This window comes from Vicia villosa, unplaced genomic scaffold (genome assembly GCF_029867415.1).
Source record: "Vicia villosa cultivar HV-30 ecotype Madison, WI unplaced genomic scaffold, Vvil1.0 ctg.000004F_1_1_1, whole genome shotgun sequence".
Classification (NCBI taxonomy): Eukaryota; Viridiplantae; Streptophyta; class Magnoliopsida; order Fabales; family Fabaceae; genus Vicia; species Vicia villosa.
This window is the reverse complement of record NW_026704934.1, coordinates 644890-716978: the sequence shown is the minus strand read 5'-3', so window position 1 is coordinate 716978 and position 72089 is coordinate 644890. Positions and strand designations below refer to the sequence as shown.

Sequence of the window (72089 nt, the reverse complement as noted above, 5' to 3'; positions counted from 1 at the left end):
ACTAATCCTTGCTCGCCGATAACCTTTGTCGTCTTTACAATCCTATTTTGAAAAGGTATGAACACGTGGTTGGCATGGTGAAAGACATCACCCCTTTTTTTTTAGCCAGACCAAGATTATTCTCGATAGTTTATCCTCCTTTCTCCATAGGTGATGATCCTCTTTTTTTTTTTGGAGTTTCGGGAAACCGGCTAGCATGGTAAGTATGGATGCGGGCGAAGATAGAAATGTAAATGTATGAATGCATGAAAATGCGAATGCACGCGTATGCGAAGGACTCCTTTATTTTTTGTATATTATGACTCCTTGTATGTAATGCAATGCGGACGTGCGATGGATATAATCCTAAGGATAGCCTTAGAGGCGACATTAGACCCTATTGAAATCCTTGCAAGATAGATGTTATGACACGCCAATGGGAATCCCTTAGACTAGGGAGTTCGCGGACAGTAGTAGCTGATGATCGTTCAGGACAGTCACCAAGTCTCATGACCTTCGAGAGGTCGTTCGACGTGTACTTACGAAGTTGTCCCTCGTGGGGAGGTTCTCTATGCGGAACACAACCTATCTAAGGACGATATAAGACGAAGTGAAATCCCTACAGGCTAGGGATTGAGGACGCATAAATGGAAATCTGAACCCTACAAGTTAGAGGGTGCGCGGGAATAAACACGGGTTGACCGTTCTAGACAGTTACCAGCTCTCATGGCCATCGTGAAGCCAATCGACGTGCGTTAATGAGGATGTCCTTCAGGAGAAGGACAAATTGTTGTAGAAACACATGAACGTAAAAGAAAATCCCTACAGGCTAGGGAGTTCGTAGGAGTAAGCATAGAGCGACCGTTCGAGACAATCACTATATCTCATGGCCATCGAGAGACCAATTGACGTATGCTAACGAAGATGTCCTTCGTGAGAGGGATGCAATTTTGGAGTGGAATCCCTATAGGCTAGGGACGAAAGATGTAAGCACGGGGTGACTGTTCTAGATAGTCACTAGATCTCATGGTCATCGAGGGACCAATCGACGTGCGTTAATAAAGATGTCCTTCATGAGAGGGATGCAATTTTGGAGAGGAATCCCTATAGGCTAGGGACGAAAGATGTAAGCACGGGGTGACTGTTCTAGATAGTCACTAGATCTCATGGTCATCGAGGGACCAATCGACGTGCGTTAATAAAGATGTCCTTCGTAGGAAGGACGCGTAGTTATAGAAAAACAAGGATGTAAAAGGAAAGTCCCTACAGGCTAGGGAGTGCGTAGATGGTGATGTATGTCGTGGGAAAGACGTGGTCTTAGAAATTAGAGTCCCTACAGGCTAGGGGATACGTAGGGATACCTGCAAAATTGAAACGCATAGATATTCGAAGTATATGAATTGTAAACATATAGCAAGCACAAAAGCACGAGAGTCCTAAGTTCATAGGTACGACGTAGGGGGCTCTAGGGAGCCAACCTTTTATGGGGGGTTCTAGAAGGTCTCATGGGGTCGTTCGTAGCCTCCGAGACTTTTTGTCTCTTCGGATTTTGGAACGACTCATTTTATCCATGAGGTTCGAATTTTTGGGGTAGGTTCTCGGAGAGATCAGCCAAGTATCCAGTCCAGCCCTCGACAAAGTCAAGCCTCGTTTTGGACATTTCCGAATACTCAACCCACTCCGAGTGGAGTTATCAATGAGACTCGTAGGCGATTCATACTCCCCTATTGATCTCAAAGTTAACTCCCACACTTAGGGTTTAACAATAATATATAATAACCCAACAGATATAATAGAAAATAAAAAAATATTCATTTAAATAAATATTTAATTAAATCGTCGTAATGAAATTGCAAAGGCAAATAAATAAATAAATGAAATTTAAATATTTAAAACTAACCTTGAACTCCGGCCGCTTGCAATTTAAAAAATACAATACGCAACAAATATTTAAATAAACAAATATTTTTCTAAATAAACAGGTATTTATTTAATTGATATAAAAGATGAAATTATAAATAAATAAATAAAGTAAAAATTTTAAATATTTAAATATAAATAAACCCTAATTTTGACAAATTAGCCAAACCCTAAAAAAGTTTGCCAAAAACCTAAACCCTGCCAAAACCTATAGGAGCATAATAATTCACCATTTTAAGTGTGTCCCCAGCAGAGTCGCCACCTGTAGCAACCTGCCCTAAAAATTTCAGCTTTCGAGTCGCCACCTATTCTGAAGGGCGAATAGGAAACCCTACGCAGATAAGAGATTGAGGGTAAGTTATTATAATCAGGCTGAGGGAAGGTGTTAGGCACCCTCAGCCCTTTCCTAAAGGCTAATATATCAAAGATTAGGGTTGCATGGCAGGGTTTGTAAAGAAATGTGGCAAACAAAATTATAAGGACATGATTGAGATTTTGAAGGCTTTTGAATGGCCTATCGTAGTTTTGAATTTGGTTTGAAAGGGCATTTTGAGTTGCCTAGGATAAAAATCCTGTAGTATCGTGGTTTAGTGTATTTTAAGATTTTGGGCGTACAACCCTGATTTTAATTTGTTACCATTAACCGCAATGATCAATAGATTCGATCACCATAGTTAACAGATTAGTAAAGGATTGCTGGCAATTCTAATCGATTGATTCGATTATCACTTTTAGCAAATTGATGTGTTTTATTTATTACATTTTATCGTTACCCCTCATAATCAATAGATTTGATTACAAATAATAACGAATTTGATAAAAAGGAAATGCTAATCATCGTAACCAATAGCTTTGGTTAAAACCATTTAGCAAAAATGAGTTTATTTGAATTATATTATTTTAATTAATTAAACAATTAATTGATTATTATCCACCGCGATCAATTGATTTAATCGAAGCGGATAAAATTCTAAATTGTTTGTCTAAATACCTAGGTCGGTTGGAAAAACCCTAATCCTAATATCCTGGCCACTGGCCAATGGGATTGAGCTAACCCTAACCCTAATTTCTTAATAGAAATTTCTAGGGTTTTTATGGTCTTTTATAATTACAGTCAGATTAAAAATCATTAAATCGAAATAATCGATAAATGCTATAATCCCAGTCCCCGGCCTAATCCTAATTTTATTATCTAAAATAATTGAACAAACTAAATAAATTAAACAATAACTAATATCTAACCTAATTAAGTAACAAATAATAATAAAAAAGTATGGAAAAACCTGGGCGTGAATTGCCCGTGGACGCCCTCTGAGGGTCTACTGTGATCCTGCATGATCAAGAGCGTTGGATTCGCTCCTATGACGATCCAGCGATGCCTGAGTGAGGGTGCGTCATGATCCAAGGAGGACGCGTAGTACTGGATTAGGGAGAACTGCGTTTCATTAAAAATAATGGTGACAGTGGGTATCGAACCCACGATCTCCCGTAGTTTGCGCCTTCTTCTTTCCACTAAGCCAATGGTCATTCGCTGATAATAGCATAAACACAAAACATAATATATTAAGTAAACATGATTCAGAATTTAAAAAAAGACTACGCGCCCCACAGGTCTTCGTCTTCCTTGTTTTTTTTCTGGAAAACGCATAGGCTTATACCGACGACCCTCCAGCATTGCTACAGGTCTGAAAATCCCCAAAATTCACCACACGCATCCTGAATTCATGCTGGAACCATAGATCGATTGCAATTGACCTCCTAAACACGAATATGTCCCTTATTTTGTCCAATTTTACCTATTTCGTGGAGCCCCAATATGAGAGCTCCGAACCCTAACAATGGTGTTCTTCAGAACCTGCACTTAAATTCAAATTAAAGCATCCAGAAAGTATAAATACATCATTATAAACACGAAAATACGGTTCAATCACGTTAAAAGGGTGCGTATGTATGCGATTGAATCTGAAAAAAACTTGAGGGAACCGTGACTTGTATGGATATTCTTCAGCGTGTTCTGGTTGATGATGAAGGTTGGGATCCCTTCAGAAAACTCCAGGGAATCCTTTTTAATCCATCAAACGCCTTGAATTTGAGTCCAATTCGAAAACGAATTTCGTTTTTTTTGCCTTGAATTTGTGAGTTCGGTTTCGGTCCTTGGAGGCCAGCCTCCTTTGCATCTGGGAATGTTCAGTACTTATAGCATATGAATTTAGGTCATCAATATTGGAGATAAATCAAATAATTCTTATGATTGAGATTTGATTGGAATTAGCTATGAAGTCTTTCCAAATTGGTTAAATTACATTCAATTCTTCCAATCACCAATATGCACGAATTTGATACACAACATAACTTTAAATATTGATTGAATATGATTTGGAATATATTTTAAATCAATCTTGTAATTTTCCTTTGATTTTTTTTTACTATAAAAGCAATAAAATGGAGAAAAGTGAAAAATAAATATTTTTTAAATGCCTAATTAAATAATACGAAAATTAAAAATTAAATGATTAAAAAAATTATTTTTTTGTGATTTTTAAATATAAAATAAAAAATAAAATTACAACTAAAATTAAAAACAAATTAAGGGAGAAAAGTTAGAAGTGGGATTTGAACCTCGGACCCTGTACTTGCAAACCTTACGTTCTTACCAAACGCGCCACGTCATCTAATCGAAATAAATGACATTTCTGATTATATGAAGGCAAATTTTGGGGTATGACAGTGACAACAGAAAAGAAGACAGAAATGCATAAACTATGAACGATGATGAAGGAGTGAAAAGAGAGAAAATGAATATGAGATAGGTTTATATAGACACGGACTTGAAAAAGAAATGCAATGAGATTTTGAATGCAAGCGGTTACAAAATATGAATCAATCACATTTAATGTTGAGAGACGTTAGTGGAGATAGCGTGAGATTTGAAAAGATTTACACAGTTACCTAGGGCGGCGTCTCATCAACTGCACGCATGCTTGTCCCTTAAGAATGAACACATGGTCATCATCTGGAATAGCTGGTGACAGCTGTTTCACTTTAACAGAAGTTTTGTATCATACTTAGACACATGAAACGTTAGTAATAACAGATTTAGAGTAACTATATGAACATTTATAAACAAAACATCTGATAAGAAAATAAATCAACATCGTCAAACTAATCCACATATCAGATCATTTCAACACCTTCATTCTGGGCATAAGTTCATACTGACGTTCTTCAGAATGAACTTAAACCTATCTTCAACAAGGGGTTTTGTAAAGATATCAGCCCGTTGATGGTCTGTATCTATAAAGTTTAAAGAAAGAACACCCTTCTGAACATAGTCCCTAATAAATTGATGTTTAATCTCTATATGTTTAGCTTTAGAATGTAAAATAGGATTTTTAGATAAACAAATAGCAAACGTATTATCACAGAATATAGGAATGTTAGCCTCATATATCTGATAGTCTTCTAGTTGACTTTTCATCCAGAGCATTTGTGTACTACATCCAGCAGCAGCTACATATTCTGCTTCTGTAGTAGAGAGTGCAATTGTTGCTTGCTTCTTGCTGTACCAGGATATCAGGTTACTTCCCAGAAACTGACAGCTTCCAGAAGTACTTTTCCTTTCAACTCTATCTCCAGTGTAATCAGCATCACAATATCCTATAAAGTTTTATTCTTCAGATCTTCTTTAGACTAAACCACCATTATTAGTACCTTTCAGATACCTAAGAATTCTCTTAACAGCAGTTAAGTGAGAATCTTTATGATCTGATTGGAATCTAGCACACAAGCATATACTGAATAAAATATTTGGTCTAGAAGCAGTTAGATAGAGAAGAGATCCTATCATACTTCTGTAGATCTTCTGATCTACCTTCTTGCTTACCTCATCCTTACCTAATACGCAAGTTGGATGCATTGGAATTTTTGCTTTTTTGCTTTCAGAAAGATTAAACTTCTTCCAAAGTTCTTTGACATACTTAGTCTGATGAACATAGGTTCCTTCAGAGGTTTGATTTATCTGAATGCCTAGGAAGTATTTGAGTTCTCCCATCATGCTCATCTCAAATTCTGCCTGCATAGAATTAGCAAACGCCTTTCCATGTGTAGCATTAGATGTTCCAAAAATAATATCATCTAAATAAATTTGACAAATTAACATATCCTTTTTTAGGTTTTACAGAAGAGAGTTGCGTCTACTTTTCCTATTGTAAAACCATTATCTAGAAGGAAAGAACTTAATCTTTCATACCAAGCTCTGGGAGCTTGCTTCAAACCGTATAATGATTTCTTTAGTTTAAAAACATGTTATGTAGACTTAGAGTCTTCAAAACCAGGAGGTTGGTGAACATAAACTTCTTCATCTATATAACCATTTAAAAAGGCACTTTTAACATCCATCAGATACAGAGTGATGTTATTCTGAGTGGCAAAAGAAATTAATAATCTAATAGATTCTAACCTGGCCACTGGTGCAAAGGTTTCAGTATAGTCAATACCTTCTTGCTGACTATAGCCCTGAGTAACCAGTCTGACTTTGTTTCTGATGACTTCACCTTTCTCACTCAACTTGTTTCTGAAGACCCATTTTGTTCCAATGATATTGAATCCTCTAGGTATTGGAACCAGATCCCAAACATCATTCCTTGTAAATTGATTTAACTCTTCTTGCATAGCAATTATCCAGTCAGCATCTTCCAGAGCTTGATCAAGAGAAGTTGGCTCAATCAAAGACACTAAACCAAATCGACATTCTGCATTGTTCTTTAGGAATGCTCTTGTTCTGATGGGATCATATTTCATTCCAATTATAACATCTTCTGGATGAGTAGAGTTGATTCTAGAAGATCTTCTGAGTGTTGGCTCTTCAGATATTCTGAGATTCTCTAAAGACGCTGCAACTTGATCTTCTGATACATCCTTTCCCTTGGGTTCTTCATGATCTGAGTTAGATATGTCTATATCTGCAAAATTCTCAAACTGCTTTGGCTTTTCAATGCCAAGCTTATCATCAAATCTGATATTGATTGATTCCTCAACTATCAGAGTTTCGATATTGTATACTCTGTAGCCCTTAGAGCGTTCAGAATATCCAAAAAGGAAACACTTCTGAGCTTTGGAATCAAACTTGTTCAGATGATCTTTAGTATTCAAAATATAACAAACACATCTAAATGGATGGAAATATAAAATGTTGGGTTTTCTGTTCTTCCAAAATTCATAAGGAGTCTTATTGAGAATAGGTCTTATGGAGATTCTATTCTGAATATAACATGTTGTGTTAATTGCTTCTGCCCAGAAATGCTTAGCCATATTAGTCTCATTGATCATGGCTCTGGCCATTTCTTGGAGAGTCCTATTCTTTCGTTCTACAACTCCATTTTGTTATGGAGTTCTAGGACAAGAGAAATCATGGGCAATACCATTTTCTTTGAAATAAATTTCAAAGAATCTGTTCTCAAATTCACCACTATGATCACTTTTGACTTTTATGATTTTACATTCCTTTTCAGATTGAATCTGATTACAGAAGTCAAAGAACACAGAATGTGACTTATCCTTGTGTTTTAAGAACTTTACCCAAGTCCATCTGCTGTAGTCGTCTACTGTTAGGAGTAAATTAATGGTAAATTCATGTGTTAATATAAGTGATTTCTTCTCTAAACTAATGCAAATTGTGATAAATCCATAGGTTTTTATTAAGAATTGAACTGAACAAGTTTAGTTCGTGCGTAAAGCAAATCGAATCACTTGTGGGTGTTATTGTTGCAGGTTTTGAGCTGAATAAAAACTTAAGAAGAACATGAGGAGGAAAGAAAGCTGGAAGTCTCAAAGGCTGAAGAAAAAGATGGAAAGTACAAAGGGCGCGCCGCGAGAGTTCCTAGGCGCGCCGCGAAAATACTTCTGTTTGAGGGGCGCGCCGCGCCAGCCCGTTTCCGCGCCGCGGCCTCGGCGTTAAAAGCCCAAAAGTTCTGTTTTAAAGCCCTAGTTTCCAAGGGGTTAGAGAACTTGGTGGGAGCGAAATTAGGAGAGCTATCTGATTCTGAAGCTGAGAATAACAATAGAAGGTGGATTCTTTACCAATTGAAGGCATTCTATTGATGAAGATGAATTCCTCCATTGATTCTTGTATGTTCTTCATGTCTATGGAGAGCTAAATCCCTCTTGTTGAGTCTAAGGTAGTAGTTAACCTATGAATATACATTACCATTGATTAATCCCTGTGAACAATTGTTTGAATTTATTATCAATAAGAAACCTTGCTTTTAATTTACATCATTGTTGAATCTTTGATCGAAAGAAAGGATTTAACTTTTGCCCTAGGTTACTATATTGATTCAATTGCAATTTGCAGAGATGGAATTGTAATTGGGTTTTCATAATTATCGTTCTTAATTACTATTATCGTTATTGTGATTTGGAGAGATCGAATCTCATACCGGTAAAAGTTATCTAATTTGATTTGCAGACATGGAATCTTATTTGAGGATAAGTGAAGATAATGATTCAAAGGATTGTTCTATTGTGAATTAATTGATAATTGTATAGGATTAGGTTGATGAACCCTAAAGACTCAACATCTTTCTTTATTTGTTAACACAAAGTCCTTTACTTGCTTTTATTTTATTATTTGCTCTTGATATTATTATTAGTATAAAACAAACCAAACCAAATTTCTTAACTCAAAATAAACAACTATAGAACGGCAGTGATATTAACCAATCTCTGTGGATACGATATATTACAGAAAATATTTACCCACAAATACTTTCAACAAATTGGCGCCGTTGCCGGGGATTGGTGTCAATATTGCATGCATTGCAATAGTTCTTATTTTGAGTTTTAATTTTTATTTTCTCTATTTGGTTGTTTCACGTGTTTGCTAGTTTTGCAGACGATTGTGTATGCGCAGCAAAGTTTCTAGCGATCAACTTCTTTTTGATCCCGAGATCGAAAGGACCGCTAGGAGGTTAAATAGCAAAGCACGAAAAAGAGCGAACATAGCAAAAGCAAGAGACAACGCAACCGCGACATCGTCACAACAACTTGAAACCATTGACGAGTCGCAAGAAGGATTCTTCTTTCACGAACTATTCACGGAGGAAGAACCGGAAGTTTTTATACAACCTACTGTTGGCAACATGGCTGCTAATGGTCCATGTGCTAATAGTCCAAGACTCAATCCTCAGTTCGCGAGAACTGCCGCCAACGGGCGACCGACAGAACTGAAGACCGGTATCATACAATTGATTTGTGCAAGTCCTTTCGCCGGATTGGACCATGAAGACCCGTACACGCATCTTACTCGATTCTATGAGTTAGCGGGTACTACGGGTGTCGCTCAAGCTGATGAGGAAGCATTATTTAAGAGGTTGTTCCCACACTCTTTGCTATCTAAGGCAAAGGATTGGTATCTGGATCAACCCGAGGTAGTGATGACAAATTGGAACACATTGGAAGAAAAATTTCTGGAAAGGTTTTACTCTCAAAACCGATTCTTCGAAGCAAAAACAGCAATAGCAGTATTTTCTCAAGGTAGTAATGAATCTTTGAATGAAGCATGGGAAAGGTATAAAGCTATGTTGAGAAAGTGCAAAGGACACGGTTTTTCAGACGTTGACCAAATCCATATGTTCCGTAACGGTCTCACAGCTACAAACAAGACACTTTTGGACGCCACAGCTGGTGGTTCTCTCATGTCCAAAACACCTGAAGAAGCTACTCAGATAATAGAGCGAATGGCTCTAAATGATCGTCAAGGCAATCATGATCGAACGGTAAGAGATAAGAAACCCGGAATGTTAGAGTTGAACAACAGTGATGCTCTACTGGCTCAGAACAAATTGCTAACTTCACAAGTGGAACTTTTGACACAACAAATGTCTAAACTACCACAACAAATCAAGGAGCTGAACGGGGTATCTAATTCATATCAAGTTGCTAGGTGCGAATTGTGCAAGGGAGATCATCAAACAGGATTCTGTCCACCAGTGCAAGAAGAAGAAGTGAATTACATGAATAATAACCAAGGACAAAGGCAGAATCAATATCAGAATCAGCCATACCAACAAGGTTATCCACCAAGATACAACAACCAAGGGTACCAACAAAGGTCACCGAATCAAGGGTATCAACAACAAGCATTCCAACCACACACCTAACCACCACCACAACAAGGAGGACAATCAAAGCTAGAAGAAACTATGACACAATTTATGCAAATGTCCACGACAAATCAAAAGAATCAAGAAGCGGCTATAAAGAGTTTAGAAACTCAAGTGGGCCAACTTGCTAAGCAGATTGCAACTAATCAATCAAATGCAACTTTCTCGGCCAACACTCAAGAGAACCCAAGAGAACATTGCAAAGCAGTGGTAACAAGGTCTGGACAAAAAGGTGGCAAGGATGAAACGAAAACTAATGAGGTTGAAGACGATAAAGAAAAAGAAGATGAAAAACATGATGGAGAAGATGAAGAATATGAAATTATTAGAAAGGGGGATGAAGAGGAAGATTTGAGTAGAGAAGTCAAGAAGGAGAAATTAAAAAGAAGGAGTGCTAAAGATAAGATGGCGAACAACACGATTCCAAGTCAACATTTGCCATATCCTCGTGCTCCTTCAAAGAAAGATAATGCTAGGCAACATGCAAGGTTTATGGACATATTTAAACAACTTCATATAAATATTCCATTTGCCGAAGCGTTGGAGCAAATGCCCAAGTATGCTAAATTCATGAAGAATATAATCACAAAGAAAAAGAAATACACAGATGAGGAGACCGTGTTGCTTGATGCCCAGTGTAGTGCCATAATCCAAAGAACTACTCCAAGAAAGGAATCCGATCCGGGACGAGTCACTTTGCCATTAAATATTGGAGGGAACTTCACTGGTGCCGGGTTGATTGATCTGGGGTCTAGCATCAACTTAATCCCTTTATCCATTGTCAAGAAATTAGGGAATATTTTGATGAAGCCTACTAGGATGACATTGCAATTAGCCGACAAGTCTATCACCTCACCATATGGAGTGGTTCAAGATTTGCTAGTAAAAGTAGACAAATTCTTTTTCCCGGTGGATTTTGTGGTAGTTGACATGGAGGAAGATCATGAGGTACCATTAATTCTTGGAAGACCATTCATGAAAACCGCCCGAATGATGATTGATATGGATGCGGGGATCATGAAAGTAAGGGTGCAAGATGAAGAGGTAAAGTTTAATCTTTTCGAAGCCAAGAAGCATCCTAAGAACAAGAAGGATAGTTTCCAAATCGATGCCACCGAAGAAGAACTCAAAGATGCTGAAAATCAAGTTAAAAAAGACAAAATGAAAGCACCTCATGATACAAACATCAGCCACAAAGAAATTCAAGTTGGAAAAAGGGTGCTCTTGTGCAAACCAAGACTCAAGTTATTTCCGAATAAAGGGAAGTCAAAATGGTCGGGACCATTTGTAGTAAAAGAGGTATGCAATTATGGAGCCATTGTGGTAGAGAATCCTAAGACAAAAGAGAGGAGAACCGTTAATGGAACACGATTAAAAGATTTCTTCGGGGAAGTGGAGCAACATGCACAATTTTTAGTCCCTTGAAAGCATGGACCGTCGAGCCATGCGACGTTAAACGAAGCACTTTGTGGGAGGTAACCCACACTTTTAATGTTTTGTCTTATTTTGTTTGATTTTAATTCAGGAAATAATCAGGGAACCCGTCTGGCGAAAGCTAGGAGGCAGCAATTGATATTGCGTTACTCTCTGTAAGTCACCCTCTCGGACTTGTTACGAAACATTGAGGTCAATGTTTAGTTCAGGTTTGGGGGTGGATTTACTCTTTTGCATTTTTTAATTTTATGCTTTTATGTTTGTTATTTGCTCCCAGTTAGAGTAAGTAGTCCCATAACAAAACGAGAATCTCAAGCGAAGTATCAACAATGAAGCAACATGTATGAAAGTGGTAGTAAGTGAATGTTCAAAATTTTTGAGTTTCACTCTCTTTTTCAATAAGTAACAAAGCAGGTATGAAATTTCAAACTCAAACTCTTAATGTGTGCAATGAAACTTAAGGTGTTAGTAAATTCTTAACAGAAGTTCTTTATGGTACATTGTTTATTGGATCAGCTTAGCCTTAACCATTGTGAGGAAAGCTTTCCATTGTTTACTATATGCAGGAGACCATCAATTATTTTGACGTGTTTGTATCATGCTAAACCGTTTGTTGCATCGTTTGTGGAAATCTGTGAAAGTGATTTAGGCACTTGTTTGAATCTGAGAGTTCTTTTAGCCTATTCCAATGAAAAAAAACTTATTTGCTTATGTGAGAGTGTGATCCTTTGCTAACCAATCTTTGAGCCTGAGGTCAAGGTAAGTATCATAATATGCACCAAGGAAATACCTGGTGAGTTTGATCTCAATAAAAAGTTTTGTTTTGGACCATCAACCATAAAATTTGGTGATGTGTTTTCTCTTTGACCTTTTTTTAGAAAGTAGGGGAGCATTCATATAATCTAAATACAGGTTGATCTCCAAGTTGGGGAGAGTCACTCTCAAAAGAAGAGTAAGTATATGTGGTAATTGGTGAAAGGCTAAAGAATTCGTAGCTTGAAAAAAAAAAGAGAGAAAATTGATGGAAAAAGAACAACGTTTGAATATAATAGTTGTTGAAAAAAAAAGTGAGAGAGAAAAACCACGCTACGAATGGAAAAGGATGAACGGGTGAGAGAATTAAAGTTATAGAAAAGAAGGAATGAGTTATGATTTGGATGCTTCCCTAGATTAGGAACAACCCTTGATTATCTTCTTTTCTTTGAATCTAAACCGCATTACAACCCGAGAAAGACCTTCTGATTCTCAGATTTCACAGGACTTGATGCTAGCAATTCGGTGAACGTATGATATGGATTTTTGTTGATTTAATTGTGTGGATGAGTGTTTAACCCCTCGTTTATTCATCATGCTTTTTGATGAGAGTGATTAGTGCTGATTCAATTACAATTGTGTAGTGTTTTGAACTTCTGGAGGTGATTTGCTTTCAAAGTTTGTTTCATGTGTATGTTCTGAGTTTGCAGGCAGAAGAGGAGTATTTGACTTAGTTACTGGATTGAACCACTTGAGAAAAACTTTTTGAAAAAAACTTGTTGCTTGATTGTCGATAGACTTTGCTGGAGGTAAGTAATTTTGTTTAGGGACAAACAAAACTCTAAGTTGGGGAGAGTTTGTTAGGAGTAAATTAATGGTAAATTCATGTGTTAATATAAGTGATTTCTTCTCTAAACTAATGCAAATTGTGATAAATCCATAGGTTTTTATTAAGAATTGAACTGAACAAGTTTAGTTCGTGCGTAAAGCAAATCGAATCACTCGTGGGTGTTATTGTTGCAGGTTTTGAGCTGAATAAAAACTTAAGAAGAACATGAGGAGGAAAGAAAGCTGGAAGTCTCAAAGGCTGAAGAAAAAGATGGAAAGTACAAAGGGCGCGCCGCGAGAGTTCCTAGGCGCGCCGCGAAAATACTTCTGTTTGAGGGGCGCGCCGCGCCAGCCCGTTTCCGCGCCGCGGCCTCGGCGTTAAAAGCCCAAAAGTTCTGTTTTAAAGCCCTAGTTTCCAAGGGGTTAGAGAACTTGGTGGGAGCAAAATTAGGAGAGCTATCTGATTCTGAAGCTGAGAATAACAATAGAAGGTGGATTCTTTACCAATTGAAGGCATTCTATTGATGAAGATGAATTCCTCCATTGATTCTTGTATGTTCTTCATGTCTATGGAGAGCTAAATCCCTCTTGTTGAGTCTAAGGTAGTAGTTAACCTATGAATATACATTACCATTGATTAATCCCTGTGAACAATTGTTTGAATTTATTATCAATAAGAAACCTTGCTTTTAATTTACATCATTGTTGAATCTTTGATCGAAAGAAAGGATTTAACTTTTGCCCTAGGTTACTATATTGATTCAATTGCAATTTGCAGAGATGGAATTGTAATTGGGTTTTCATAATTATCGTTCTTAATTACTATTATCGTTATTGTGATTTGGAGAGATCGAATCTCATACCGGTAAAAGTTATCTAATTTGATTTGCAGACATGGAATCTTATTTGAGGATAAGTGAAGATAATGATTCAAAGGATTGTTCTATTGTGAATTAATTGATAATTGTATAGGATTAGGTTGATGAACCCTAAAGACTCAACATCTTTCTTTATTTGTTAACACAAAGTCCTTTACTTGCTTTTATTTTATTATTTGCTCTTGATATTATTATTAGTATAAAACAAACCAAACCAAATTTCTTAACTCAAAATAAACAACTATAGAACGGCAGTGATATTAACCAATCTCTGTGGATACGATATATTACAGAAAATATTTACCCACAAATACTTTCAACAAATTGGCGCCGTTGCCGGGGATTGGTGTCAATATTGCATGCATTGCAATAGTTCTTATTTTTAGTTTTAATTTTTATTTTCTCTATTTGGTTGTTTCACGTGTTTGCTAGTTTTGCAGACGATTGTGTATGCGCAGCAAAGTTTCTAGCGATCAACTTCTTTTTGATCCCGAGATCGAAAGGACCGCTAGGAGGTTAAATAGCAAAGCACGAAAAAGAGCGAACATAGCAAAAGCAAGAGACAACGCAACCGCGACATCGTCACAACAACTTGAAACCATTGACGAGTCGCAAGAAGGATTCTTCTTTCACGAACTATTCACGGAGGAAGAACCGGAAGTTTTTATACAACCTACTGTTGGCAACATGGCTGCTAATGGTCCATGTGCTAATAGTCCAAGACTCAATCCTCAGTTCGCGAGAACTGCCGCCAACGGGCGACCGACAGAACTGAAGACCGGTATCATACAATTGATTTGTGCAAGTCCTTTCGCCGGATTGGACCATGAAGACCCGTACACGCATCTTACTCGATTCTATGAGTTAGCGGGTACTACGGGTGTCGCTCAAGCTGATGAGGAAGCATTATTTAAGAGGTTGTTCCCACACTCTTTGCTATCTAAGGCAAAGGATTGGTATCTGGATCAACCCGAGGTAGTGATGACAAATTGGAACACATTGGAAGAAAAATTTCTGGAAAGGTTTTACTCTCAAAACCGATTCTTCGAAGCAAAAACAGCAATAGCAGTATTTTCTCAAGGTAGTAATGAATCTTTGAATGAAGCATGGGAAAGGTATAAAGCTATGTTGAGAAAGTGCAAAGGACACGGTTTTTCAGACGTTGACCAAATCCATATGTTCCGTAACGGTCTCACAGCTACAAACAAGACACTTTTGGACGCCACAGCTGGTGGTTCTCTCATGTCCAAAACACCTGAAGAAGCTACTCAGATAATAGAGCGAATGGCTCTAAATGATCGTCAAGGCAATCATGATCGAACGGTAAGAGATAAGAAACCCGGAATGTTAGAGTTGAACAACAGTGATGCTCTACTGGCTCAGAACAAATTGCTAACTTCACAAGTGGAACTTTTGACACAACAAATGTCTAAACTACCACAACAAATCAAGGAGCTGAACGGGGTATCTAATTCATATCAAGTTGCTAGGTGCGAATTGTGCAAGGGAGATCATCAAACAGGATTCTGTCCACCAGTGCAAGAAGAAGAAGTGAATTACATGAATAATAACCAAGGACAAAGGCAGAATCAATATCAGAATCAGCCATACCAACAAGGTTATCCACCAAGATACAACAACCAAGGGTACCAACAAAGGTCACCGAATCAAGGGTATCAACAACAAGCATTCCAACCACACACCTAACCACCACCACAACAAGGAGGACAATCAAAGCTAGAAGAAACTATGACACAATTTATGCAAATGTCCACGACAAATCAAAAGAATCAAGAAGCGGCTATAAAGAGTTTAGAAACTCAAGTGGGCCAACTTGCTAAGCAGATTGCAACTAATCAATCAAATGCAACTTTCTCGGCCAACACTCAAGAGAACCCAAGAGAACATTGCAAAGCAGTGGTAACAAGGTCTGGACAAAAAGGTGGCAAGGATGAAACGAAAACTAATGAGGTTGAAGACGATAAAGAAAAAGAAGATGAAAAACATGATGGAGAAGATGAAGAATATGAAATTATTAGAAAGGGGGATGAAGAGGAAGATTTGAGTAGAGAAGTCAAGAAGGAGAAATTAAAAAGAAGGAGTGCTAAAGATAAGATGGCGAACAACACGATTCCAAGTCAACATTTGCCATATCCTCATGCTCCTTCAAAGAAAGATAATGCTAGGCAACATGCAAGGTTTATGGACATATTTAAACAACTTCATATAAATATTCCATTTGCCGAAGCGTTGGAGCAAATGCCCAAGTATGCTAAATTCATGAAGAATATAATCACAAAGAAAAAGAAATACACAGATGAGGAGACCGTGTTGCTTGATGCCCAGTGTAGTGCCATAATCCAAAGAACTACTCCAAGAAAGGAATCCGATCCGGGACGAGTCACTTTGCCATTAAATATTGGAGGGAACTTCACTGGTGCCGGGTTGATTGATCTGGGGTCTAGCATCAACTTAATCCCTTTATCCATTGTCAAGAAATTAGGGAATATTTTGATGAAGCCTACTAGGATGACATTGCAATTAGCCGACAAGTCTATCACCTCACCATATGGAGTGGTTCAAGATTTGCTAGTAAAAGTAGACAAATTCTTTTTCCCGGTGGATTTTGTGGTAGTTGACATGGAGGAAGATCATGAGGTACCATTAATTCTTGGAAGACCATTCATGAAAACCGCCCGAATGATGATTGATATGGATGCGGGGATCATGAAAGTAAGGGTGCAAGATGAAGAGGTAAAGTTTAATCTTTTCGAAGCCAAGAAGCATCCTAAGAACAAGAAGGATAGTTTCCAAATCGATGCCACCGAAGAAGAACTCAAAGATGCTGAAAATCAAGTTAAAAAAGACAAAATGAAAGCACCTCATGATACAAACATCAGCCACAAAGAAATTCAAGTTGGAAAAAGGGTGCTCTTGTGCAAACCAAGACTCAAGTTATTTCCGAATAAAGGGAAGTCAAAATGGTCGGGACCATTTGTAGTAAAAGAGGTATGCAATTATGGAGCCATTGTGGTAGAGAATCCTAAGACAAAAGAGAGGAGAACCGTTAATGGAACACGGTTAAAAGATTTCTTCGGGGAAGTGGAGCAACATGCACAATTTTTAGTCCCTTGAAAGCATGGACCGTCGAGCCATGCGACGTTAAACGAAGCACTTTGTGGGAGGTAACCCACACTTTTAATGTTTTGTCTTATTTTGTTTGATTTTAATTCAGGAAATAATCAGGGAACCCGTCTGGCGAAAGCTAGGAGGCAGCAATTGATATTGCGTTACTCTCTGTAAGTCACCCTCTCGGACTTGTTACGAAACATTGAGGTCAATGTTTAGTTCAGGTTTGGGGGTGGATTTACTCTTTTGCATTTTTTAATTTTATGCTTTTATGTTTGTTATTTGCTCCCAGTTAGAGTAAGTAGTCCCATAACAAAACGAGAATCTCAAGCGAAGTATCAACAATGAAGCAACATGTATGAAAGTGGTAGTAAGTGAATGTTCAAAATTTTTGAGTTTCACTCTCTTTTTCAATAAGTAACAAAGCAGGTATGAAATTTCAAACTCAAACTCTTAATGTGTGCAATGAAAATTAAGGTGTTAGTAAATTCTTAACAGAAGTTCTTTATGGTACATTGTTTATTGGATCAGCTTAGCCTTAACCATTGTGAGGAAAGCTTTCCATTGTTTACTATATGCAGGAGACCATCAATTATTTTGACGTGTTTGTATCATGCTAAACCGTTTGTTGCATCGTTTGTGGAAATCTGTGAAAGTGATTTAGGCACTTGTTTGAATCTGAGAGTTCTTTTAGCCTATTCCAATGAAAAAAAACTTATTTGCTTATGTGAGAGTGTGATCCTTTGCTAACCATTCTTTGAGCCTGAGGTCAAGGTAAGTATCATAATATGCACCAAGGAAATACCTGGTGAGTTTGATCTCAATAAAAAGTTTTGTTTTGGACCATCAACCATAAAATTTGGTGATGTGTTTTCTCTTTGACCTTTTTTTAGAAAGTAGGGGAGCATTCATATAATCTAAATACAGGTTGATCTCCAAGTTGGGGAGAGTCACTCTCAAAAGAAGAGTAAGTATATGTGGTAATTGGTGAAAGGCTAAAGAATTCGTAGCTTGAAAAAAAAAAGAGAGAAAATTGATGGAAAAAGAACAACGTTTGAATATAATAGTTGTTGAAAAAAAAAGTGAGAGAGAAAAACCACGCTACGAATGGAAAAGGATGAACGGGTGAGAGAATTAAAGTTATAGAAAAGAAGGAATGAGTTATGATTTGGATGCTTCCCTAGATTAGGAACAACCCTTGATTATCTTCTTTTCTTTGAATCTAAACCGCATTACAACCCGAGAAAGACCTTCTGATTCTCAGATTTCACAGGACTTGATGCTAGCAATTCGGTGAACGTATGATATGGATTTTTGTTGATTTAATTGTGTGGATGAGTGTTTAACCCCTCGTTTATTCATCATGCTTTTTGATGAGAGTGATTAGTGCTGATTCAATTACAATTGTGTAGTGTTTTGAACTTCTGGAGGTGATTTGCTTTCAAAGTTTGTTTCATGTGTATGTTCTGAGTTTGCAGGCAGAAGAGGAGTATTTGACTTAGTTACTGGATTGAACCACTTGAGAAAAACTTTTTGAAAAAAACTTGTTGCTTGATTGTCGATAGACTTTGCTGGAGGTAAGTAATTTTGTTTAGGGACAAACAAAACTCTAAGTTGGGGAGAGTTTGTTAGGAGTAAATTAATGGTAAATTCATGTGTTAATATAAGTGATTTCTTCTCTAAACTAATGCAAATTGTGATAAATCCATAGGTTTTTATTAAGAATTGAACTGAACAAGTTTAGTTCGTGCGTAAAGCAAATCGAATCACTTGTGGGTGTTATTGTTGCAGGTTTTGAGCTGAATAAAAACTTAAGAAGAACATGAGGAGGAAAGAAAGCTGGAAGTCTCAAAGGCTGAAGAAAAAGATGGAAAGTACAAAGGGCGCGCCGCGAGAGTTCCTAGGCGCGCCGCGAAAATACTTCTGTTTGAGGGGCGCGCCGCGCCAGCCCGTTGCCGCGCCGCGGCCTCGGCGTTAAAAGCCCAAAAGTTCTGTTTTAAAGCCCTAGTTTCCAAGGGGTTAGAGAACTTGGTGGGAGCGAAATTAGGAGAGCTATCTGATTCTGAAGCTGAGAATAACAATAGAAGGTGGATTCTTTACCAATTGAAGGCATTCTATTGATGAAGATGAATTCCTCCATTGATTCTTGTATGTTCTTCATGTCTATGGAGAGCTAAATCCCTCTTGTTGAGTCTAAGGTAGTAGTTAACCTATGAATATACATTACCATTGATTAATCCCTGTGAACAATTGTTTGAATTTATTATCAATAAGAAACCTTGCTTTTAATTTACATCATTGTTGAATCTTTGATCGAAAGAAAGGATTTAACTTTTGCCCTAGGTTACTATATTGATTCAATTGCAATTTGCAGAGATGGAATTGTAATTGGGTTTTCATAATTATCGTTCTTAATTACTATTATCGTTATTGTGATTTGGAGAGATCGAATCTCATACCGGTAAAAGTTATCTAATTTGATTTGCAGACATGGAATCTTATTTGAGGATAAGTGAAGATAATGATTCAAAGGATTGTTCTATTGTGAATTAATTGATAATTGTATAGGATTAGGTTGATGAACCCTAAAGACTCAACATCTTTCTTTATTTGTTAACACAAAGTCCTTTACTTGCTTTTATTTTATTATTTGCTCTTGATATTATTATTAGTATAAAACAAACCAAACCAAATTTCTTAACTCAAAATAAACAACTATAGAACGGCAGTGATATTAACCAATCTCTGTGGATACGATATATTACAGAAAATATTTACCCACAAATACTTTCAACAAATTGGCGCCGTTGCCGGGGATTGGTGTCAATATTGCATGCATTGCAATAGTTCTTATTTTTAGTTTTAATTTTTATTTTCTCTATTTGGTTGTTTCACGTGTTTGCTAGTTTTGCAGACGATTGTGTATGCGCAGCAAAGTTTCTAGCGATCAACTTCTTTTTGATCCCGAGATCGAAAGGACCGCTAGGAGGTTAAATAGCAAAGCACGAAAAAGAGCGAACATAGCAAAAGCAAGAGACAACGCAACCGCGACATCGTCACAACAACTTGAAACCATTGACGAGTCGCAAGAAGGATTCTTCTTTCACGAACTATTCACGGAGGAAGAACCGGAAGTTTTTATACAACCTACTGTTGGCAACATGGCTGCTAATGGTCCATGTGCTAATAGTCCAAGACTCAATCCTCAGTTCGCGAGAACTGCCGCCAACGGGCGACCGACAGAACTGAAGACCGGTATCATACAATTGATTTGTGCAAGTCCTTTCGCCGGATTGGACCATGAAGACCCGTACACGCATCTTACTCGATTCTATGAGTTAGTGGGTACTACGGGTGTCGCTCAAGCTGATGAGGAAGCATTATTTAAGAGGTTGTTCCCACACTCTTTGCTATCTAAGGCAAAGGATTGGTATCTGGATCAACCCGAGGTAGTGATGACAAATTGGAACACATTGGAAGAAAAATTTCTGGAAAGGTTTTACTCTCAAAACCGATTCTTCGAAGCAAAAACAGCAATAGCAGTATTTTCTCAAGGTAGTAATGAATCTTTGAATGAAGCATGGGAAAGGTATAAAGCTATGTTGAGAAAGTGCAAAGGACACGGTTTTTCAGACGTTGACCAAATCCATATGTTCCGTAACGGTCTCACAGCTACAAACAAGACACTTTTGGACGCCACAGCTGGTGGTTCTCTCATGTCCAAAACACCTGAAGAAGCTACTCAGATAATAGAGCGAATGGCTCTAAATGATCGTCAAGGCAATCATGATCGAACGGTAAGAGATAAGAAACCCGGAATGTTAGAGTTGAACAACAGTGATGCTCTACTGGCTCAGAACAAATTGCTAACTTCACAAGTGGAACTTTTGACACAACAAATGTCTAAACTACCACAACAAATCAAGGAGCTGAACGGGGTATCTAATTCATATCAAGTTGCTAGGTGCGAATTGTGCAAGGGAGATCATCAAACAGGATTCTGTCCACCAGTGCAAGAAGAAGAAGTGAATTACATGAATAATAACCAAGGACAAAGGCAGAATCAATATCAGAATCAGCCATACCAACAAGGTTATCCACCAAGATACAACAACCAAGGGTACCAACAAAGGTCACCGAATCAAGGGTATCAACAACAAGCATTCCAACCACACACCTAACCACCACCACAACAAGGAGGACAATCAAAGCTAGAAGAAACTATGACACAATTTATGCAAATGTCCACGACAAATCAAAAGAATCAAGAAGCGGCTATAAAGAGTTTAGAAACTCAAGTGGGCCAACTTGCTAAGCAGATTGCAACTAATCAATCAAATGCAACTTTCTCGGCCAACACTCAAGAGAACCCAAGAGAACATTGCAAAGCAGTGGTAACAAGGTCTGGACAAAAAGGTGGCAAGGATGAAACGAAAACTAATGAGGTTGAAGACGATAAAGAAAAAGAAGATGAAAAACATGATGGAGAAGATGAAGAATATGAAATTATTAGAAAGGGGGATGAAGAGGAAGATTTGAGTAGAGAAGTCAAGAAGGAGAAATTAAAAAGAAGGAGTGCTAAAGATAAGATGGCGAACAACACGATTCCAAGTCAACATTTGCCATATCCTCATGCTCCTTCAAAGAAAGATAATGCTAGGCAACATGCAAGGTTTATGGACATATTTAAACAACTTCATATAAATATTCCATTTGCCGAAGCGTTGGAGCAAATGCCCAAGTATGCTAAATTCATGAAGAATATAATCACAAAGAAAAAGAAATACACAGATGAGGAGACCGTGTTGCTTGATGCCCAGTGTAGTGCCATAATCCAAAGAACTACTCCAAGAAAGGAATCCGATCCGGGACGAGTCACTTTGCCATTAAATATTGGAGGGAACTTCACTGGTGCCGGGTTGATTGATCTGGGGTCTAGCATCAACTTAATCCCTTTATCCATTGTCAAGAAATTAGGGAATATTTTGATGAAGCCTACTAGGATGACATTGCAATTAGCCGACAAGTCTATCACCTCACCATATGGAGTGGTTCAAGATTTGCTAGTAAAAGTAGACAAATTCTTTTTCCCGGTGGATTTTGTGGTAGTTGACATGGAGGAAGATCATGAGGTACCATTAATTCTTGGAAGACCATTCATGAAAACCGCCCGAATGATGATTGATATGGATGCGGGGATCATGAAAGTAAGGGTGCAAGATGAAGAGGTAAAGTTTAATCTTTTCGAAGCCAAGAAGCATCCTAAGAACAAGAAGGATAGTTTCCAAATCGATGCCACCGAAGAAGAACTCAAAGATGCTGAAAATCAAGTTAAAAAAGACAAAATGAAAGCACCTCATGATACAAACATCAGCCACAAAGAAATTCAAGTTGGAAAAAGGGTGCTCTTGTGCAAACCAAGACTCAAGTTATTTCCGAATAAAGGGAAGTCAAAATGGTCGGGACCATTTGTAGTAAAAGAGGTATGCAATTATGGAGCCATTGTGGTAGAGAATCCTAAGACAAAAGAGAGGAGAACCGTTAATGGAACACGGTTAAAAGATTTCTTCGGGGAAGTGGAGCAACATGCACAATTTTTAGTCCCTTGAAAGCATGGACCGTCGAGCCATGCGACGTTAAACGAAGCACTTTGTGGGAGGTAACCCACACTTTTAATGTTTTGTCTTATTTTGTTTGATTTTAATTCAGGAAATAATCAGGGAACCCGTCTGGCGAAAGCTAGGAGGCAGCAATTGATATTGCGTTACTCTCTGTAAGTCACCCTCTCGGACTTGTTACGAAACATTGAGGTCAATGTTTAGTTCAGGTTTGGGGGTGGATTTACTCTTTTGCATTTTTTAATTTTATGCTTTTATGTTTGTTATTTGCTCCCAGTTAGAGTAAGTAGTCCCATAACAAAACGAGAATCTCAAGCGAAGTATCAACAATGAAGCAACATGTATGAAAGTGGTAGTAAGTGAATGTTCAAAATTTTTGAGTTTCACTCTCTTTTTCAATAAGTAACAAAGCAGGTATGAAATTTCAAACTCAAACTCTTAATGTGTGCAATGAAACTTAAGGTGTTAGTAAATTCTTAACAGAAGTTCTTTATGGTACATTGTTTATTGGATCAGCTTAGCCTTAACCATTGTGAGGAAAGCTTTCCATTGTTTACTATATGCAGGAGACCATCAATTATTTTGACGTGTTTGTATCATGCTAAACCGTTTGTTGCATCGTTTGTGGAAATCTGTGAAAGTGATTTAGGCACTTGTTTGAATCTGAGAGTTCTTTTAGCCTATTCCAATGAAAAAAAAACTTATTTGCTTATGTGAGAGTGTGATCCTTTGCTAACCATTCTTTGAGCCTGAGGTCAAGGTAAGTATCATAATATGCACCAAGGAAATACCTGGTGAGTTTGATCTCAATAAAAAGTTTTGTTTTGGACCATCAACCATAAAATTTGGTGATGTGTTTTCTCTTTGACCTTTTTTTAGAAAGTAGGGGAGCATTCATATAATCTAAATACAGGTTGATCTCCAAGTTGGGGAGAGTCACTCTCAAAAGAAGAGTAAGTATATGTGGTAATTGGTGAAAGGCTAAAGAATTCGTAGCTTGAAAAAAAAAAGAGAGAAAATTGATGGAAAAAGAACAACGTTTGAATATAATAGTTGTTGAAAAAAAAAGTGAGAGAGAAAAACCACGCTACGAATGGAAAAGGATGAACGGGTGAGAGAATTAAAGTTATAGAAAAGAAGGAATGAGTTATGATTTGGATGCTTCCCTAGATTAAGAACAACCCTTGATTATCTTCTTTTCTTTGAATCTAAACCGCAGGTTTTGAAAACTCCCCTTTCTGACATGCTTCACAAAAAGCATCTGATTTGTATTTCAGATTAGGGAGTCCTCTGACCAGATTGAGTTTGTTAATCTGAGATAGCTTTCTCAAACTAGCATGACCCAATCTTCTGTGCCAGACCCACTGCTCTTCCTTAATAGACAAAAGGCAAGTAACCTATTGGTTCTTAAGATCTGAAAGATCAATCTTATAAATGTTATTCTTTCTCTTGCATGTAAATAGGATTGAGCCATCCTTCTGACTAATAGCTTTACAAGACTTTAGCTTAAATATTATATCATAACCATTGTCACTTAATTGACTTATGGAAAATAAGTTATGTGCTAATCCATCTACTAAAAGAACATTAGTTATAGAGGGAGAATTACCAATACCTATGGTTCAAAAGCCTATGATTTTGCCCTTCTGGTTCCCTCCAAACTTTACTTCTCCAGCAGATTTAAGTTCCAAATCTTGGAACATAGACCTTCTTCCCGTCATGTGACGTGAGCATCCAGAGTCCAGGTACCATGACATGTTTGTATTTTGCATCGTGAAGAAGATGTGCAATAGGAATTATCTTATCCTTAGGTACCCACATTATTTTGGGTCCTTTGAGGTTAGTCCTTCTCACGTTCTGATTGAACTGAGATTTTACAGAAAATTTTCTAGAATGTGCAACAACATATTTCTTTGTGTGTGTGATATGGAAAATTTTAGAATATGATGTGTGTTTGATATCATGAGAATGACCATACTTGAACTGTTCATACAAAGGTTTGTATTTAATGATCATTTCATCAACAGGTTCAAGTTTATATGGGATTTCTCCCTCAAAGCCTATACCTATCCTTTTGTTTCCACTAACACCATAAATCGTAGAGGCTAGCTGACTTCTGCCTATACCTATAGATAAGAACTTTCTGAAGCTCAAGTCATATTCTTTCAGAATATTGTTAGTGCTTGGAATAGACTTATCTGAGCTTGAAGATGTTTCAGCATCTTTAGTTAATTTTAAAACTTTTTCTTTTAGTTCAGAGTTTTCTATTTCAAGTCTCTTAGTTTCAGATGCAAAAAACTTTTTGAGCTTTTTGTATTTGATACTAAGTTGACTCTTGAATTCCAGAAGTTCTGATAAGTTGGAAACTAAATATTCTCTAGTGAGTTCAGAAAATACCTCGTTAGAGTCTGAATCAGAAGTAGATTCTTCTTCAGCATCAATTATTGCCATGAGTGCTATGTTGGCTTGCTCATCTTTAGAGTCTGACTCTTGATCAGATGAATCAGAGTCATCCCATGTAGCCATCATGCCTTTCTTCTTTTCAAACTTCTTTCTGGGCTTTTCCCTCTGAAGCTTAGGACATTCATTCTTGTAGTGTCAAGGTTCTTTACATTCATAGTACACTACATTCTTCTTGCCAGATCTTTTGTGTTTAGAAGATTCTCCCTTTTCAGGTCTCTTGAAGTTCTTGAATTTTCTCTGCTTGCTCTTCCAGAGTTGATTTGCCCTTCTGGATAAGAGAGACAATTCGTATTCTTCTTATTCTGACTGGTCAGATCCTTCTTCTTCAGCCTGAAAAGCGTTAGCACAATCTCATGACTCCTCATTGCACTTATAAGCTCCTCAAGAGATACTTCATTCAAGTTCTTTGCAATCTTGAATGCTGTAACCATTGGTCCCCATCTTTTGGGAAGACTTCTTATTATCTTCTTAACATGATCAGCTTTTATGTATCCCTCGTCAAGAACTCTTAATCCAGCAGTTAGAGTCTGGAATCTGGAGAACATTGCTTCAATGTTTTCATCATCTTCCATTCTGAAAGCTTCATACTTCTGGATTAGAGCCAGAGCTTTTATCTCATTGACTTGTGCATTTCCTTCACGAGTCATCTTCAGAGATTCAAAGACGTCATGAGCAGTTTCTGTGTTTGTGATCTTCTCATACTCAACATGTGAAATGGCATTTAACAATATAGTCCTTAATTTGTGATGATTCTTGAAATGTTTCTTTTGATCATCACTCAAGAGATACTTCATTCAAGTTCTTTGCAATCTTGAATGCTGTAACCATTGGTCCCCATCTTTTGGGAAGACTTCTTATTATCTTCTTAACATGATCATCTTTTATGTATCCCTTGTCAAGAACTCTTAATCCAGCAGTTAGAGTCTGGAATCTTGAGAACATTGCTTCAATGTTTTCATCATCTTCCATTCTGAAAGCTTCATACTTCTGGATTAGAGCCAGAGCTTTTGTCTCATTGACTTGTGCATTTCCTTCATGAGTCATCTTCAGAGATTCAAAGACGTCATGAGCAGTTTCTGTGTTTGTGATCTTCTCATACTCAACATGTGAAATGGCATTTAACAATATAGTCCTTAATTTGTGATGATTCTTGAAATGTTTCTTTTGATCATCACTCATATCTTGTCTAGTAATCTTGACTCCACGAGCATTCACCGGATGTGTGTAACCATCCAACACTAAATCCCATAGATCACCATCTTGACATAGAAAATAACTTTCAAGTCTATCTTTCCAGTATTCAAAGTTTTCACCATCAAAGACTGGTGGTCTATTGAATCCATTAAAACTAATACTTCCATTGTTACCATTGTTGTTCTGCTTAGTAGGAGTTGGAGTTGCTGGATCAACCATTTTGTGTTTTTCTCCTGGATCTTTTCTCTAACACGGTTAAGTGTTTGCACCTAGAACTGGCTCTCTGATGCCAATTGAAGGAGTGAAAAACACTTAGAAAGGGGGGATTGAATAAGGGTTGTTTCTAAAAAGGGTAGATAAAAAATAATCACATAGTTATTTTTATCCTTGTTCGTTGTTAACCAAACTACTCCAGTCCACCCCTGACAGAGTGATTTACCTCAAATGAGGATTTAATCCACTAATTAATCTTGATTACAATGGTTTTCCACTTAGACAACTTCTAAGTCTTCTAGAGTATACAAATCACAACTTGATCACTCTAGGAAATTCCTTTTACAAAGATGTAAACAAATATTACAAGAGTTTAATTTGCTTCTTAATAAGCTATAATCACCAAGTGATATTTCTCTCAAGTTTATGTTCTAAACACTCACTAAGATATTACAAAGTTGTGAGATTGAAGGTGAAGTTCTTGCTGTTTCTGTGTGACAACATTTTGGCAGCGTTTTGGTACTTAGAGCGAGAATGTTGTTGCTTCAGCATCAGACTTCTTTATATAGGCAGTGAGAAATGTGACCGTTGAGTAGCATTTAATGCTTTGCGTGAATAGTACACTGCTGCATTTAATGTTTCTCTTTTGTCAACTACCTCGAGCCATGCTTCAACTGCTTTTGCTGACTTTGCCTTTTGTAGCTCCTAATGTTCCTTTTGTCAGTCAGACAGATTTGACGTTGTAGCCTTTTCATCTTGTACTTGCTTCTGGACTCAGACTAGTAGAATAACGTTTGAATATCAGAGTCTTCAGGGTTGGTGCAAATGCAACTTCAGTCATTACATAATCAATCATTACATAATCAATCATTACATAAATACATACCATACATCATGGCATTGCATGCTGCTAACTTTGTTTTTCAGGTAAGTTCCCAAGCGGACGAATATCATCAATAAATCAATCTCCAATCAGATGAACATTCTGGAAGCGTGACCCCCAGACTTCTGAAACATTCCAATCAGATATACATTCCGAAAGCTCGAACCCCGGATATTCTGAAAAATCCATTGAGATGAACATTCTGGAAGCGTGACCCACAGACTTCTGAAACATTCCAATCAGATATACATTCTGGAAGCTCGAACCCCAGACATTCTGAAAATTCCAATCAGATGAACATTCTGGAAGCGTGACCCCCAGACTTCTGAAACATTCCAATCAGATATACATTCCGGAAGCTCGAACCCCGGACATTCTGAAAATTCCAATCAGATGCACATTCTGGAAGCTTGACCCCATACTTCTGAAACATTCCAATCAGATATACATTCCGGAAGCTCGAACCCCGGACATTCTGAAAATTCCAATCAGATGCACATTTTGGAAGCTTGACCCCCAGACTTCTGAAACATTCTAATCAGATATACATTCCGGAAGCTCGAATCCTGGACATTCTGAAACTTCCTATCAAGTGCATATTTTGACTTCTGACAATTACCACTTTTAGATGGCATCTTTAAGCCCATCTCACAAATCCTTCTCATCATGTTTGCCTCCTGGCGGTGATAAGTTAGTCCTTATCATATTAGTCCCCTGGCAATGATATCTACATCAGTCCCCTGGCAGTAATCGAAAACATTCCAAGATCTAACTCAGTTACTACGAATGATGCTGACACGATCAACCTACAAGGATCTAATTTTATCATCACGAACGGTGTAGACACGATTATCTTTCCAAGATCTAATTCATTTACTACGAACGGTGCTGACACGATCAACCTACAAGGATCTAATTCTATCATCACGAACGGTGTAGACACGATCATATTTCCAAGATCTAATTCAGTTACTACGAATAGTGCTGACACGATTGACCTTCCAAGATCTCATTTACCACGAACGGTGATGACTCGATCAACATTCAACAATTACTTCTCAACACTTCAAGTACAGATATAGTCTAACGTACGACTCATTCTGACTTTCAAAACTTATCAAGACAAGTGGCATCTTAAAGCCCACTTCACATCCCCAACATCCGGATGGCATCTCTAAGCCCATCCCCGATGATACAAATTTCTGGGTACTTTAGTGTTCAATCCTCTTCCACCTTCAGATACCGATTGGCATATAAACCACTCTCTACATCTTCAGGTTTAAGAAGATTGAACAAGGGCAGCTGTCATACCCCAAAATTTGCCCATCATATTTCAAAATATTTTGACTCATATGATCTTCAATTGCTCAAGACAATACAAGAATTGAGCATACATACCTGGCTTTTAAGCAATGAACCCACATATAGGGTTTTCCTTCTCTTAAGGTGAAATAAATTTCTAAGGCCTCAAATGAACCTCATGGATTCTCATATGATTCAAAGGATCCTCATGCCAATTTTCAAGCTCTGATTCAAAAGGTTGCTCAGTCAATAGTTCAAATAGTCAATAATCGACCAGTTTGACCTAAAAGTCAACTATGGTCAAATCACAGTCAAAACTCTTAATTTTTGGTCAACATCCTTATTTTAAAGTAACATTCATCATTTGATCAAGGTTTGATCATGATTCATCAAAGAAAGCTCAAAAATCAACAAAAGGACAAGTTTCTAAATTAGGGTTTTTGGACTAAAAGTTAACCCAACTTTGACCAGCCATAACTCTCACATGGAATATCAAAAATTTTCCATCCAAAGCTCAATTTGAAGGAAATTGAATTCCTTACAACTTTGTCACTCACATGCCAAGGCTAGAAATGCTTAATTTGAGAGATATGGACCAAAATATTACAGGTCCTTTTTGAAAGTCAACTAAAAGCAGTTTTTTGTCAAAGCCCATATCATCATGATAAAATCCTCAAATGGAAAAAAGCTTCCAAAGTGGCTTGTAGAGGACATCTTGAGGTTTCAAAAAAGTCCTAGAACTCTTCCATATCTTAAAAATTGAGGGAGATATGCCTTGTCAAAGTTGGACTATATTGAGGAGAAAAATGTGAAATAAAATGGTTCAAATGAGATCTTTTTGCAAATAGGCCCAACTTTTTATGACCAAATCTTGTTCCTCAAGTTATCTAGAAGATCCAATCCAATCGCCACGAACTATTGAGTTTTATTTGATTTTATATGGATTTTATTCATTTAAAAAAGTAATATAATTCATATAAATCAAAGAAGAAATCAAATATTTGATTTAGCAAGGAATTCTAAGTATATCCAATCACCATTTAAGTCACATATTGAATTCAAATCCATGGAGATTGAGATGGGTGAAGAAAATATGCAAATTGACCAATTTTGGAAAGATTAAAATCAAGTTCCAATCAAACTCCAATTTCATGATTCAAAGAGATTCTATGCAAATTTGTTACCCTAAATTCTTCCACTATAAGTACACAAGCCATACAAGTTACAAGGGGACGAATTTGAGAGGAATGTTGGCTTAGGAAACACGTTAAAAGGCTCAACAAATTCAAGAAAATTAGGAATTCGGCTAGAGAGATTGGAGGAGATTCAGAGACATTTGAAGGTTCAAACACGTTAAGGGAGCAATCTTGATCGTTTCTCAATCATTATCCAGGCCTAAAACACACGGAATTGTAAGCACCATGCCAAGGTTTACTCTTAAATTTTCAAATTCGATTCCATTGATCCATGTACAATTAATGTTTTTCGATGGCATATTTGTGTTTACAATGATGTTACAATGCTTTCTGGAATGTTTAATCGTTGTTTAAGTGCAGGCATGGCAATTCACCATGGTTAGGGGCATATTAATGGGTCCATTGGATTCGTGGGGTGACATATATTAAATTTGGACTATTTGTTTGTGTGGATCGGTCATGATTTGCAGGTTTTATGATCAAAGCCTACAGCCACGAGCAAAAAACCGTGGCCTATAAGGTCCTGCGTTTTTCTTTCTAACGAAGAAGAGGAACCGCAAGGCGTGCGTTTCCCTTTTTTAAAAAACACGTTTCTCTTAATTTGTTTGATTTCCAGGTTTCATCAGCACGCGTCTGTGGTTTAGCTGGTAACGTGAAAGGCTGGCAATAAGCAAGGGGTGGGATCGATTCCCAGCCATGTACCCCTTTGCGTCTATTTTTTGGAATATTTATGTGTGACTCTTTGTTCACAGATCTCACGCCTCCAGCTTGTGCACACCCACGGTATGTCCTCCGTTCCAACCACTGGATCATCATCTCCACACATCCAACGCGTGCAGAGACGCCAGTCCACCATAGACCCTCAGCCACGCGCTGCACTGAATCAAAGCTAATATTTTCTAATTTTATTTTTATTTTTATTTACATAAATGTTTTTTTCTCTACTTTCTTTTTCTACTATTATAATTATTATTTTTTTATTTTTTTATTTAATTATTCTAATAAATTAGTTTTTATAATGAATGCATTATTATTTATTTTTATCGAAAGTTCTATTTTTCTATAATTCCATTAATATTTGTCTTTTATATTATTAAAAACTCAATTTTTATTTAAAATATACTTTTTTAATCAATTAAGTAATTAGGATTTAATCCACTAATTATTTAATCGTTGTATTTAATCGAACTTTCATTTTTTTACCCTTTAATGGTTATTCTAAATATTAAATTATTTTATTTAAACTGTATCAACCCTAGTTTATCCCGATAAATTAGGGTTATCGATCTTTAAATGCATTAATCTTTCTCTTCTTAATTTTTCAGGGTTAATCGGGAATTTGACGAAGGCTCGAGGCATTGACATTAATTTGCCTCTCTTATCTTTTTGCCCTTATTTTTATTTGTCTGTTTTGTTTCCCCTTCCCCGCAGGTGTTTATTGTAATAGCGTAGGATTTTATTTTTTGCCTTTAATTTTATTTATATTTACTGTGTGGTTAGTAATCTTAGGGAGTGCAAGCCTTGAATTAACCTAGAATCACTAATTACAAGATAATATAACTGAATTGAATCACATGATTGTGCCACACACACACACACTTTAGGGTAACCTCTCTTGTTGCCTTATTACTGTTGCCTTATTACTGTTGCCTTATTACTGTTGCCTGTTGCCTTCAATTGTGAAAATAGTCAAGACCCTCGATTCCGAGGATACCTAAAGCAAATGTTGCCCTCAGTTCATTCATCATCAATTCTGTCTCTCGATGTTGCCTCGGTAAATGATGATTTGTCCCCATTGCTAAGGTATCCTCGCCTGCTGCCTAAGAATGACTATTATATCCTTCCCTTAGATTACCTGCCCTCTTTATGGCAGGGTCAGTCTTATGGCGAACGATAATTCCGATGACCCTTTACATCCAATAAAAGGACTTCCTACCCTCCTAGGGTATGGATAGCCATGAAAAGCTAAAAGAACATTTTTATGATTTTAGGGTAACTACCTCCTAATTGCTTGCTCTCGTTTAAATTCAATTTTACTCTTTCAAAAAACCTTCAAAAAGGCTACGCTTATTTTACAAGCTAAAGTCCTTATTCAAAAAATCTTTTCTAAACACACACGACACTTCAAACATTTCAAACACTTCAAAAGTGAGCTAAGCAATTAAGAGCCCATGGATAACCATGGATACAAAGGGTGCTTTAAACCTTCCATTTGTATAACCTACCCCCGAACTCAAAATCTTTTTAAAAGGTCTTTTCCTGTTCTTTTAGCCTTTCTATAAATTGGATAAAATAAAAGTCGGTGGCGACTCTTGCTCACCGCAACATTGCTTGCTTAAATATAAAAAGTCAGTTCACCGTATTACACAAACCATACCTAAATAAACCATAAGATTTATGCATCAGAAAATTTGAATTGAACGGGTATCAGAGCATCTTCTGGAATTTCGACAACAGCTTCACCGTTGATGCCGAGTCCAAATCTGGAGCTCCATCGATCTCAATTCATGCTTCCTAAAAGAATAACAACAAAAAGTTATATACAAAGAGGTAGAAGAGGGAGAACGAAGAAGAAGAGAAAGTCGTTTGTGAGAAAGAGAAAGAGAGAAAGGACGAGAGAGAAAGAAAGATTAGAACTTTGGAATCAGTGCATTGGTTATGTATTGGTAATATAAATAAATTCTACTGATAATACTAACTGCATTGAAATTATGCAGTACATTCATTATTCGTTGTGCCCATTTAATTACTTTGCCAAATAATTGTATAGATCAGATTAACCCTTAATTAGTTGCTAATGACCACTCAGAAAAAAGATTAATATGGACTTAACCAGACCATATTCCTTTATATATGGTAGATAATATTTTATTAATAATAATAAATTTATAGTAAAATTTATTTATTTTTAAGAAAAAAAAAGTTATAATTTTTTAGCTTATAAATGTGAATGGAGGAGTTCGTATTAATATTCTCAAAGATGGTCCTTTTGCATCCAATAGAAAATGGATCAAATCCAATTTAAATTTGCAAGAACCCGCCAAAACAAATTGGCAAACATCTAAATTCAAAAAATAAAAGTCTACGCCACCTAATTGGTTCTCATTGGTCTGTTTTAGAAGTAACGGATCGCCACGTAAGTAACAGTAAGCCATCGATAAGTTCTGATCCAACGGCATGTCATTTTTCGGTGAGAGATTCGTACAAAGACCGCGATGGTATAAAACCTTGCCAACGCTTTCATCTCTAGCATCTCACCATCTTCACCATTCTTGAATTCTCACCTTTTCTTAAATCGCAGCGAATTCGCTTCAAGAATCTAGTCTTCGAATTGCAAAATGGCCGGAGGAAGGAAAGGAGGAGGACCCAGGAAGAAGTCAGTCACCAGATCTGTTAGAGCTGGGCTTCAATTTCCCGTTGGAAGAATCGGTCGATTTTTGAAGAAAGGTAGATATGCTCAGCGTGTTGGTACTGGCGCTCCTGTCTACTTAGCCGCTGTTCTTGAATACCTTGCTGCTGAGGTAAATTTCAATGCCACTCTCTTTTTTATCTTTAATTTCTATGTATAAGTGATTTTAATTTTAAGATCTAATTTTTCAAAATTTGGTGTTTGTTCAGGTTCTTGAGTTGGCTGGGAATGCAGCACGTGACAACAAGAAGAATAGGATCAGTCCAAGACATTTGTTGCTGGCTATTAGGAATGATGAAGAGCTTGGAAAATTGCTAGCTGGTGTTACCATTGCTCATGGTGGTGTTCTTCCTAACATCAACCCTGTGCTTTTGCCCAAGAGGAATGAAAACGCTGCTGCTAGTACTCCCAAGTCTCCATCAAAGGCCAAGAAATCTCCAAAGAAGGCTTAAGTAGATGTTTATAGATATTAGTTTATGTTTATTAGGCGCCTCTAATGTATGTCAACAATTTAATTCAAATGTTTGTGTATGTCATGAGGAGTTTGGTATATTAATGAAAACAATTTGTTTTCTTCCCATTTGAATTGTTTAAGAATTGCATGTAGTAATAAATTTATGGATACTAATCATTATAAAACCAACCTCTGAAAGAATAATGGGATTGTACAAAGTTCCATAAAACTCTTGCTATATCTCACAAGAATGAAGAAAGTTTACTAGGCAGATGATTGTAGATGAGAAAGAAGTTTACAGCACATAAGTTTATTTCAATTCAGTCTCATCGCAACTGGTTTATAAGAAATACCATTCCACATTTTAACACCCTGGATGTTTGATTTGCAAAATATAAAGTATCTGGTTTTATCAGAAGGTCTAACATAACTCATTACACACTTTAACATTCTGAAAGAATGTTTCCAATCAATAGAAGAGAGTGAGTTTGAATTCAATTTGAATGAAGTTGAAAAGAATTATTATGAGTCACAAAAACACCTACTCAATATGTTACTCAACCATCAAATCAAGTTAATCAATCACAACTTCAAATAAGACAGGATAACGTGCAAGTGAAAGGGTAAAGTATAATGAAAATGTTTTTGATAGCTTGTTAACTTCATCGAACAAGTTAGATGAGATTTATACAAAAAGTGTGCAATATGCAACAAATCATTTTTTTTTTCACGAAAAACACATGGTTGATAGGAGGAGTCAAATTATCGCTATTTATAAGAAATAACCGGATTACTAACGGTATATATGGTACGGACTGTTAAGTTTATCACCAAAGACAATAATTTCTGCCATTGTTTGTTCACCATGGATACTCATGATTTGAGGAAGGAATTTGTGTAAATTGTTTTAAGTAACAATTCTAAGTGGAGTTCAGAATGTTAATGCTTTTTGAATTTAGTAAAGTAAACTCATGTGAACATTGTCTTTAATAGTTTTATTTAGGGATGTTTAAATCCAAACCAATCCAAATAAAAATCGCAAACCGATCCAAAAATAATTAAAAACTGCAAAAAATCGAAGTTTATTAGATGTGTTTGAATTCCATTTTGTGAGAACCGCACGGTTCGGATCAGATTTAAGATTGAGTTTTCAAAACCGAATCGAGTCGCGTGTATATATTTTCTTAGGTCTCAATCATTTTATAACACTTGTATAAATGTCTTGGAGGCATCCTTATCATTGGTTAATGAAAATTATCATTCTTACCCTCAATTATCTCTCTCTCCAATTCTCTTCTCTCTTACTATCTCTTTCTCCACATACTCCATAGTTCACCAATTGTGTGATTGTATGTTCTAACATTTGATATTAAGATTCTGGTTCTGATACATAAACATCTGTTGTGCAACATGAATTATGTCTCCAATGATAGAGTCCCTACAAATTTACCAACCCTTGATGCAAAAAATTACGACAAATGGTACAAGCAAATAAATATGTTGTTTGGCTACCAAGAAGTTCTTGAAGTGATCAAGAATGGAATGGACCCCCTTGTTGAAGGTGCAACGGATGCAAAAAAGGCTATGTATAAGGAAGAAAAGAAGAAAGATTATAAAACGTTGTTCTTGATCCATCAATGTGTTGATGGTGACAACTTTGAGAAAGTTGGCGATTGTGAATCGGCAAAACATCATGGGAAATCTTGAAAAAGGCATATGCAGGGTAGGGTTGGCAAAACGGGCCCGGCCTGCGGGGAAAGCCCGTTTTACCTGCACTTTTTCGCGGGGCGGGGGAGGTTTTAGGCCTGCTCCCTTTAGTATGCCCGCCCCGCCCCGCCCCGTTTTTTTGCGGGCTTTTGCGGGCATGAGCTTTTTCATTCAATTTTACTATTTTTAGGCCTAAAAGGTTCAATGCCCGCAGGCTTTCCCCGCCCTCACTTTTTTGCGGGGCGGGGCAAGGTTTTAGACCTGCACTCTCTAATATGCCCGCCCGCCCCGCCCCGTTTTTTTCGCGGGCTTTTGCGTGGCGTGCCTAAACGGGGCGGGCATACCCGTTTGCCACCCCTGATGCAGGGGCTAATAAGACAAAGGTGAAGAGATTACAAACTCAGAAACGTCAACTTGAATTAATTCAAATGGAGGAAAATGAGGCAATCAACGATTATGTGACGCGAATTACTTGATTGGTAAACCAACTCAAGTCGTGTTGAGAAACTGTTTATGAGCAGAGTGTTGTGTCAAAGATCTTGTGTTATTTAACAACATGATTTGAAAACATCGAAGTGGCGATTGAAGAGTCGAAGGATCTTGCGACGTTGAGTATAGATGAGCTTCAAAGCTCTCTTAAAGCTCATGAGCAAAGGAAGGAGGAAAGAAATAACGACAAGGCAAATGCGGAGATTTCTTTGCAAGCTCGGTTCAATGAGTAGAACAAGTATACGAAAGGAGAATGGTCCATGAAGAGTATATGTAATTTTCAAAATTTTGGGGGAAAAGAGACTCATAATTCGAAGAACTCGACTTGTCAAAAGGGTGAGAACAACTGCAACAAAAATGATGGTCAAGGCAATTTTAGAGGCGGAAAAGGAAAGTTTGACCAAGCCCGTTAACCGATTACACCCGAGTGTATGTATTTTAGTTTTGTTTGCTTGAATCGGTTAACAATTTGCGTTAACTAGTTACAACATTGAGTTTTGGCTTTTTCTTGTATTTTGTTGATGTGTTTTAGGTCCCAATTATTTTGTAAAACTTGTATTATTGCATTTGATACATCCTCATCATTGATTAATGCAAATTATCATTCTGACCCTCAATTCTCTCTCTCTCTCTAATTATCTTCTCTCTCACTACCTCTTTCTCCACGTACTTAATAGTTTACCAATTGTATGTTTGTATGTTCCAACATTAAGCGAAGTACATGAAGGAAATTTTGGATCATCTATAATACAAAATACAACAAAGCACAATACATGAAATATAGCTGATGTTAACACATGATACTACAAAAGATCACACAAGAGAAATAAAATAGACAACAAGTCTTTAGAATCTTCACAACATATTCCCTTTATTTTCTTCCTTCTTCAAACTAACTAAAATAAACCTCTTAGAGTCCTGAATGTTTGCCCATTAAGGCGAGGTAGCTACATCCCGACCGACCCTTGGCATTTCGATACCATTATCTTCACATAACAGGTTCACCTTTCAAAATATCGTTATTAGAACAAGTCGAGGATAACTTATTTAACATATTCCCCTTTTGGAATCCCATTATCGATACAAGTCAAATATGAAGTGTCGTTACACTTATACACATCGATTTCTCCTATGAGTTGTAACTCGACTCGTAGGGTATGAAGTTCCTTATGTAGTAGCTCTTTGCATTGATTATATATTTACAAACAAACAATATGGAGAAATGTTCAAAGTGTTCATGATTATTCTAGCTTACTTAAGATGTATGTAGGTGCAGAAGGGACTAAAGCTATACACAATGTCCCAGCATGTTGGTACGACATTTGAGCCTTGCGCAACAGGTCATTGCTACTACATTTTTGAATACTTTCTAGTCAATGATTGGATCATATTTTATTGTTGTTGGTTTAGCAATATGACTAGGTAATTTTGTTTAGAGCTATAAGAAGATTAATTCAGATTTAAATGGATATTTAAATTTGAATTTAAACTGAAACAAGTCATATCTTGTTGGAAAGATTTATGGAACGAAAAATATCTAACAAATTCTGTATTATTTCGGGACGAAATCAAATACCCAGGAAGAAATGCCCAGAATCAATATGTTATATAAGGACCTCAAACCTACATTGGAATTCAAGCACTCACATTGAAGATTCTAGAGTGTTAGGTTTATAAGAGTCCTTGTTATTTTATGTACACAACATTATGTTCAGCAACTTGACGTAATTGTAGTTTTGTCTTAGTAGAGTTGTAACATTCAACATTATTCCTTGAGTTCTAAACACCAATCACAGGTTGTGTGATTGAGAATAAAGTGAATAAGTTCTGATATTAAGAGGGAGTCCTTAAATAGAAAGTCATAATGATTAGGAAGAGACTCTGAACAACATAGGGTTTGTTGGTTTTTGTAAGACTAAAGATACCAATTCATGTAGTAACTTTTCTTTCTTAGGTAGATTGTCCTCCAGATGTAGGTGTTGTCTGCACCAAACTGCATTACCAATCTCTTGTGTTTCTATTGCTTTATGCATTACTGTTTTATTGATGTCATTCTCGCTTAAGAAGTTGGGCCAATTTTCTCAACACTATGTTCAATATTTGTCTCCTCCAGAACAAAATTTCCATTGTGATCAGAGCAGACACCAATTCTATTTGGTGAGCTTCTGGGATACATTTTTTTGTTCAATTGGAGAAAACAAAGGACAGAGGGTCTGTATATAGACCACCTGTATTGGATGACACCAACTATGATTATTGGAAAGCTGTGATGGTTGCCTTTCTCAAATTCGTATATATCAAGACTTGGAAGATTGTGATTAAAGATTGAAAACATCGTGTGATTACTGCACATGATGGTACAACAAGCTTGAAACCTAAAGCTCTTCGGTGTGTTTACAATGATTTCTAGTAAACAACCGCTAGTCTTTCAAATTCTTAAGTGTATTTTGGTAACTTGCAGGATCGACTAGATTGATTCTAGGACATGTGTCTAAGTGTTTCTATCTTAATGATTAAATTCATCTTCTGGATTCCTATGCTAAAAGGATACTCGAATTTATGATTGGTTTAAAGACAATGTAACATATAACAATGAGATTTAAAGAAGGACTTGAAGGATTTCGATAGTAAATGTAAAAGATATTACTTGAGAAAAAGTATCTAAATAACTTGTATTTATAAAACGAGGAACAATATTGAAATAACAATGGCGTTACATGTACATTCTCAGGGAAAACTCTTTCTCTCACACTTTATCCTTGAGCAATTTTGAGTAATTTTGTACAAAATGAACACACCTTTTCACATAAAAAGATTCCTATTTATACTAATTCGACCCGAACGGTCTTCTTCTAACGAAATGCCACGTAGCTTCCACGCGTCCTTTTGGCTAAATGAATTACTTCGAAATTTAAATATTCCCATCCAATGCCTTCGAAAACGCGATCCACGCGTCTTTGTTGAAATGCATATATTCTTCAAAATGTCATACGAATATCTTCGATCCTTGCTTAAAATATTTCGAAGACTTTCTAGCAAAAGCTCCAACTCAATACGAAGAAAAAACTTTTTTTCAAAGGGATTTGAAAAAACCTCTTTACCTGATTTCTTTCTTTTTCACTTCGAACTATAATCTAATAACTTTATTTTGGTTATCGAAATCTCCGGCTAACACGGTGAAACAAGTGTTATCTAAAACATGAACGACCACTAAATTATTCATCACACCTAAATAATTCAATGTGTCTGAAATAATTATGTAATAAACAATTATTTCTCGTCCTATTACCATATCCAAGATAGCAGGGAATTACTTTTTAAAATTGATTCAATTGTGATTAAGTAGAAAAAAACATTACACTCAAGATCTTCATTTCTAATCATAACCTAAACAAATTAGCTACTCATATTCACATTACCACTAAGTTAATGATACTTAAAATTTATAAATGAAGACTAGGAATTATTACTTCCTCTTTTATAGGTGGAAATCATATTCAATTTAGAGTGTTTTTCAATCTTTCTGGGCCACGTTATAAAAAATAATTAAATTTATCATTTTTTTAATTAAATTAAAATTTCTATAAAAGTTAAACTAAATTAAATTTTGGAAGAATAGTTTAATAATTTCTTTTCACAAAAATTACACCCAAAATGGTTATGTATTTACAAGGACTTTCTGCATCAAATAGAAAATGAAACCTATCATTTTAAAATTGGGTTAGGATCCTCTCCATTTCTCTCTCTCTCTCTCTCTCTCTCTCTCTCTCTCTCTCTCTCTCTCTCTCTCTCTCTCTCTCTCTCTCTCTCTCTCTCTCTCTATTTTCTCCATTATTATAGTTTTGTAGGTAAATAACACGTATTTTCATGACATGTGACATTTATTTCACATTTAATTAATTTTATATACTCAAAACTATAATAATGGAGTCTTCCATTTCTTTTAAGAAATGAAGAGGATCTCAACTAGGGGTGGGAATAGACTAGGCTAGGCTAGACTTTATAAGGCCTGGGCCTGACCTACGATAAGATAAACTTACAAGGCCTGAGCCTGGCCTATGGGGCTATAGGCTCATTTTTTCCGTCTGGCCTGGCCTGACCTTTTTAAAAGCCTGGCCTGACCTGAAAGCCTATTTAAAAGCCTCTTTCTTATTAATGTTTTTAATTAATTCATATTACTTAAGAAGCCTTATAGGTTGCATATATATGAACATTTAGACCGATCTATTTAGCACTTTTTCTAATATATATGCATATATAGACCAATCTATTTAACATTTTTTCTAATATATATATGCATATATAGGCCAACCTATTTAGACTAATTTTAATATATATGAAAATATAGGCCGACCTACAAGGCTTTATAGGTTTTAATAGCCTAGGTCTAGCCTATTTTATTAAATAGGCTTTTAAAAAAGCTTAAGCCTGTCCTTTTTATCAAATAGGTTTAACCTGGCCTTAAGTAGGCTAGGCTATAGGCCCTGTAGGCCGGCCTGGCCTATTCCCATTCTCAACTCCTTAAAATTGCAAAGAAGCCGCCACCTTGGCACCCTCTTATCTATATTCTAAAAAAAATAAAACAAAACAAATTTGCAAAAAGCCAAATTCAATAAAAAAAAACAAGTTGATGCCGCCTAATTGACTCCCATTGGTCCTTTTTAATTGACACGGCTCCTCGAGTAAGTCACACTGAGCCATCGATAAAATCTGATCCAACGGCGTACACAATTTTCATTGCAAGATTCTTACAACGACGGTGATGGTATAAAACCTTGCCAGCGCCTTCTACAATTTCCACTCACCATCTTCATTACTTTCTCAATTTCTAACACCTTCCTACCAAACCGCGAGTAAGTTGTAAGATTCTTGTGTTGAAATCGCAAAATGGCCGGAAGGAAAGGAGGAGGACCAAGGAAGAAGTCCGTCACCAGATCTGTTAGAGCTGGACTTCAATTTCCCGTCGGAAGAATCGGTCGATTCTTGAAGAAAGGTAGATATGCTCAGCGTGTTGGTACTGGTGCTCCTGTTTACTTAGCCGCTGTTCTTGAATACCTCGCTGCTGAGGTAAATTTCAATTCCTCTCTCTTTTTTTCTTTAATTTCTATGTATCAGTGATTTTGATTTTGAGATCTAATTTTTGAAATTTGGTGTTTGTTTAGGTTCTTGAGTTGGCTGGGAATGCAGCACGTGACAACAAGAAGAACAGAATCAGTCCAAGACATTTGTTGTTGGCGGTGAGGAATGATGAAGAGCTTGGAAAATTGCTTGCTGGTGTTACAATTGCCCATGGTGGTGTTCTTCCTAACATTAACCCTGTGCTTTTGCCTAAGAGGACTGAAAGTGCTTCTACTGCTGCCAAGTCTCCCTCCAAGGCCAGGAAATCTCCCAAGAAGGCTTAAATAGATGTATTTAGATTTTAGATTTTGTATCTAAGTTTATGTGGTAATGGGAAAATGTTTAATGTATGCGTAGCAATTTATTTCGAATGTTTCTGTATCAGGAGGAATTTGATTATTAATGAAAACATTTTGTTTTCTCTCAATCACGTTGTTTAACAAGTTCGTATGTTATGATGTTTATGATATACTCAACTGCATTCCTTCGTAAATAACCACGGGCAAAGTCATCGAGTACATTAGCTCTTGTGATATTTCCGATTTCTTGTCAGCGTTCAGATGCATTTAGATGCGAAACATGTAGAAATGTTGATCTTAACAACGTTTGAATGCAACATTTGATACAGAGATGCGCTCCCTTCTCTTTTGGAAATTTTAGGGGTTTTTTGTCTGTCTCCACTTATATGGCGACTCTTATCTTCCACTTATATGTTATATGATGGTAATCTCCTCATACGAGTGTAATCTCCCTGATTGCTTAGAAACAAAACCTAAATTCTAATTGCATCTACTATTTTAAAGGTAATCTCCTCATGTGGTAATCTCCCTTTATTGCTTGATTCAGAAATCTCTCACAGTCATTCATCTTGACTAATGGAGCTCTAGTTCTACTTGATCTTCTCATATCTTGAATTTGTTCAAGCTCAACTGGTGCAACTCGTTCCTCATAAACATAACGGTTCTGATGTGGCTTGAAATTTCACCATTTTGTGCTGGATTTTTCTGGAATATTTAGCCAATTCCAACCTTCACTTTCATCAAACTCCACATCTCTATTGATCACTATCTTGAATGTCTTGATGGTTGACAAAGGTGCCTTCAGAATTAGCCTAGACATTTCATCAAACACCACGAGTTTCTTTCCTTCCATCTTCATTTTGTAATTCTTGTAAAATAATTGTCCCAAACTGATCAAGTTACTTATCATTGAGGGAACATACAAGACATCACTGATGATAGCTTCATGTCCATCCTTCTTTTACACCTAGATGTTGCCCATTCTTTCCGATGTCATCATGTTGTTGTCTGCAAAACAAATTGATCATCTAACTGATTCATCCAACTTGACAAATCAATTATTATTGTCTGTCATATGATTGTTGCAACATGTATCAAGGTACCATACATTTTATTTCTTTGAAGCTAAATGTCTTGCAACCATCAAGATAACATCTTCATATTTCATTAGTACCATCATGAGCATATTGAGCCACACTCTTATTCTCATCATTGTTCTCGTCGTAGTAGCTGTCTCAAGCATAATGACTAAACTTCTGACAACAATAACATTGGAACTTCTTCATGTCAACCTTCGTCTTGACTTTCTGATTATGATTTGCACCAGTCTTGCTAGTTTCACCATGGCTTCTTGAAGCTTTACCATAATCGACATTATCACTCAACTTCTTCATTTATTTTGCTTTCACTTTGTTGTTGCTTGAGGTGTTTTCTTTCATAATCTTGAAGAACTTTGCTTGCCATGCCTATTTAAATACCTTTTTTGAACCCCTTTGCTTCAGTCTCATCTCCTTCTCCTCTAGAGACGCTTGTAATTCTTCAAGTTTCTTCTCTGATAAGTCTTTAGATTCTTCAATTGTCACCACAATGTGATCAAACTCGACTCGAAGAGCTCTTAACGCCTTCTCGATCTTTTGCAATTTAGTGATCTTTTCTCCATATGATTTCATCTGATTTATCAAAGCCACCATTTTTAAGAAGAACTCGACAATGGTTTCATCATATTTGATCTGCAAATTTTCATATTCCTTCCTCAAAGATTGTTGCTTCACTTTCTTTTGAAGGTGCGAGAAACACAAGAAAATGGGGGTTTGATTTGGGTTTCACGATTTAAAACAAATTCTTCCAAAAAAAAACAAAGAACACAAGAGCAAAACTAAATGTCACAATTTTTTTATCCTAGTTCTCTGTTAACGAAGTTAATCATGTCCACTGCCAAGGTGATTTTGCCTTCTCAAACAAGGACTTAATCCACTGTAACCGAACTAATTACATACATACAACAAAGACCAACTGTCAATGTTGCAAACCACAAAGACTACCCGTCAATGTCTTCTTGAGAAATTTGTTCTATACCCTAGTCTTTCATGGAATAATAAACTTACAATTTGAAATACAAAGGTTGTGTTTACATAGTTGCTTATTGAAAGCATATTACCCAATTTAAATACAATTAGTAAACAAAAAAGTATTTATTGCAAATTTATGAACAAAAGCTCACCTGCTGTAAATTCACGAACAAATGTTCACTTGCTTTTACAAAATTTTACAAAGAATAAATCATAATGATTTGAGCAGCGTTTCAACGTAAGTTTTTTTAGAGAATCGTTGTTGTCTCCAATCTTCCAAGTCTTCCTTTTATAGCCAAAAAGAAGTTAGTTGGAGGGTATAATAAGAATACTTAATTTCAGCTGTCTTTGCATTACTATAAAAAAGCATTTACCAACAGTTGGAGAAGATATATAATCATGCAGGTCCTAGCATTGTTATAAAGAGTGTTGTTATAAATGCGTTACTTACAATCAAGGTTCTGTGACCATTTTAATATACTAGAAAGCGTACGCTATATCACAACAGTTAGTTAACTCAACCGTTGTGATAGACCTAAAGACCCCAGGTTCTATTCATAGTAGCAATATTTTGGAACATAAATTATAATTCATCACAGCTACATTAGATAACCGTTGTGGAAAGTACACATAGTTTATTATACACTATGTAGATTGCTTGTTTTTTCATACACCTTATTAAATAAAGACAACCATTTAAATTGATGAAGAAGTATATAATCTCAAAATAATTTTTTTCTTGAAAACCAACTTAAACAAACCACTGTTTTCTGAATTGCATGTCTTTCATCATTCATTTCCTGCTCTTTAACATATAAAATAGGTTTAATGGTATAATTCCTTCATTGCATTGATTCCTTCTATCCTAGTCAAATTTGAATGACATCAATTTATTGGCTAGGTCTACCTCATCATCGTCGCTAATTATCGTGATTGTTATGATTACTTATCATCATAACAATCACGATAATAAGTAACGACAACGAGGTAGACCTAGTCAATAATTAAATTTTATTTAAATTATACTATAAGAGAAGAATGATAAGACACATTCTAAATGCTATAAAGCATGAAATGAATGATACGACACATGTAATTCAGAAAATATTGATTGATATACGTTGATTTTCAAATACAACTTAATTTTCAGATTATAAGTTGCTATGTCAATTTAAATGAATGTATTTTCAGTGAAATGTTAATGGAACAAACAATCTACATAGCATATAATAAGTTAAACTTCATTTACTGTCAACCTGTATACGAATTTAAGAACAAAATATTGCTAAGTCACAAGAAGCCTCTTTCTTGTAACTTAACAATGTTTTATTCTGGTTTTGAGAACATTAACAACAACATACAACAACACAACAAATACACGCAACAAAATAAAATAACATACATTTTAGCAACAAAACACTAACTACATACAACATCACAAGATATATTAAATTGTTTCAAGAACACATATTTTATCGAAAATAATTGTGAAACTGTAACAAATTATTAAGTTCACCGCGTTTGTGATGCTATGAAAAAGAAATACAAGGTGGATGAAGTTTCCACAATAACTTCATACTTCATGTATTTTTTCATAACAACGCACACCATATGTACCATAGCCCAAGTATGCACTTTTTGTTAAGGTGGTGAAGACGAATTTGAAAAAATGGTTTGTCACCAACAACAAGCAACAACAAAACATGTGAAACCGAAGTAAATAATATGAAAATCATGTCAACAAATATTTATCTATATATAGCAACAAAAAAAACAAACATAAACTATCTAATAAGAAAAAAATAATATGAAAATCATGTGAGACATAACAACAACATACACAAAAACGAGAGAATAAGGAAGAAGAAGAATATCTTTATGTATGAAGAACAAGATTGACAGTTATACTATAGAATAGAAAAGCTAATGACGAAGAAGAAGAGAAAAATGGGTACTAGAATTTTGCTTTGAAAGATACGACAATATAGTCAAGAAACAGGAGTTAATTTGCTTATATATGGATAAACAATTTCACAACGGTTGTCATTACCAACCGTGGTGATATATATATATATATATATATATATATATATATATATATATATATAAAGAAATATATTTTATATTTTCTTCTGTTTGATGAGAAATACATATGTTGTATTTATAGACTACATAAGACAGGATTTGAAAGAGAAATCTGACCTAAGAATCAGGGGAATTAATTTCCCATGAATGCTAATTCTAATTACAGAAAAGAACAGGAGATAATAGCTAATTAATTACATTAATCCTAATCCTTAATGAGTTGTACAGACAGAATCATTTGATTCTGTATTGATTATTCCACACTCCCCCTCATTCTGGGTGGTAGATGTCTATCATACCCAGATTGAATATGATATTCTCGTATATGTTCCTTGGAAGGGCTTTTGGTAGAATGTCTACAGTTTGCTGGCATGATGGAATATGGTTAACACTTATAATTTCATGATCAATTTTCTCCTTGATGAAGTGTCAGTCTATCTCCACATGCTTTGTTATATCATGTTGTACCGGGTTCTTAGCAATGCTAATAGCAGCCTTGTTATCACATAATATCTTCATGGGGTGATTGGTAGGAATTTTAATCTCATCTAGCATTCGCTTAAGCCAAATTCCTTCACAAATACCTTGTGACATAGCTCTGAATTCTGCTTCTGCACTACTCCTAGCCACAACAGATTGTTTCTTGCTTCTCCAAGTTACCATATTACCCCATACAAATGTGCAGTAGCCTGTAGTCGATTTCCTGTCAGATAAACATCCTGCCCAATCATAATCGGTGTAGACTTCAATACCTCTATTTGAGTTCTTTTGAAAATAAAGTCCTCGGCCTGGCGTACCTTTCAGGTATTGGAGAATTCTGTTCACATTTCTCATGTCATTTTCAGTTGGATTTGACATATAACGACTAGCCATGCTTACGACAAAACCAATGTCTGATCTTGTGTGAGTTAGATAGATTAGTTTTCTGACTAGACTTTGATATCTATCTTTATTAGATGGTACATCCTCGTCTTCACTCCTTTTTACTTGTTCTATGGGAGTATTGACAGCTTTGCATCCAAGCATACCTGTTTCTTGAAGTAAATCTAGAGTGTACTTCCTTTGAGAAATTGAAATACCATTCTTTGTTCGTGCAATTTCCATCCCTAGAAAATACTTGAGTTGTCCCAAGACTTTGGCTTCAAATTCTTTTGCTAGAAGTTGCTTTAACTGGTTGACTTGTGCATCATCATCTCCCGTAATTACGATATCATCAACATAGACAATAAACAAAGCTATCTTCCTATCCAAAGAGTGTTTGACAAACATAGTGTGGTCTGTTTGACATTGAACAAAACCATCTTGCTTGATGTTAAGTGCCAAAATGTAGTTATTTTGTATATATGTTTTGTTGCACTTATCGATACTTTTTGTTAATACCGTTGAATAATTCCCCGTTTTGTGCATAAATACGTATACTTTGTGAATAGATATATTTTCATACACTTTTATACTTTTTGATAGTTTTATACTCTTTTTGTAGGTATTCTTGCGTATTTGGAGCATGAGCAATAACGTGTCGAAGACACGGCTTCAAACGCGCGATTTTGAGCGGCGGAATCAATTCATTCGGCGAATAAAGCACAAAATCAAAGAATAATAAATCACCAATTTGGTTGATATGTTGTCATTTTTAGATAGGAAATGGAATAAGCTTTCCAACGCTTCGAACCGGGCGTAAATCGGAGTTACGGTTCTCAAGTTACGCCATTTTTATTAAAAGCTGTTTTTTTTTCAATTCAGCAGGTTGGGCGCGATGCGCGCTGTACCAGATCCAGAATTGTATAAATAGGCGGAAATCAGATATTTTAGGGCATGGTTGGATATTTTAGAGCTCCAATCCATCCAATAGCATTTTTTGAGTGGAAAGATGCTAGAAAACACATTGGAGCTGTCAAATGGATGATCTAGGGTTGAATCCTTCATCAATCGGAGCCGACAAACCGTGAGATTTTTGGGTTTATCTTCTTTTCTTCTCTTTGTGGTTTCATTTGTGGGTTTTGTATATATATACTTTGATCTCATGTATATTTGTCGCCCATGGCGTTGTATAAAGTTGCTTTACAATATAAACTTGTTGTTTTTCCTGATTTTTTACATCTTGATGTTTGGGTTATGTTTGGTGGGTTGTTTTGCATCTTGATGTTAGGGGTTTGTGTTGTTGTAGAGATAGACCTCACAAATCTTGATTAGGAGAGATAATCATTAACTTCTTGATTGTAGAGATAGATGAAGAGTTAATGTTCACTTTGTGTTAGTTCGTAATGCTACCGGGTTGTTTGATTGGTGGAGAGATCGTCGATCGAGCAATATTTTAATTTAACACGGTAAGCTACCGTATGTTTGATTGGTGGAGAAATCGTCAACTAAGCATACAATAGAACTCGTGGAGGTGTTTGGACACGAATGCTGACAACGGGAAACACGTGAATGGTTTAAGGAGTATAGTAGACTGAGTGCAACTGGTCGATAAGTTTATGTTTGTGAAGAGTAGATTATATGCAATACTTGATAGTTTCTTCTATTTGAAGAATGTATTCTTTTTGTGTTGATATTTACTTTTCCATTTCATATTTAAATTCATTCAAACCCAAACTAAGAACTAAGAATCCGCCGAACGGCAGTTCAATAGCACTAATCTCTGTGGACACGATAAATTCCCGGATAAATATTTCCAAAACTTTTGTTACTTGCCGCTTTACCGCACCAACACTTGACAACTTTTGTTAGTCTATCAAACCATGCCCTTGGTGATTGTTTGAGGCCATATAGAGATTTGCGAAGTCGACACACCATGTTGGAGGTTCCAGGTGATTCAAGTCCAGGAGGAATTCGCATTTATACCTCTTCTTCTAACTCTCCATTTAGAAATGCATTCTTTATGTCTAGTTGGTGTAGGGGCCAATCTAGATTTGCTGCTAGAGATAGTAGAACCCGGACAGAATTGAGCTTCACAACAGGTGCAAAAGTCTCCTCATAATCCACCCCATATGATTGTGTGAATCCCTTAGCAACCAACCGAGCTTTGTACTTGTTTATACTCCCATCAACATTGTGCTTAATTGAAAATATCCACTTGCATCCTACTGCTTTCTTCCCTTCTGGTATAACAGTGATCTCCCATGTGTCATTTCTCATAAGTGCTTGAACTTCTTCAGTTACAGCTGCTGCCCATTCAGGTTTCTGCAATGCTTTTTGAATATTATTTGGAATTTCTATGTTGTCAACAACTGCTACAAAGGAACTGTAACTTTGTGATAGTTTTCCATAGGAGATATATTTTTCAATAGGGTGTTTAGTGCAAGTTCTAACCCCTTTTCTCATAGCAATAGGAATATCAATATCTGCTGTATCAACATGTTCAGAGTTAGGAAGAATATTACCTGTGAGAACTTCATTTTCTAGAGTCTGGTTTGACTCATGGCCTTGCATTGGAGATCTGCTTGACACTACCTCCTTCATCCTCCTTTTATAACAAAAGCCCTTCCAATTACCTGTTTTTGGATCACAATCCTGTTGAGATGTGGTTGAGATTATAATTGGTCCTATTTCCGTCATAGCTTCATTTGTCCTTTCACTCGGCTGAATGTTAGAGGTTTGATCCAGTAATTTTTCAGCTGGTTTAGGCATAGGTTCGGCTGATTGAGTGTTGTCGGTTTGGTCTGTTAAGATTTTGTCATGTTCGGTTAGTTCAAGAGGCAAAAGTTGGTATTCTGAATTTACGATATGCTCCCCCTGAATACCTTTTTTGGTGTAATAGGGTTGATTCTCAAAGAAGGTTACATCCATAGTGTGGTAAAATTTTTTGGTATGGGAAGAGTAACACCTATATCCCTTTTGGTGAGGAGAGTAACCAAGAAAAATGCATTTGATGGATTTTGGGTCTAATTTGCTTCGCTGAGGGTTGAGGTTATGGACAAAAGTTGAGCATCCAAATATTTTTAATGGAATAGAGGAAAATATTTTGCTGGTTAGAAATAGGTTTTGAAGTGTGGAGAGTGGGGTCTTGAAGTTAAGGAAACGGGAGGGCGTTCGATTAATAAGGTGAGTTGCAGAGAGGACAGCTTCTCCCCAAAAGTGTTATGGGACATTTGTGGCTAACATGATTGATCTAGTCACTTCCAAAAGGTGTCTATTCTTCCTTTCCGCTACTCCATTTTGTTGGGGAGTGTCCACACACGAGCTTTGGTGAACAATTCCAACCTTTTGAAGATAGGAATTTAGAGCATGGTTCTAATACTCACGACCATTGTCAGTTCTAAGTATCTGAATATTGCTTTGGAATTGTGTTTGTACCATCTTATGATAAATTTCAAATATTCTCCCCGCTTCTGATTTTTCCTTCATTAGAAACACCCAGGTAACACGTGTGTCATCAATAAAGGTGACAAACCATCTCGAGCCTGTAATGTTGCGGACTCGTGATGGTCTCCATACATCATTATGAATTAATGAAAAAGGTTTGGAGGGTTTATAGGATTGGGGTGGATAATGGTTTCGGGTATGTTTAGACAATTGGCAAATTTCACACTGAAAATGTTCCTTGTTTTTATTGAATAAAGAAGGAAACATTTTTTCCAAGTATATAAAATTTGGGTGGCCTAATCTACAGTGCCACATCATTATAGGATTATTATCACTTGAAACTACAACTGCAACATGATAATTATTCTTGAGTTTTGCTTCTGATTTTTCCACTTGAAGGAGGTAGAGTCCAGCACACTCTTCAGCATTGCCAATCGTCTTCCCTGACTCCAAAATCTGAAATTTACACAAGTTAGGGAAGAATTTAGTAACACATTTCAAATCTCTTGTAATCTTGCTAATAGATAGGAAGTTACAATCTAGTTTAGGCACATACAAAACAGAGTCAAGTGTAATATTTGGTGAAATGATAATTGACCCTTTGCCCATGACCTTATAATGTGTACCATCAGCTATTCGAACATTATAGTTATAGGGACATAGAGAATAACTACTAAACAAAGTAAAATCTCCAGTCATGTGATCTGAAGCCCCTGAGTCAACAATCCATGATTTTGTTTTTTCCTTACTAGTGCTTAGAGCATGTAAGTAATTACCTCTTTGATCCACTACATCAGTACCACCTTTTTCTGCCGTTAACATGGTTTGCTGAAGGAGTTTTTTAAGAGCCTGCATTTGTTCTTTGCTAAAAAGAGATGAGTTAGGGTATACCTCAGTTTCTTGATTGTTAAATGCTGTGTTACCTCTGCCCTCCTTGCCTATGAACAATTTGGTCTCTGAGGGTTTTCCATGTATGATCCAACATGTTTCCTTTGTGTGGCCTGGTCTCTTGCAGCGATCACACCAGGGGCGAGTTTTCTTTTGTGGTGGCCGAGGCTGATTCCCTCTTGCTGCCATTGCAGAGCTCTCGCTGTACGAAACTGAGTTGGGTGTTCCCAGCATGATTTTCTTCCTGCTTTCTTCCCTTCTCACTTCTGAAAAGGCTTCTCGAATTTTGAGAAGTGGTTTGGTTCCAAGGATCCTTCCACGAACTTCATCTACGTCCTTGTTTATCCCTAATAGGAATTTGTAAATCCTATCTTTTTCCACCAGCTCCTTATACTTCTTTTGATCTTCTGTACAACACCATGTAATCTCTTCATAGATGTCCAATTGCTGCCAATGTTTATTAAGTATATTAAAATATTCAGTAACAGAAGATTCTCCCTGTCGAAGGTCATGAAGAATGCTTTTAATCTCAAATATGACAGATGTATTGTCAATATTTGAGTATGTTTCTTTCACTGCATCCCATATCTCTTTTACAGTGTCATAGAACATGAAATTTTCACCAATTTCATTTGTCATGGTATTGAGCAGCCATGACATTACTTGGCTATTCTCAAGTTTCCATTTCTGAAAGTTTTTGTCTCCTTTTTCGGGACATTTAGAATCTCCTGTAGTGTATCCTTCCCTTCCCTTTCCTTCTAGGAAGATCTTGACTGACCTTACCCATTGGGTATAGTTTTGACCATTTAATTTATGGCCTGTGATGAGGTGAGTGAGCCCTTCGTGTGAACTGGTCAGAAATGATCCAGTCTCCACTTTGAGTGATTCATCAGATTTGAGATCCTCCATCGTTTGGCGGCACTAGGTTAGGGATGGTTCAGATCGTGCTCTGATATCATAAAGAAATATATTTTATATTTTCTTCGGTGTAATGAGAAATACATATGCTGTATTTATAGACTACATAAGACAGGATTTGAAAGAGAAATCTGACCTAAGAATCAGGGGAATTAATTTCCTATGAATGCTAATTCTAATTACAGAAAAGAACAGTAAATAATAGATAATTAATTACATTAATCCCAATCCTTAATGAGCTTTACAGACAGAATCATTTGATTCTGTATTGATTATTCCACAATATATATATATATATATATATATATATATATATGTGTGTGTGTGTGTGTGTGTGTGTGTGTGTGTGTCGCAATGGTTGAACAAAATAACCGTAATGATATCCCTTCTATTTATTTTTTTAAAAAAAAAAAAAAAGAAAAGGCGCGCCTTAACGTCGAAGGAATAAAATATTTAAGGGCGCTGAAGTTCAAACCCATGAAATCTTGATTGTACGACCACAGTTAGATCAACAACCGTTATTATATCCTAACAATTTTTATTTAAAAAAAATATCTGCGTCCGAGTTTAGAGATGTCATCACGGTGTTTGGAAGAACCGCAGTGACTTAGGCGTCGTTGTTTGTGCGTTTTATAGTAGAGTTGCGGCACCATATCAAGGTAGCGAGAACTTCTGTACCTTGTACTATTTCCTCAGACAACCAATATTGATCTTATCTTCTATTCTTTAAAGGCTTCAGATAGTTATAGATGAAACATGCTTAGAAGGACCAACACTTGAATCTTCAAAACCTAAGTCATCAGAGTCTTCAAACTTGTTCATCTAGAACCTTGTCTTCAAAATCTTCAGCACTTGATCTTCAAAATCTTTGTCTTTAGATTATTCAGAACTTGTTTTTCCAGAACCTTGTCTTCAAAATCTTCAGAACTCGGACAACAAAATCACAGAGCTAAAGTCCTCAGAAACACTTTCACAAGAGTCATGATCAAAAGCTCTATAACTAACGTTCATCAGAACCATTGTTATAGAAGCATTCTAGAACTTGACTAGGTCTTTTTAAACCCAGAATCAGAGTGTGATTTAATTTAGAACCTGATGAAGTCACACACCTTATCTTTAGAGTCAGAACTTGTTAACGAAGGCTACACACTAGACAATACTGTTAGAGTATTAAATTCTTCTCTAAGATATCAAGTAATGTTATCATCAAAACTTAAAGCCGTATGTAGAACCAAATCTTGTTCTTACGTCTTTAACTTTTCATCTCCACCATACAACTTCTTGAGAGTATCCAAAGCTTCCTTGGTCGTTTCTTGCTCGATAGTCTTCTCAAAGATATTTTAATCCACACACTGATGGATCAAGATAAATCCATTCCTGCTTTTCTTGCTCATTTCATGATAAACAACCCGATGTTCAGCTAGAGATCGAAGATCCGAGTTGAGAGGCCTTCGTAACTGTGTAGTCCCATGATCGCACAGGAGTTGAAAAATTGATGGAAAAGACGTTACATGGTATATATAAGTCGGGACAATGATGATAACGTTAGACAATTGATGAAATCATTTAATCAGGAGACTCAAAGGGGCAGTTCTTAATGGTCTAAAAAGGTAAGACACATGGTTTAAAAAGACTCCTCATGAAAGGGATAAGTTATATAAAAATAGACAAAAACTCTGATAATCGAGCATAAATCAATATACTTCCATACTATTGCAATCTCACCTGATTAACATCAAAGATGTTATCCAAAAGGTGTTTTCAACAAGAGCACTAATGTTTTTTTTTTTATTTTAAATTTATTATATGTTTATTAAAAGTTATTCAATTAACATCTAAATTTGTTGTGTGCTAGTCTTTCATCTTCCTGTATTTTAAAACCATTTATCCAATTTTATATTAAATATTAAAATTTTATACAAATTAATAGAATTATTCTTTTTTTATTAAATAAATTAATTTTAAATTGGAAAATTACCTTTAGAGTCAATGTATCTCATTATTACAAGATCCAAATTCAATTAAAACTCCACACTGTCTACTTAACTCCCATTGGTTTATTTTCAAAGACACGGATTGCCAAGCAAGTGAGGGTAAGCCGTAGATAAATTTATCCTACGGTGTACCATTTTATCAATTCAAGATCATTTCAATAACCTTCACGGTATAAAACCATTGCCAACGCACCTTCCAATTCATCTCATCATTTTCATTTCTCAGATTCTCTTACATCATCCGAATAATTTTCTGCTATAATCTAGTGTTCGAATCTCGAAATGGCCGGAGGAAGGAAAGGAGGAGGACCAAGGAAGAAGTCAGTCACCAGATCCGTCAGAGCTGGACTTCAATTCCCCGTCGGAAGAATCGGCCGATTCTTGAAGAAAGGTAGATATGCTCAGCGTGTTGGTACTGGTGCTCCCGTTTACCTAGCTGCTGTTCTTGAATATCTTGCCGCTGAGGTAAATTTCAATTTTCCTCTTTTTTAATCTTTAATTGCTAATAATTAGGTATATTGAATTTGAGATCCTAATTTTTGAAATTTGTTTATTATTCAGGTTCTTGAGTTGGCTGGAAATGCTGCACGTGATAACAAGAAGAATAGGATCAGTCCAAGACATTTGTTGTTGGCTATTAGGAACGATGAAGAGCTTGGAAAATTGCTTGCTGGTGTTACCATTGCTCATGGTGGTGTTCTTCCTAACATCAACCCAGTTCTTTTGCCCAAGAGGAATGAAAAGGCTGCCAGTAGTACTCCCAAGTCACCATCAAAAGCTGGCAAATCTCCAAAGAAGGCTTAAATTTGGATCTAGGGTTAGGGATCTTTTTATGTAGCAGACATGTTTAATGTTCATGTAGCAATATGCTATTTGGATATTTACTTATGTAATGTAAGAGTTCCGACACATAAATGAAAACAACTTGTTTTTATTAACTCTTGTGTAATTTAACTTAAGTTATGATCTATATGCGGATTTGTAGTTGAAATATCCATCTTTTGATTTATTTCAGTTATAATTCACTGATCTTGTTTGAAAATTAAATTTGTGCATATCAAGTTGAATTGTTGCAAATTTATTGCTAGATATTTAATTTAAAGAGCATTTAAATCTATAAATGTTAATAGATATATGAGAAAATTGTAGATATAGAAATTCATTGACTATCTTATTTCCCATCAAAACTAAATCCGAAGCTAATATACTTGTTCCAAGCTCCACCAAAGACAGAAACACCCGCACCAAATTTGCAATCGACCAAAAAAAAAAAAACTCAATGAAAGTAAATAACAACAAAATAACCACCTCTACCTCTAAACAAGAAAATTGATTGCCACAATAGATCCAACAAACACCCAATCACACCAGAACTAAAGATTTCAGCCCCACATCCGCACCGGACCAAAAAGAAAAATGTCCAACGCCAATAAAATCATGCAACCAGAAAGAAGCTACTCAAGCAATGCTCCAAAATTAGACTCCGATGCAACAAAATCCAAACAGGCTACCAGCTAAAAAAACACTTCTACGAACCTACTCTCATTGAAGCAGACGAGAAGATTCAATCTGCAATGATATAGAGACAAGCTTTAGTTGACATATACCATTGACCTATATCACCCTCTATCCATTTTGCTTTTAATTTTAACCACTTCCAAGATGTCAACTTGGCCTCTTCAATGATTTTTCAAGATTGATTTCTTCATTCTAATTTTTTTAATAGTTCCTTGACTTCCAAATTCACCATCCCCATGCGAACCAGATCAGTACTAGCTTCTTTGATATCGATCTTCCTTCTCCAAGCAGAATTTCGAATTGTTCCATGTGTTGCCATCCAACATTGTGAAACGCTGTAAGTACTCTGATCCATTTGCAATTAGAACTCCAAACATTTGCAAAAATAGGACATTCGAAGAAAAGATGAGATGCCGACTCTTCCTTCCCACACTCTCCAACACACCTATCCTCCCCATGAACTACCGCTCCCCTTTTAGCTAAATTATCCTTTGTAGGGATTATATTATGGAACATTTTCCACACCAGACTAAATATTTTATAGGAATTGCCTTATTCCAAACTTTCGGCCAATACTCTAGTGATGAGAAATCTTCTGTCATTAAACCCCTTATAAACATCTTTCACCGAATATTCACTCAAACTCTCTACCCCTGCTATGTCTAGTTGACTTATATCCTTCCACCAACTTGATGAGTCGTAGTCTCCTGAAATCAAATCCACCATATTCACCCCATATCTATTTAGCAACGCACCATACCAAATACCCTTTTTTTCAACCGAAAATTTCCGCTTCCATTTTCCGAATATAGATTTATTGAAAACCCTCAAATTTTTAACACCTAACCCCTTCTTCAATTGGTCTACACACCTTGTTCCATTTAACCCAATTAATTTCTCTCTCTTCCTCACAACCCCCTAAAGAAATTGTTTGAAAATAAATTCTAGATTAGATATAATACCCGTCGGAGCCTTGAAGAAAATGGAAAGTGAATCGAGATCGCAAACAAGACTGATTTCAATATTACAATCCGACTTCCGATGGATAAGTGTTTGTTCTTCCATTTAGAGAGCCTAACTTTCACAATGCTTATCACCTAGGCCCAGGTATCCGTCCGTTTTGGGTCTGCCCCTATTGGTAAACCATGATAATTGAATGAATGTGTTCCAATGTTACAGTTTAAGATGCTGACAACCTCTTCTATCCATAATTGAGGAATATTAATCCCGACAATATATTGTATTGTGATGGTAACAATATAGATAATCAAAAATTTTATTTTGCTAATAAATTGGCTTGTTAAGTTGCCATCAGGGAGAATACGTAATTTTGGATAGACTGTTGGTTAGGTTCAGAAGCATTGAATAACATGTTTTATATGCTGTATTGTGTTTGTAATAACAAAAATAAGTATGTGACTCAAATGAGATATTAGGATGGAGTGAAATGGAAATAGAAATTTGAGTGGATTGAAGAACTTTATGAAGAAATGGAATTTTATCTTACTGAACTAACAAATCTCTTATTAGGTTTAAGAATACGTAAGTTGTATATTATCTAAGATTAATTAGGATTGAGGGGGTGTCTATCACATACTATGATGGAATACATAATTTATTTTGGTTTATTTTGTTGCTTTGACTTGCGAGCATAAGATAATGATTGTCTTCTGCAATTTTTATGGGAATAACCAATCTCATTCTATATATTGGAAGAACGGTCTCTGAAAAACCGAAAAATATTCCTCAGATTTCATAGATGCATCTACAGACGCATCATATGCATCTCTTAAACGCAGTCAAATTGAGTAACATCTCAATGTTGTTGGAAATTGTCTCCGAAAATGCATCTCCGTAACAACTCAATGTACACCACATACATTCTCCCTATAAAACGCCTTATGATGACAAGAGTTGTTCCAGAGATGCATCTCCATGATTACACCAGACAATTTTTAGAGATACATCTCCGTAACCATAATAGATGACAATTTTTTGCATTTTACTTAGAGATGCTCTGATGAATTTGATGACACATGACTCTTTTGGAATAATATCAAAATGGCATATAGAAGAATAAATTCATAGGACATAATAAAGTCAATTCTAGAGTACAAAATATAATATAATAAAAAATAGGGTTAATTGTACGATCCCCCCTACCATTAGGGCGAGATTTGGTATCACCCCCCTTAAGATATTTTTTTAGTAACGCACCCTTGTAAAACCTGTAAACCCTTTTCACCACACCCTTTTACCAACACCTGCTGACTGTGTATTATTGCATGCTGACTGTGTATCATTCTAACTGGTCCAGGTGGCAATTGAATTTATAAAATACCATTGTGTAATATAATTCCACTTACATGTTTAGAAACCATTCAGTTTCACCCCCGTAAAACTTTGGTTTCATTTCTATTGCCATGGGTGTGGACAAGACGAACGGAGAAGATGACGCGAAGGCTGGGAACGGCGAAGCAACGGTGGAATCGTCTCAGGTTAGTTCAAAAGAGCATATCTGCAACTTGGTTATAACATGCATGTTTATTTTGTTGTTTTAAATGTTGTGAACAACCTGCAGAGAAACGGAAGGTTTAACGCCGTTATTTGTCACGGTGGAGAGTTCATTCAACGTAGTCATGGTGAAACGATTTACAGGGGTGGTTCATCAACTTTGATTTCTGGGGAACAATTAGATTTGTGGACCCTTGAGCGCATTCAAAACCTAATTTCTGGGTGGGGTTACTTAGAAGGTTCTTACAAAGTGTGGACGAAAATCACTGACATTGATAGCAACTACTTTCAGATTAGGAGTGATGATGATGCGTATGATTTTGGTGCATATTGTTGTGCGATGCAAGTTGATGGGGTACTGTGTGTTGAACACGCTGCGTGCATAAGTGTAACTGGGAGCAATCAAAACTTTGTGTCTGAGTTAGAGGATAGTGATGAAGAGATTGTTGAAGGGTTGAACGATAGCGAGGATGAAAGGACGACTGCTATAGCTGATGGTTTTGATGGTTTTGATGGTATTGATGACACTATACCACTTAGTGAGGGTCCAGTCATAGCAGGGTTGTTAACATATCCAAATAAGAAGAAGTGTGATGATGAAGAGTATGCTAGTGAAGATTTATTGAGCTCTGATCCTGATAACTCTGAAGACGAAAAAGGGCCAAGGTTTGAGAAGTCTAAAAAAGAGGAATTAAATAAGGATTATAAGTTTAAGTGGGGTATGGAGTTCAATTCCCTAGATGACTTTAGGGAAGCTATTCGTGAGTGGACTGTTTTGAATGGGAGGGAAATAAATTTTGTAAAAAATGAGGGGTATAGAGTGAGGGTAGAATGTAAGGCCAAGTGTGGTTTTTTAATGCTTTGTTCAAAGGTGGGCCATAAACACACTTTTGCCATTAAGACTATAAAGGATACCCACACATGTGCTAGGGTTTTGGATAACAAAACTGCCAATTCCAAGTGGGTTGCCAAGGCTGTGGTCAAGAAAATGCAAACTTCTGATAAAGTCCGGATCTGTGACATCATTCAAGACATGAGGCAAAACTATTCAGTTGGCATAACAGTGGCAAGAGCATGGAAGGCTAAGATGATTGCAAAACAAATCATAGAAGGAGATGCAGATAAACAATATGCTGATCTGTGGAGATATGCAGCTGAGTTGCATAGGGTGAACAATGGAAATACTGTGAAGATAACCACTAACAGACCAATCCCATCCATCCAGCCCAGGTTTGGTAGTTTTTATTTTTGTTTTGATGGCTGTAAAAAGGGATTTATCAATGGATGCAGACCCTTCATTGGGGTTGATGGTTGTCATTTGAAGACCAAATATGGAGGACAACTCTTGATAGCGGTTGGTAGGGACCCCAATGACCAGTACTTTCCACTAGCCTTTGGAGTTGTGGAAACAGAGACAAAAGAATCATGGAGGTGGTTTTTACAGCTCTTGATGGAAGATGTAGGAAAAGATAATAGATATGTCTTTATTTCGGATCAACAAAAGGTAACCCATGTTAATTGTGTTTAATCCATATTATGTAACTGTCTTGTCTTTTATGTTTTAGGGATTGATGCCATGTTATGTAACTGTCTTGTCTTTGGTGTTTTAGGGATTGGTAGCAGTATTTGAAGAGATGTTTGAAAGAGTTGAGCATAGGCTCTGCCTTAGGCATTTATATGCCAATTTTAAGAAGAAATTTGGTGGGGGAGCACTCATAAGAGATTTAATGATGGGAGCAGCCAAAGCAACATATCATCAGGCATGGATGCAGAAGATGGATGATTTGAAGAAGGTAGATCCGAATGCTTGGACATGGCTAATGGGAATTCCTCCTAAAAGTTTGTGTAAGCATGCATTTAGTTTCTTCCCTAGGTGTGATGTATTGATGAACAACATAGCTGAATCTTTTAATGCCACAATTCTAATTGCTAGAGATAAACCAATTTTGACAATGTGTGAGTGGATTAGAAAATATCTGATGAATAGGTGTAGTAATGCTACCTTGAAACTTGATAAGTGGCCACACAAAGTGATGCCAATTCCTAGGAAAAGACTAGATTCTGAGGTTGCTTTGAGTGGGCTTTGGCTGCCAACTTGGGCTATGGGTGAACAATTTCATGTGACTCATGCTTATAATAATCAGGAATTCATAGTTGATATAGGAAAAAGGTCCTGCAGTTGTAACTTCTGGGAGTTAGTTGGTATTCCCTGTAGGCATGCTGTGGCTGCATTGGGATTTAGGAACCAGAACCCAGAACTGTTTGTTCATGAATGTTACACAAGGGATAAGTATGCCCTTTGCTATGGATTTGGTGTTAGCCCTATAAATGGACGTGATATGTGGCCCGAGGTTGAAACTGAAGAGCTCTTACCTCCTACATATAAAAAAGGGCCTGGTAGACCAAGAAAGCTAAGAATTAGAGAGACGGGTGAGGAAGGAGCAAGAAGAAGGTTACCAGGGGTTTCATATAGATGTACTAGGTGTGACAAGATTGGACATAACGTAAAGTCATGCAAGAGCAAGAAACAAGATCCTAATGCCTTGAAAAGAAAGGTATGTTAGTATTATCTTTGTATGTTAATCATGTATTCATATATTTTTATCCTTGTATGTTTATTATGTTGTGCAAACTATTTTACAGAAGAAGAAACAACCTTGTGCTGCTACATCTACTCAACCTGGTGCTACAACTGATGGGGATGCTACATCTGCTCAACCTGGTGCTACAGAGACTCAACCTGCTGGTGCAAATGAGGTTACTAATTCTGTTGTCGAAGATTCATTGTTTGGGGATATAAGTGATGCCATGATTGCAAGTCTACCCGGCATAAGTGTACAAACAACAACAACTATAGGCTCAACAAGTAACATAGACAAAGGCAAGGGGAAGGTGAAGCAAGAATTCAAACCATTGCGAAAGAGGTGTAGTGAGAGAATTAAAGAGAATTGGTTTAAAAAACCAAAACCATTTACAGGTCCTGGATCTAAACCTGAAGAACCTTTCTGTTTTACTGAAGATGAAGAAGAAGAGCAGGTTCCAAAGAAGCAGGTTCCAAAGGGTACCCCTAAAAAGACTCCAAAGAAGACTGTGAAGAAGAAGTCAATTCAAGATCTCATTAGTTGATTATGTTATGCACAATGATATGCACATCTGTTAGTGCTTTTTATGTTATGACATGCTATGACAATTGTTAGTGTTTTTTGATAGTGTTTTGTGCACACCTGTTTGTGCTTTTTGTTAGTCTATTATGCACACATGTTTGTTCTTTGTTTTAGCAGTTAATTGCACTAACTTGTAATGTTAACAATCTGTGACATCTATTAATGATAACAATATGCTTTATATAACACAACAAATGTCAAATAATATTTCTTTCCATTCTTTTCAAACTACATAGAACCAACATTCTTTTCAAAGTACATAGAACCAACCTAGATCAAAATGCACAGAACCACCTTAACTCAAAATACATAGATAATTAACCTATTACTGACACCAAAATACACAATGTCATACTTATTGCTTTCATTACATGAAATTATACAATAAACCAACTATCAAACAACACATAAATATAGCAATCTGGATCTGCAAAGTTTTCCTTTTCTGGGCTTCAAGCTTAATCTTCAATTTCACCACTTTCTTTGTCACTGATTCCAACTGAATTTGAAGTACCTCACACTTCTTGCAACATGGATGAATCACTGTATTGCCTTTGATGGAGTCTCCATTTTCATCATCCCATAAGAACAATTCGCAACTATTGCCAGTCTACAGAATACGATTTGCATAATTACTAACACAAACACACATAAAAAAAATCGCAGAACAAATCATTTCCAACATACTTACCCCAGCATTGCGACATTTCCAGAACTTTCGATTCCGGTTTTGAACTGTGTTGGAGACCCACATCTTCATGGGTCTATCACAGCCGCATCTGGGCAACACTTGATGGGACACTGAATCAACACTGCTTCCTCGAGAGCTGCTTCCCACCATGATCAATTGGGTCTACGAATAAGAAGGCTGTAGAAGAATGATTTGGGAATGAAAGTTGCAGAAACACAGTGATGAAGAAGAGTATTGGAGCTATGGAGATTTAGGGGCGCCGCATGTAGGAAAAATTGATTTGGGAGAAATATAACCTAGAAACGGTGAAGAAGAAAGATGAGTTTGAATGATACACAGTCAGCATGCAATAATACACAGTCAGCAGGTGTTGGTAAAAGGGTGTGGTGAAAAGGATTTACAGGTTTTACAAGGGTGCGTTACTAAAAAAATATCTTAAGGGGGGTGATACCAAATCTCGCCCTAATGGTAGGGGGGATCGTACAATTAACCCTAAAAAATAATACCAAAATAATACAAAGATTATAAACTACTGCGTATGACGGATTACGACCTCCCTGTTCCTACATTTCCTCCATTACTGTAGTGCCTCCCCCATCATGACATCTAGAACGTCCTTGACTACAGAGCCATTCGGAAATAGTCCGCTGTCTATACCCGCCTGCCCAATCTTCACGATACTGCGACATCTAGGCAGCACATCAACAACATGATTAACGATATTCTTCTTATCCTCTAGTATCTCCTGATGAGCTGACCTAGGTGGATCTTCGGGGCCTCATATACTATTTAAGGATGTGATACTCTAAAGAACCACTAGATGTAGCCGTGTACAACACTCTAGTCACTAGAAGCTGGGGTACTCCGTGCCTGATACAGTACTGTACCATATATTCATATCTCAACATCTCATAGCCGGAGGAGAAAGTTTTGAAGGGTCTTTGGGATTAAGCTGTATGTAGCCGAACTACCTCTTGACGCGCTCATAAAGATGAAGGTACGTCAAACGTGAACCGCAAGCCAATCAACCAAAGTAGAAGGCAATATCAACCAATGGACACCTCTCACAGTGAATGACATACACGTTGAATTGTATATCCTTTACTACAATACAGTCATGATACACTCAGTATGAATGTGTCACCTAATTCCCTTGGAGTGGGACATATGCCCTAACATGTGGCATACCCTCAGTGTAGGTCGGCAAATATGACCATCCAAATATGTGTGGGAAATATGAGAGAATCCAAGCCGGGAAATGGTAAGTTTAAATAATCAGTAAAAAAATGCAAAAATCGACGTATATTTTAAGTATTATGAAAATGACATAAAGTGATGCATTAATATTACTGTAAAAAATGTGACAAAAAGTGATGCATAAGTATTATGTTCTAAAAGCGCATACTCTATGGTGCACAACTTGCTGTGCTAACCAATCTAGATGTTGAAAGTTTACGGAGATGCATCTCCGTAGTTTTTTTAATGTAAACTAGGATCCAAATCTCATCAACGGATCTGAAATATTGTGTTTTGGGTGCATCCAAAAATGTATCTACGAAATTTAGGAGTGTTTTTAATTTTTTTATAGGGTGTGATAGAAATCCATAGGGTGTTTTTAACAAATTTATTTTTCATAGAAGATGGATAGTGAATCTATTATGGGATGTATTGGGCTTAAACCATCTCTATTATAATGGGCTGGAGTACTTGAACTTTTCTAATAAAATTTTGCTTTAAAAAAATTCAAAAGAAATACATTTTAAAAGCTCAACTGTAAATAAAAATCCATGTTAAGATAAAATTTATTTGACTAAAAAACATTCAAATATATCAAGATAGTTTTATGTTTTTAAACCTATTCGTAAGCGTGTTCCCACAAACTCTATTTAGCTATATTAATTTCAGAATTTCAAATAAAATTCTTAAAAAAGACAATATACTATTCGTGATTTCCTTTAACCTCTCAAAATTTCACTGAACACGTGAAGTGAAGGCACACTTCGTAGAAATATCTAAGCTATTTTCTTTGAAATTTTTTCTTCTCCCACTATAAATCTCATGATGGCAAATATCCTACATTATCAAGGGAGATATAATGGCTTGGGAGAACAAGTGTTGCTTGTAGAAAATATCAAAAATTTGATAACACGCTATCATTGAATACAATGTGATAGTTACAATGAAGATAAGACATGGATTCTTTATTGATTGATGCTCTATTATAGTTCCTTTTTTTCTCTAGGCGGTTTAAAGAATAACTACAAAATTTTAGGCATCTATCCAACATTTTCAACTAAATATCCAAACAAATCAAATTTTCAACTAAAATTCTAATATACTCGATTTTTGAACAATAAAAGACGAGCTAAAGCAATTGACGCATGCTCCTAATTTTAATATGACATGTCAATTATATGGCGCTATCATATATGTTTAATTTTATTTATGTTTTCTGCGGATTTTATATATATATATATATATATATATATATATATATATATATATATATATATATATATATATATATATATATATTTGTAAAAATTATGTTTTATTCACCTAGAAAAAACACTTCGCCTAAAAATTCGTAGAAAATTAATGGGAAATGCAAGAAACATGGATAAAATTATAAAAACACGCACTAATTGTTTTTGTTTTGTTTTTTTATATTTAAAAAAATTATGTGGTTCTGGAGTTTGATCCCCTTTCCGTGGTGCGATGTGGCGTGGTTGTAGTTGATAGTCTTTTGCTTTGTGTTGTTAATTGGGTTGGTGGTCTAAGCTCTAGCTTGGTTTTTAGCTGAGTCGAGCCCTATTTCTTGGTTAGGTTTCAAAATTCTTTCGTTCCTGCTTGCTAATCGCTTTTTGTGTTTCTTTCTTCTATTTAATTTGGTTTTTGATTTTTTTCTAATACCTCTTGTGCCATCTTATTGTATATGTACTATGGAATTTCCATTGTTTTTTATTTATATATCTATTTTACCTTTACAATTTTTTTATTTGATCTTATAATATGGTTTTGTACCCATCCATTTCTCCTTTATTATATTTTTTCCAAACTCTAAATTAGACGAGAATGCTCACTCTTGAAAGTAACAACAAAATAAATTTGCAATAGTATTTGTTTGTTCATTAATAAAATAGTATAGTGATATATAACAATTAAATTTATAAAACTTATTATTTATAATATGGAGAAAAAAAACTTTTTGGTAAATAATATAGTAAATTATAATAATACAAAACTAACTACATTAGATTCTATGAATTGAATAACTCGCAATGAGAAGGTGTTTAAGAACTTCAGTGCCTCAATCAGAGCTATAATTGAGAAGAAAAAAAATCAAATAATTAATTGTTATATTTTAATTGTTGTATTTTTTTAATTAATAATTGTTGAGTATGATTATAATCGTAGAAGAGGGCAAAGGTACAATTCATAACAATTATTGTAATATAGACCATAATATTATGAATATATGACTAGTAGTAATGAAACCTTAATTTGTTCAAGTAATAATATAGAATTACTGTTGCTCTGTCATTGTAGTTGTCGACATATTTGGCCAAACCACGTAAACAAGTATCGTTTTTGTTTGCGATTCACATTTTTTATTTTCTATTTTGTTATTAGTTATGGTTCTAACAATTGATATTAGATGAAGAAGACAATGCAATTATAATGATGTGCTTGTTATATATTCTTACAACCACTTGTTGTTCACTCTTACCTACGAAAAAACATTTGTATTTAAATTACTGAGACACTCATATTTCATCCTCAAAGAAGAAAGAAGACATAATATAGAGGAAATAATTTAAGGTGATAGGGAGTCAATCTCATGGAAATTCAAGTAATAGTAAAAAACTATAATTGTTATGTAGTCGCTAACTTCGACAAACTTGACTGAATTGCGAAAACAAATATCATAAATAAGAAGTTGAAAATACTTAAATTTACAGCTTCAGTACAAAATTAATATCTCTCAATTTATACTTTGTTTTACAGATCCAAATAGTCAAAAGGTATATGCGAGTTTGGCGAACCTGCCCTTCAAAAATGAGTTCGATTCAATGGTTATCGAATTCAAGATTTCTAATTTATTAAGAGTGATTGTAAAAAAAATGAAAATTGATTTCTCCCCTATTTTCTCTCTTTTGAAACTGATTATTTTTTATACATTTTTTTCTCTCTTAACCTTAAATTGATTCTTCCCACACTTAAAATGAACTAACGTATTTAAATTTTCTCCACATGGAAAAAAGAGCACAAACCTTACAAGATGAAGTAATAATTGAATTGAATCTCCTTACCTTGACTCTAAAAACCTTTAAGAACTAGATTTATCAATTCAAGTAATAAATCAACATTTTATATATATATATATATATATATATATATATATATATATATATATATATATATATATATATATATATATATATATATATATATATATATAATTTGTATGCACTAATGTAAAACAATTTTACACTGTGAGTGAATCGCAACTGTTAAATTTTTATTTTAATTATTTATAAAATAATATTTATGAATGATTGTGATGTACTGACTGTGTAAAAAACTTTACACTGACATTGCATAATAATTAATATATATCATTTAATCAAACAATATTATTCAATATTATATATTTTTATTTTATTTTATTTTATTTCAAAATAAATTAAAACAATAAATAAATTTTATTAAAGATATCAGTACTTAATCAAATCTTATGGTTATTAAAGAATTTTCAATTTTGCTTGAACAAATACTCAATACCCAATTTAATTATGCTTGAACACATACTCAATACCCAAAAAAACCATTAAGCAAACAAAATTAAGCATACCACAAAAGCAGTTGCGTTATAGTGCAAGAAAGTTTTGTAAACCGTAAACGTGCTTCCACGCCACTTCTTCTATACAATTAGTGCCACACCACCCAACCATATAACTTCTCACTCTCTTCCGACAACACTTGTTCCTATAAATTGTTTTTGTTCTTGTTAATCCAGTTTTATATTTTTAATAATAATTCACTCATAATTCATGTCTAGACTCATTTGTTTCCATTCAATTTTCCAGCGACTGGGGTCCACACTGCCGTATGCCACCACTTGGACGGTTCTTTTAATTCTTACTGCCGTGTTGGCGTCGTTGGCACCCGGCGTGGCCTTTATGTTTGCCGTGTCACAATTTTCGAAGCCTTGTAAGCATCATGAATTTGTGAGGATTCCGTTTGATTCTCCGACGGAGATGGTTTGCTTGCCGGGACGTGTGGTGGTTAGCGCCTCGCAGTTTGATTTCTTCTTGCCTACTTTGTTTGCTGCTTTGGTTGTTTCTGCTTCAACTCTTCTGCTTCGTTCTGTGCTCTCTCCATGATGTACATTTATTTGTTCGTGAGTATTTTAGAGACTAGAGTTCGACTGAGAAATTAGTTAAGTTTGATTAAAGATTGATTGATAGTTTTATACTTAGTTTGGATTTTGTATGCATGATTGTAGTGAATTTATTCAGGTATACTCTTGTCCTGCCAATTTAAGTTCACATATGAAACTACAAAAGCTTTTTATACAAATTATAATTTCTCATCACCGATAATCCTACCATTCATGGCATTTGCGGTAACTAGGAATAGTCTTCCCGTAATCAATAATAATTGTTGTATGAAAATGAGGAATTAACGAGAGTTTTACAAAATTCTCTTTTATTAATAATGTGTGGAAGATAAATTTACATAATTGAAATGAGAGAGAATAATAAATATTTAAAAATATAATATGAAAAACTAGTAATATACCCGTACGAAAAAATTATTTAGTAGTGTAAAATTATGCAATAAAAATTGTTAATTAAAAAAAGTGTTTTGTTGATAATGCCCCGTAAGAAAAATAAAAATTTTGACATTTGAAAATAAAAATTTTGTGTTTTAAATAAAGACAAATGTTTATTAAAATAAAATATGTATTTTGTTGATAGTGGCCCGTGAAAAATAGAAAATATTTTAACATTTCAAAATATAAATTTTGTGTCACAAATAAAGACAAATGTTAATTAAAATAAAATAGGTGTGAGAAAAAGAAAAGTAGTTTTTAGTGAAGTAGTTTTAGTGAAGAGAGAGATAAAAGCTATTTAGAAGTTATTTAGAAGTGAAGTGGAAGAGTGTTGAAATGAGATGGTGGTGTATACCAACTATGGTTTTAGTGAAAAGAAAATATATGTTGTGAGAATTATTGGATTGTCCATTGGTTTATTACATGTGGCAACATGAGAAATGATATGAAACTATGAAAGTTAGAAAAATAGGTTGATTATGAATAGACCATTTTAACCTTTATGCTTTGTAAATTTAAAAACTGGAAAGGGCATAGAAAGTATGGTGGGATCTTTTATTAATGGCCAGATAGTTGATATCATTAATTATTCATTGGAATTATAAAACAACTAATATTTAAATACAATTTTTTTTCCAAAACGACTTATAATAAAAAACAGGGGGGAGTACAAATCAACAAGGAGAAACAAATGACTGATTTAAACGAAATTTTCCATATTTTCATCGATTTTATAATTGAATGGTCTGCTAAACTCAAATGTAATGCTATTCGACTTCAATTTATATGTGTTAAGCTTTTACTATAATAATAGTGTAAAAGTATAACTTAAAACAATGAGTTAGGAAGAGAAAGAAAAAGTGTCTCGATATTGTCATAAATAAGTAAGTAGCAAGAATGTGGAGGAAAAAAACCGAATCTGTGGGGACGGTCTGACAAGGGGACGGAAAACGAGTCTATAGAGCATTGGCATTGATTCACTCAATTAGCATGTATTGGGGTTGGTTGTTTCTTTTTGGAAATTCGAGTAACCCTTGGAGATATTTAAGGTAATTAAGAAATATTTCTAACACATTGAACTTGTGTGATTCATATATAGAGATTTGGAGAGATTAAGAAACACTTAGGGTGAAAAGTAGAGTTTGTTCTTGGAAATTTGAGTGACTATTTTCTAGTATCTCTTTTGTAATCTCTTAAAACAATTCTTGAAAGTATAGTGAATTAGAGATATTCCCTCTCCCTTATAGTAGATCGATTTGATAAAATTAGGTAAACACTTTTTTTTGTGTGTTTTATTGTCTTTTATCTTCTTGCATGTTGTGGATTTTCATTACTATTGTCAAATTATTGTGTTGCTTGTGATCATTTATTTTGATTGTTCTTGTTGTCCCACACATCAAATTTTTTGATTTGCTTGAAGCTATCAACAAATTTAATAGATTTGTTAGAGTTTTCACAATAAGTGACACACACCGTAAGAGAATGAGATTATGTTCACAAGTGAACACCATGAGCTCAAAATGGCAGATCAAAGATTTTTTGGAGACAATAATTTTTTATTGTGGAAAGTGAATATGCAATTAATCTTAAATTAAGAGAAGTGTATTGAAACATTTAAGAGATATGCATTGATGTCTGCATGCCTAAAGCAAGCAGAGAAGATTGAGATGATGGATAAGTTCAGGAGTGTCATTATCTTGAGTCTCAGGATAAAAATCTAAGGGAAGTTGTCAAGGAAAAACTACACTCTTGATGTGGGTAAAACTTGAATAATTGTCTATGGCCAAGTCTTTGTATCACATGTTGTGCTTGAAACAACAACTCTACTGATTCCAAATGATAGAGAACAAATCCATAATGGAGCAGTTGACAAAATTTTTCACAAGATCATTGATGATCTGGAGAGTATTGAGGTGAAAATTGTTGATGAGGACAAGACTCTAGTCTTGTTAAACTCGTTACCCAGATCCTTTGAGCACTTTAAGGATGTCCTTATTTATGGTAAGGAATGTACTATTGCTTTGGATGAAGTCCAAACAATTATAAGATCCAAGAAATTTCCAAAGGTAAAAGATTTGACGATTGATGATAGTGGTGAAGGCTTTAGTATCTCAAGAAGAGAAAATGATTTTATAGAGATGTCAAAACCAAAGAGGTTTGACAATTCAAGATTAAAATGCTTCACTTGTCAGAAAATCTGTAATTCATGAGGATTTTTCTTAAGAGAAGGGTTAAGATGATTCTGTTTATTTTATAGTTTCCTTAGATGAGGATAATTATAAGAGTGCTCTTGTGCTAGTGGTGTTGAGTTTGAATACTGAAGAGAGTTGGGTTATGGACTCAACTCACTCTTATCATATGTGTAAAAACATGAATATTTTGAGACTTTGAAGTTAGAGGACAATGGAGTAATTCGCCTTGGTGACAATAAGGCATGTAAGTTCATGGTATTGGTACAATCAAAATTAAAATATTTGATGATTGTGAGTTTCTTCTTCACACTTTGAGGTAAGTTTCATAACATAGACACAATTTGTTATCTATAAGTATGTTTGATGATTTAGGCTATTGCATTAGAGTTGAACATGGGGTGTTGAAAATTTTGTATGGGGGAGAAATAATGACTAAAAGGTATAAAATATGTGGGTCATATATTTTAAAAGGTTCTAATGTTGTTTTTCATTCATCAACAAATAGTGAAAATGTTCATGACAAGAAAAACTATGGGATTTGAGGTCAAAGTACGATAGATGCGTAAAGGTTATTTTAAAGAACTTTAATGGGTTTTACATAAGACAAGGGATAAAAATACATTTGAACATTGAGTTTTCATTGAGTTTTTAGAGTAAGGTTGGTGCCAAAGAAACTTACCTTGTCGGTAGATGTTCACTTATAGGAGCAAACTATAACTTACTTTGTTTTGAGGATCGTCAAAGTTTTTCATATTGCATAAATCAAGCTTATCCAACTTGATGGTAAAGTTGTGAATTGTGTTTTCAATCGCTATCCAGAAGGAGGTAAGGGTTATGAGCTATGGAAACTATGGCAGGGAAAACTCAGTTTGAGGCAGAGGTTCACACTAAGGATACTAGTAGTATTTAGGGAACAGATGAAAAATTCATCTGATTAACATTCTTATCTTGATAAGATAAGGTGGGAAATTGTACCATCTCAAAGGCACAAGTATGTTGGCTGTGGGTGTTATGATTTGAGTGTGGCTGAATGGTTGAAAAACTAAAAAATGGAAACCTATAAAGAGGAATTCAGTAGTAGGTGAAGTCAAATATGATTGAAATGCTTATGGGCTTGTTAGATTATATAAGCACGAATTGAAATTGATCAAAGTTGTTGAATGATGATTAAAATTGAAGAGAAAAGCAAGGTGGTTGATTAAATTGACTTCACCATAGTTTAAAGTCGTGGTGGATAATTGTATAAATATGCCTTAAACACCTTGAGTGACAAAGAGAAAGAAAACATGTTTCATTTTTTCTTAAAACCAAATAGACAAAAATTTGCAAGAATGTCGATAAAAGGCGCCACATCTGTGAGGGCAGTCCAAAAGGTGGTTGTTGACGGCGGCGGCCGACTAGAAGTCAAAGGGCAAAGTTTTGGAGGCTCATGAGCTGCAGTGTGTCATACTCTGATCACTAGCATGCCACTCTCCTATCCTCCCAGTCCTTGGGTTTATCTTTTGTGGGAGATCACCAAGTACCTTTGTGTTTCTTTTTGCATCTTTATTTGACTTATGTTTTATCATCTAACTTTGCTAACCTTTATTCAAAATACAAAAACGTGGTTGTAGCTTTCCCTTTATTATTGTGCAAGGTAGGGTTGACAATAAAAGAGAAAGAAAGTTGTCTAATGCCTAAAGGGTCTTGTTTCATTTTCAAATATGGTTAAGGACTTAAATTAACTTGGTTTGTGGTGAAGGTTTTCCCAAAGATCAAGCATGGTTTCCAAATTAGGGTTTTGATCCTCAAAGTCAAAGTTGTGGTCAACTCTTCGTCCAATGGAATTTTATTAAGGCATGACCTATAATCTTAGGTCAAACCCGTGTCAAGCTTCATTCAATTTCTTTTGATCAAGATAAGGTCAAGGATTATGCATATTTTCACAAGTGATTCAAGTTTGATTCATGGTTTATTTCCATGCCATTTTCATTCATCTTTTCAATCTCATACTTTGTTGAAGGCATCTTCTCCATGCTCACCGCTCCAATTTGTTATGAAAACTATTCCAAGAATAAAGTATAATAGGGAACACAATAGGAAAGCAAGAAGGACAATAAGGATTAGTTATAACTTCTATTCTTTACTTTCTCTTTCAATCAAGATTACACGTTACAAGAATAATAAATAACCCTCTCACCCTAAATTAGGATTTGCTGTATGCAATGATGAGAGACTAATATGCTATTTATAATAAACCTAACATACTAAACTAATGGACTTTTTCACAAATACCCATTACAAGCCAACTTATGATACAAGTTAACTTAAACAATCCGACATAAAAGACAAGTCCAATTCAAAATACTACAACTCTAGCATTTAGACACCCGCATACTAGAACAAACTTCGACTATAGTATGAAGGTCTCCGATACATTCTCCGTCGAAACAGAAAGCTACTCTTCGACCCACTGGAGTTTGATTCAATTCTCGCAGAAGATTT

General features: G+C 35.7%; 6 protein-coding genes across 6 annotated transcripts; 4 read left to right on the top strand and 2 right to left on the bottom strand.

The window, feature by feature from the left end:
• The first annotated feature begins 33205 nt into the window (after window positions 1-33205).
• Window positions 33206-33941, top strand: LOC131621328 (histone H2A.1-like). Its single transcript, XM_058892372.1, has 2 exons — window positions 33206-33473; window positions 33571-33941. The coding sequence occupies exons 1-2, from the start codon at window positions 33291-33293 to the stop codon at window positions 33811-33813; spliced, it is 426 nt and encodes a 141-aa protein (XP_058748355.1). The 5' UTR covers window positions 33206-33290; the 3' UTR covers window positions 33814-33941.
• Window positions 33942-40799: 6858 nt separating this feature from the next.
• LOC131621327 (histone H2A.2-like) lies at window positions 40800-41556 on the top strand. Its single transcript, XM_058892371.1, has 2 exons — window positions 40800-41078; window positions 41174-41556. The coding sequence occupies exons 1-2, from the start codon at window positions 40899-40901 to the stop codon at window positions 41411-41413; spliced, it is 420 nt and encodes a 139-aa protein (XP_058748354.1). The 5' UTR covers window positions 40800-40898; the 3' UTR covers window positions 41414-41556.
• A 4455-nt stretch (window positions 41557-46011) lies between these two features.
• On the bottom strand, window positions 46012-46851 carry LOC131621374 (uncharacterized mitochondrial protein AtMg00810-like). Its single transcript, XM_058892413.1, has one exon. It carries the CDS (start codon window positions 46849-46851, stop codon window positions 46012-46014), a length of 840 nt encoding a protein of 279 aa, XP_058748396.1.
• Window positions 46852-53905: 7054 nt separating this feature from the next.
• LOC131621326 (histone H2A.1-like) lies at window positions 53906-54625 on the top strand. The gene is made up of 2 exons (XM_058892370.1): window positions 53906-54152; window positions 54249-54625. The coding sequence occupies exons 1-2, from the start codon at window positions 53970-53972 to the stop codon at window positions 54489-54491; spliced, it is 426 nt and encodes a 141-aa protein (XP_058748353.1). The 5' UTR covers window positions 53906-53969; the 3' UTR covers window positions 54492-54625.
• Window positions 54626-61103: 6478 nt separating this feature from the next.
• On the bottom strand, window positions 61104-61719 carry LOC131621325 (uncharacterized). Its single transcript, XM_058892369.1, has 2 exons — window positions 61575-61719; window positions 61104-61493 (listed from the first exon to the last, which is right to left on the bottom strand). Exons 1-2 carry the CDS (start codon window positions 61641-61643, stop codon window positions 61251-61253), a joined length of 312 nt encoding a protein of 103 aa, XP_058748352.1. The 5' UTR covers window positions 61644-61719; the 3' UTR covers window positions 61104-61250.
• Window positions 61720-66419: 4700 nt separating this feature from the next.
• Window positions 66420-67141, top strand: LOC131621324 (uncharacterized). The gene has a single exon (XM_058892368.1). It carries the CDS (start codon window positions 66629-66631, stop codon window positions 66959-66961), a length of 333 nt encoding a protein of 110 aa, XP_058748351.1. The 5' UTR covers window positions 66420-66628; the 3' UTR covers window positions 66962-67141.
• Window positions 67142-72089: the final 4948 nt, after the last annotated feature.

Coding starts and splice junctions, on each gene's coding strand:
- LOC131621325 (XM_058892369.1), bottom strand. CDS start 61,643: ATGAAGATGTGGGTCTCCAACACAGTTCAAAACCGGAATCGAAAGTTC. Junction 61,494..61,574: donor GGAAATGTCGCAATGCTGGG/GTAAGTATGTTG, acceptor CGTATTCTGTAG/ACTGGCAATAGTTGCGAATT.
- LOC131621374 (XM_058892413.1), bottom strand. CDS start 46,851: ATGTTTGTCAAACACTCTTTGGATAGGAAGATAGCTTTGTTTATTGTC.
- LOC131621324 (XM_058892368.1), top strand. CDS start 66,629: ATGTCTAGACTCATTTGTTTCCATTCAATTTTCCAGCGACTGGGGTCC.
- LOC131621326 (XM_058892370.1), top strand. CDS start 53,970: ATGGCCGGAGGAAGGAAAGGAGGAGGACCAAGGAAGAAGTCAGTCACC. Junction 54,153..54,248: donor TTGAATATCTTGCCGCTGAG/GTAAATTTCAAT, acceptor TTTATTATTCAG/GTTCTTGAGTTGGCTGGAAA.
- LOC131621327 (XM_058892371.1), top strand. CDS start 40,899: ATGGCCGGAAGGAAAGGAGGAGGACCAAGGAAGAAGTCCGTCACCAGA. Junction 41,079..41,173: donor TTGAATACCTCGCTGCTGAG/GTAAATTTCAAT, acceptor GTGTTTGTTTAG/GTTCTTGAGTTGGCTGGGAA.
- LOC131621328 (XM_058892372.1), top strand. CDS start 33,291: ATGGCCGGAGGAAGGAAAGGAGGAGGACCCAGGAAGAAGTCAGTCACC. Junction 33,474..33,570: donor TTGAATACCTTGCTGCTGAG/GTAAATTTCAAT, acceptor GTGTTTGTTCAG/GTTCTTGAGTTGGCTGGGAA.